The 69199-nt window shown below is 55.3% G+C and overlaps 1 protein-coding gene across 1 annotated transcript; it reads right to left on the reverse strand.

The window, feature by feature from the left end:
* Window positions 1-5897: 5897 nt before the first annotated feature.
* LOC145340134 (OTU domain-containing protein 7B-like) lies at window positions 5898-58059 on the reverse strand. Its single transcript, XM_080184562.1, is given in 15 exon segments — window positions 5898-6385; window positions 6387-7415; window positions 9003-9087; window positions 9563-9677; window positions 11581-11730; window positions 13794-13921; window positions 16440-16475; window positions 19291-19403; window positions 19557-19684; window positions 22749-22850; window positions 25396-25611; window positions 28466-28636; window positions 36658-36862; window positions 38367-38475; window positions 57993-58059. Coding segments are annotated over 13 exon segments (2619 nt in total). The 5' UTR covers window positions 36743-36862; window positions 38367-38475; window positions 57993-58059; the 3' UTR covers window positions 5898-6124.
* Window positions 58060-69199: the final 11140 nt, after the last annotated feature.

Genomic DNA, 69199 nt, shown 5'->3' on the forward strand with positions numbered 1-69199 from the left:
CACAGCGCCAGGGACCCGGGTTCAATTCCCAGCAGCACGGAGGCACAGTGGGTTAGCACTGCTGTCTCACAGCGCCAGCGACCCGGGTTCGATTCCCAGCAGCACGGTGACACAGTGGGTTAACACTGCTGTCTCACAGCGCCAGGGACCTGGGTTTGATTCCCAGCAGCACGGTGACACAGTGGGTTAGCACTGCTGTCTCACAGCACCAGGGACCCGGGTTTGATTCCCAGCAGCACGGAGACACAGTGGGTTAGCACTGCTGCCTCACAGCGCCAGGGAGCCGGGTTCGATTCCCAGCTTGGGTCACTGTGTGGAGACTGCATGTCCTCCCCGTGTCTGCGTGGGTTTCCTCCCACACTCCAAAGATGTGCGAATTAAGTGCATTGTCCAAGCCAACTAAATTGACCCTAGTGCCAGGGGATTAGCAGGGTAAATACATGGGGAATAGGGCCTGGGTAGGATTGTGGTTGGTGCAGACTGGATGGGCCAAATGACCTCCTTCTGCATTGTAGAGATGATATTAAATGATAAGATGCGTGAGCCCTAACTGCAGCACAGAGATTCCCAAATCCTCACCTTGTCGCTGACCCTCACTGATCAGTGGTGACCTCGCCAGACATCCTCGGTGGTGACCCTCTGACCCTCAGAATTGAGAAACAGAAGCACGGTTTGATTTATTTTTCAGTTTATTCCAAAAATAGTCTGAATAAAGAAATGTTCTATGTTCTGTACATTCTAACTCTAACATACAGCATTGAAAATTTACAGAAAGTCAGGAGTGTGCTGTACACTAGACTCTTCAATCCTCTCAAAAAGATAAACGCAATGCTACTCAGTATGGGGGGGCGGTGGGGAGAGAACGGGGTGGGGGGGGGAGAAGAGAGAACGGGGTGGGGGGGGGGAGAAGAGAGAACGGGGTGGGGGGGGGAGAAGAGAGAACGGGGTGGGGGGGGGGAGAAGAGAGAACGGGGTGGGGGGGGGGGAGAAGAGAGAACGGGGTGGGGGGGGGGAGAAGAGAGAACGGGGTGGGGGGGGGGAGAAGAGAGAACGGGGTGGGGGGGGGGAGAAGAGAGAACGGGGTGGGGGGGGGGGAGAAGAGAGAACGGGGTGGGGGGGAGAAGAGAGAACGGGGTGGGGGGGAGAAGAGAGAACGGGGTGGGGGGGAGAAGAGAGAACGGGGTGGGGGGGGGGGAATGGGTTGGGGGGGGGGAATGGGTTGGGGGGGGGAATGGGTTGGGGGGGGGGAATGGGTTGGGGGGGGGGGAATGGGTTGGGGGGGGGGAATGGGTTGGGGGGGGGGGAATGGGTTGGGGGGGGGGAATGGGTTGGGGGGGGGGAATGGGTTGGGGGGGGGGAATGGGTTGGGGGGGGGGAATGGGTTGGGGGGGGGGAATGGGTTGGGGGGGGGGAATGGGTTGGGGGGGGGAATGGTGTGGGGGGGGAATGGGTTGGGGGGGGGAATGGGTTGGGGGGGGAATGGGTTGGGGGGGGAATGGGTTGGGGGGGGGAATGGGTTGGGGGGGGGAATGGGTTGGGGGGGGGGAATGGGTTGGGGGGGGGGAATGGGTTGGGGGGGGGGGGAATGGGTTGGGGGGGGAATGGGTTGGGGGGGGAATGGGTTGGGGGGGGGGGAATGGGTTGGGGGGGGGAATGGGTTGGGGGGGGGAATGGGTTGGGGGGGGGAATGGGTTGGGGGGGGGGGAATGGGTTGGGGGGGGGAATGGGTTGGGGGGGGGGGAATGGGTTGGGGGGGGGGAATGGGTTGGGGGGGGGAATGGGTTGGGGGGGGGGAATGGGTTGGGGGGGGGGGAATGGGTTGGGGGGGGGGAATGGGTTGGGGGGGGAATGGGTTGGGGGGAAGAGGACGAGGAGGAGGAGGAGGAGGAATGGAAAGTTCTGGAAGGGTCTGGCTGCCCTGCACGAGCTTTTAAAAATTATTAACTTTGTACAATTGTCAATTTACAATTCTCAGCATCAAGGCATCAGCGCTCAGAACCCCCCCCACACACACACAACCCTGCCCAAAGATTTCAGCCTCTGGGGTAAGAACTTCAAACTGTATCAATGACTGTGGAGAATAAGGAGCGCCTGGAACTGGGCACCTCCCTCCCACACCCCCACTGTCCGAGCTGCAGGGGTGGGGGGGAGGAGGGGGGTGCTCCGTCATTCCAGCTCACTGTTCCACCCTCGCTCTAGATTAAAAAACATTCAATATTTCGAGATGCAAAATTAGCAACAAAAATGGGATTTCCTCCTTTTCACTGTCTCGATTTCTGCTCTTTGCTGGCATTTCCTACCCTCCCGGGATACATGCCCCGTGGATCACTGTGTGGGGAGCGAGGGCGACACTGAGCTGGGGTGGGGGTGGGGGGCACACAGACCTACAGGATTTACAATGTGCAATTCACAAAGCGAATTGCCTCTTCCTGAGACGGAGGGGGTAAACCAGCACATTCCTCACTGGCAGGAGACTGGAGGCTGGGGTTGGCGACATTGCCATCAGCTGTCGGGGTACAGCCCCTTACACAGGGGCATTCCAGGGAGGGCTGCACCCACTCCTGTCAGATACTGACACCGATACACACTGCCGAATCTCTCCCTCACTCACTCCCCAATCAGGTAACTGACAGAGTCTCAAACCCAGAAAACTCGATAACAATAACTTCCACTTACATGGCGCCTTGAACTCACAACAGCCCAGTTAAACTCTGACCGAGGGGACAGTGTAGGAAGAGTGGTAAAAGGATTAGTGTTATAGCTCTCCCCTCACTGACTGAGGATATGTTCACACCCCTCTCACACAGACTGAAGGAACACACTTCTCTCTCATTAATCTGCAGAAATGAAACACTATCATTCAAATTAAAATCAGGAATGTAGGAAATGAACAGTCAGACAAGAGAGCTGGACATGTACCACTCAACCCAACCCACAGTGCGGCGCTCCCTCTGCACCGACCCTCCCGCAGTGCGGCGCTCCCTCGGCACCGACCCTCCCACAGTGCGGCGCTCCCTCTACACCGACCCTCCCACAGTGCGGCGCTCCCTCGGCACCGACCCTCCCACAGTGCGGCGCTCCCTCGGCACCGACCCTCCCACAGTGCGGCGCTCCCTCGGCACCGACCCTCCCACAGTGCGGCGCTCCCTCGGCACCGACCCTCCACAGTGCGGCGCTCCCTCGGCACCGACCCTCCCACAGTGCGGCGCTCCCTCGGCACCGACCCTCCCACAGTGCGGCGCTCCCTCAGCACCGACCCTCCCACAGTGCGGCGCTCCCTCAGCACTGACCCTCCCACAGTGCGGCACTCCCTGGGCACCAACCCTCCCACAGTGCGGCGCTCCCTCGGCACCGACCCTCCCACAGTGCGGCGCTCCCTCGGCACCGACCCTCCCACAGTGCGGCGCTCCCTCGGCACCGACCCTCCCACAGTGCGGCGCTCCCTCGGCACCGACTCTCCCCACAGTGCGGCGCTCCCTCGGCACCGACCCTCCCACAGTGCGGCGCTCCCTCGGCACCGACCCTCCCACAGTGCGGCGCTCCCTCGGCACCGACCCTCCCACAGTGCGGCGCTCCCTCGGCACCGACTCTCCCCACAGTGCGGCGCTCCCTCGGCACCGACCCTCCCTCGGCACCGACCCTCCCGCAGTGCGGCGCTCCCTCGGCACCGACCCTCCCCACAGTGCGGCGCTCCCTCGGCACCGACCCTCCCCACAGTGCGGCGCTCCCTCGGCACTGAGCTACGTGTTACATGGTTTCTAAATCTGTAATTAGTGAAATTTATTTGAATTAAGTAAATGGAAAGCAGTTTATTTTCTGCGCAATTATCAAACGCTAAATAAAACATTGTCCCCAGGTTCTGGAGGAGGGATGGGATTGGCCAGTTAATTGTGGAGTGAAGAGGATATCTTATTAAAGTCCCATGTGGTGAGAGTTGGTGATGAGAACCCTCAACAGGTCTGAACCCAGCTTCCAGGACTGCACAGCAAGATCCCACAAAGTGCACAGTACACAGCCCAATGTGGATTGGGGAACAGTTCTCCCTGGGAATTCTTGGAGCAGGAATCACTGGCTTGTGGAATTACACTTACTGTGGACAACTTCTGAAAGCACCAAATCTCTCATCCCTCCCCCAGGCACGCACCCTGCGGCCTCCTCCCCCAGGCACGCACCCTGCGGCCTCCTCCCCCAGGGCACGCACCCTGCGGCCTCCTCCCCCAGGCACGCACCCTGCGGCCTCTAGCCACAAACCATGTGATACAAACAAGAGGTCACCCAATGCGCACACACACTCTGAGTGGGGAGGGTGGAACACACACACACAGAGAGTGGGGAGGGAGGACACACAGACACAGAGAGTGGGGAGGGAGGGACACACAGACACAGAGTGGGGAGGGAGGGACACACACAGACACACACACACACACAGAGTGGGGAGGGAGGGACACACACAGACACACACACACACACAGAGTGGGGAGGGAGGGACACACACAGACACACACACACACAGAGTGGGGAGGGAGGGACACACACACACAGAGTGGGGAGGGAGGGACACACACAGACACACACAGAGTGGGGAGGGAGGGACACACAGACACAGAGTGGGGAGGGAGGGACACACACACACACAGAGTGGGGAGGGAGGGACACACACAGACACACACAGAGTGGGGAGGGAGGGACACACAGACACAGAGTGGGGAGGGAGGGACACACACAGACACACAAACAGAGAGTGGGGAGGGAGGGACACACAGACACAGAGAGTGGGGAGGGAGGGACACACAGACACAGAGAGTGGGGAGGGAGGGACACACAGACACAGAGTGGGGAGGGAGGGACACACAGACACAGAGAGTGGGGAGGGAGGGACACACAGACACAGAGAGTGGGGAGGGAGGGACACACAGACACAGAGAGTGGGGAGGGAGGGACACACACACACAGAGAGTGGGGAGGGAGGGACACACAGACACAGAGAGTGGGGAGGGAGGGACATACACACACACAGAGTGGGGAGGGAGGGACACACAGACACAGAGTGGGGAGGGAGGGACACACACACACACACACACACACACACACACACACAGAGTGGGGAGGGAGGGACACACACACAGAGAGTGGGGAGGGAGGGACACACACACACACAGAGTGGGGAGGGAGGGACACACACACACACACACACACACACACACACAGAGTGGGGAGGGAGGGACACACACACACACTCTAATTGTGTATCGGCTCCTTACTTCCAGTCCCATCGACACACATCAGCATCAACACACAACATGGAGCCTCAGAGCTCCACGTGCCCTAGCCTGCAATCTCCACACGAGCCATCCCGTGGGGCAAGGCGGGGGGATGATGCTTGCCCCATTACTGTAATGCGATTGGACACATCAGACTGGGATTCGGGAATCTCTCTCTGTTCCATCCACACAATCCGTGGGAATCAGGAAGTGCGTCTGCATCCTCAAAGCCAGGCCTCCACCACTGCCCCCCCCCACCCCACAGTACCTGGCAGATACACACAGAGACCCCTCTCTCCCTCCCACTATCCTCTCTGGGACTCAGTGCCGAGGAGGAGGATGCTGAGGGACCCTGAAGGGTGGGTTACAGACACAGAGTCTGCATGGTTCAGGCAAAGAGTTCGTGATGGGGGTGGGTGGGGAATTTGGGGTGCAAGGAGTCTGAGGGGGTGGTATAGAGGAGATCAGTCAGGCATCTGGGAGGGAGGTGCAGGAGAGTTCAGGTGTGGGGGGAGGGGGCAGGAGAGACAGGGCTCGGGGGCGGGGGGGAGGAGAGTGTGGAGAGGGGTTGCGGGGAGAGGAGGAAAGGGGGGTTACGGGGCAGGGGGAGGAGAGGGGGTTACGGGGCGGGGGGAGGGGAGGAGGGGGTGCAGGGGTGCGATGTTGCCGATGAGATAAAAGACAAAACAAGAAAAAGAAAAAGTTTAGAAACTTGTACTTTCCCCCAGAATGAACACTCCCTGGGCCTTTCCTCACCGGGGTCTGGGTCACAGTCGGGGGGGGGTTAATGTGGGGACTCCTCCCCTCTGCGCTGGGCTGCCCTGGGACACCGGTTCTCCCTCAGACAGAGCAAACGGCCGAGCTCAGAACCTGTGTGACGGTGGCTCGCTATCCTTCTTCCTCAGCTCCTCCTTGTAGCAGCAGGAGCAGTAATTACCCGTCTCCGGGTGTCCGTAGAAATTGCAGTTAGTCTGGCGGCAGCGTGTCTGCTGGATGGAGTATAGACTGCGACCCTTACTGGGGTCCAGGCAGCCCTCGGGGGCCGAGGATTCAGACGGCTCGGCGAATCCGTTGCTGAAACTGTGGTAGGAGCTGTTACAGGAGGAGGTGGGGTAATCGGGGGGCTTCGTCCGTCTCTGCGGGGGCCGGGTGGCAGGAAGAGGAGTGGGCTGGGCTGCCCCCGGCAGAGTGCCCTTGCCCGCAGTGCCGGGGTAAGGTGGTGTAGGAGAGCAGGCTGTTAGAGGAACCCCCTGCCACCTGCCTGCGGATCTCCTTGTAGCTGGGGGGCTGGGGGTTAAACTCGCTCGTCAGCAGGCTGGGCCGGGGTATAGACAGGGCACCGGTGAAGGAGGGCTGCTGGTAGCCAGAGAGTTTAGCAGCGGGGGGATGAGACAGCCCCTGACAGCTGTAGCCCTGGGCCGAGGGGCTGTAGGAGCTGACGGGAAGGTGGTCACCCTGCGGCTCATCGGCCAGCTGCTCCTGGGAATCGAACCTGGCCTGGGTGGACAGCTCAGCGGGGTCACCTTTCTTATTGGCCCCTCCATTGGACGAGCCTTTCTTTCCCATCTCCTTCTGCTCCTGCTCGGTGAAGTAACGTTCCTCTGCGTCTGTCAGGTAACGTTGGATCATTTCCTCCTGGTAAGGGTGACGGTGGCTGGTAGTGAGGAGGCTGGTAAAGATGAATTTCCGTTCGCCCTGCATGGCTGCCCGGAGAATACTCAGGCTGAGCTTCACATCGTTGCTGTATTTGTAGGGGTCGGGGGCGGGCTGTGATTTGGACAGAGCTCTGTCCCCCGGCAAGGCGCTCTCTGGACCACTCTCCTTGCTGTTTTTCTTCAAGGAGCCCTTCTTCCTGCTCTTGTCCAGCGTGCCGTTCTGCCCGTTGCCTCTGCTACCCTTCCCGTGGATGAAGCCCATGTTCTTTTTCAGTTTGCTGCCTAAGCTTTTACCAAAGCTGCCCAGTTTGTTAGCCACCGATTCGGCCCTCCTCTTCTCCTTCTCTTTCTTGGCCTTCTCCTTGCTGCCGGCCTTTCCGCTGTTCCCGTTGGAGCTGCTGCACACCGACTCCTTGTCCGACTCTCCCGACTCGGCCACGGAACGGGCATCGTCCCCTCCGGAAGCGATGGGAGATTCGGGCTGGGCCAGGGGGGCCTGCTGCGAGGGAAAAGGCAGGCGGTTAGAAAGCAGCGCCACACGCCCACGCTCCAGAACCTCAGCATGGGGCTGGTCGCACAATCCCCCTGTACCTCTCTCCCACCCGTCCTGCCTGATGGCCATTCGGCCCATTGTGTCTGCACCAGCTCTCTGAATGAGTGGCTCACTGAGGGCCATTCCCCTGCTTAACCCCATCCCCCACACTTCCTTCAGGATGGGAACAGGATCATAGGATTGATAATACAATCCCTACACTGTAGGAGGGTGCCATTCGGCCCATCGAACCTGTACTGACCACAATCCCACCTAGGCCTTATCCCCATGCATTTACCCCAGCTAATCCCCTGACACTAAGGGGCAATTTATCAAGGCCAATCTACCCTAACCTGCACATGTTTCGGACTGTGGGAGGAAAGTGGAGCACCCGGAGGAAACCCACGCAGACATGGGGAGAATGTGCAGACTCCACACAGACAGTGACCCAAGCCGGGAATCGAACCCGGGTCCCTGGTGCTGTGAGACAGCAGTGTTAACCCACTGTGTCACCGTGCTGCTGGGAATCGAACCCGGGTCCCTGGCGCTGTGAGACAGCAGTGCTAACCCACTGTGTCACCGTGTCCCCCGGGAATCGAACCCGGGTCCCTGGCGCTGTGAGGCAGCAGCGCTAACCCACTGTGTCACTGTGCTGCTGGGAATCGAACCCGGGTCCCTGGCACTGTGAGACAGCAGTGCTAACCCACTGTGTCACCGTGTCCCCCGGGAATCGAACCCGGGTCGCTGGCGCTGTGAGACAGCAGTGCTAACCCACTGTGTCCCCGTGCTGCTGGGAATCAAACCCGGGTCGCTGGCGCTGTGAGACAGCAGTGCTAACCCACTGTGTCACCGTGCTGCTGGGAATCGAACCCGGGTCCCTGGCGCTGTGAGACAGCAGTGCTAACCCACTGTGTCACCGTGCTGCTGGGAATCGAACCCGGGTCCCTGGCACTGTGAGACAGCAGTGCTAACCCACTGTGTCACCGTGCTGCTGGGAATCGAACCCGGGTCCCTGGCGCTGTGAGACAGCAGTGCTAACCCACTGTGTCACCGTGCTGCTGGGAATCGAACCCGGGTCCCTGGCGCTGTGAGACAGCAGTGCTAACCCACTGTGTCACCGTGCTGCTGGGAATCGAACCTGGGTCCCTGGCGCTGTGAGACAGCAGTGCTAACCCACTGTGTCACCGTGCTGCTGGGAATCGAACCCGGGTCCCTGGCACTGTGAGGCAGCAGTGCTAACCCACTGTGTCACCGTGCTGCTGGGAATCGAACCCGGGTCCCTGGCGCTGTGAGGCAGCAGTGCTAATCCACTGTGTCACCACCAGAGGAGACAGTGATGGTGGGTGAAACTTGCTGGCTTCCATTCAGGGAAAACACTGTGACACCTCAGGGTTTCCAAGTGGAAGGAGGGGGGTAGGGGGTGGATGGAGGGTGGGGGGGTAGGGGGTGGGGGTGGAGGGTGGAGGGGGGGTGGGGGGTGGAGTGTGGGGGGAGCGATGAGTGGGGCCCGTTCACTGTGCTTGCCTGTGTCATCGTGGGACAGAAATCTCTTACCTGGGTTTCCGAGGCCAGTTGGATCCAGGTCACATTCATGTATGTGTGCAGTAAATGTAACTTAGCTTCCAATGAAAGAGTCACACTGGAGAGAGACAGAGAGAGAGAGACAAGAAGTGTCAATCAGCACTGGGGAGAGAGGGAGGAGTGGAGACGGAAGTGAGGCGGGGGGAGGGAGGGTGGGGAGAGAGGGTAGCGAGGCGGGGGGGGAGGGAGGGAAGCGAGGCGGGGGGAGGGAGGGAGGGAGGCGAGGCGGGGGGGAGGGGGGGGAGGGAGGGAGGCGAGGCGGGGGGAGAGGGAGGGGGGGAGGGAGGGAAGCGAGGGGGGGGGAGGGAGGGAGGGGGATCGTCAATGTGATAGACAGCAGAAATTAAGCAGACCAACAAACCTTTCACAGTGAGGGTAGGTGCAGTGAGAGTGGGGCGCCCCCCCCGCCCTGGGGTCCCTGCCTGGACCACCCCACCGCGGGGGGAGTCACTGCTAGCCTCGCCCCCTGGGGGGGGGGTCACCGCCAAACCTCCGCATCAACATCCTGAACAGCGTCTGTCACACACACATACCTGGCCAAGCGTACATTGTCAGTGTCATCTGGTCCCCATTCCCAATCCTTCCCCGGATCCACTGCAAAGTGAACAGGAAGCAGCTTGTGTTCGGAATCAGTCAGAGGGATCACAGCTGGAAGTGGGAAGAGTAAAGGATTATCAGGGAGGTATTGAACTGTGTCAGCTGCTAAGAATCATAGAATCCCTACAGTGCAGGAAGAGGCCATTCAGCCCATCGAGTCTGCACCAACCACAATCCCACCCTGGTCCCATCTCTGTAACCCCAGGTATTTACCCTCCTAACCCCCTGCTACTAAGGGGCAATTTAGCACGGCCAATCCACCGAACCTGCACATCTTTGGAGTGTGGGAGGAAACCAGACCACCCGGAGGAAACCCACGCAGACACGGGGAGGACGTGCAGACTCCACACAGACAGTGATCCAAAGCCAGGAATCGAACCCGGGTCCCTGGGGCTGTGAGGCAGCAGTGCTAACCCACTGTGTCACTGTGCTGCTGGGAATCGAACCCGGGTCCCTGGCGCTGTGAGACAGCAGTGCTAACCCACCGTGTCACCGTGCTGCTGGGAATCGAACCCGGGTCCCTGGCGCTGTGAGGCAGCAGCGCTAACCCACTGTGTCACCGTGCTGCTGGGAATCGAACCCGGGTCCCTGGCGCTGTGAGACAGCAGTGCTAACCCACTGTGTCACCGTGCTGCTGGGAATCGAACCCGGGTCCCTGGCGCTGTGACGGTGTACAGCTAACCCACTGTGTCACCGTGCTGCCAGGAATCGAACCCAGGTCCCTGGCGCTGTGAGGCAGCAGTGTTAACCCACTGTGTCACCGTGCTGCTGGGAATCGAACCCGGGTCCCTGGCGCTGTGAGACAGCAGTGCTAACCCACTGTGTCACCGTGCTGCTGGGAATCGAACCCGGGTCCCTGGCGCTGTGAGGCAGCAGTGCTAACCCACTGTGTCACCGTGCTGCTGGGAATCGAACCCGGGTCCCTGGCGCTGTGAGACAGCAGTGCTAACCCACTGTGTCACCGTGCTGCTGGGAATCGAACCTGGGTCCCTGGCGCTGTGAGGCAGCAGTGTTAACCCACTGTGTCACCGTGCTGCTGGGAATCGAACCCGGGTCCCTGGCGCTGTGACGGTGTACAGCTAACCCACTGTGTCACCGTGCTGCCAGGAATCGAACCCAGGTCCCTGGCGCTGTGAGGCAGCAGTGCTAACCCACTGTGTCACCGTGCTGCTGGGAATCGAACCCGGGTCCCTGGCGCTGTGACGGTGTACAGCTAACCCACTGTGTCACCGTGCTGCCAGGAATCGAACCCAGGTCCCTGGCGCTGTGAGGCAGCAGTGTTAACCCACTGTGTCACCGTGCTGCTGGGAATCGAACCCGGGTCCCTGGCGCTGTGACGGTGTACAGCTAACCCACTGTGTCACCGTGCTGCCAGGAATCGAACCCAGGTCCCTGGCGCTGTGAGGCAGCAGTGCTAACCCACTGTGTCACCGTGCTGCTGGGAATCGAACCCGGGTCCCTGGCGCTGTGAGACAGCAGTGCTAACCCACTGTGTCACCGTGCTGCTGGGAATCGAACCCGGGTCCCTGGCGCTGTGAGACAGCAGTGCTAACCCACTGTGTCACCGTGCTGCTGGGAATCGAACCTGGGTCCCTGGCGCTGTGAGACAGCAGTGCTAACCCACGGTGCTGAGGGAGAACATCCACAAGTTCAAATCATTACTGAGAAAGGGAGAAAGGAAAGGAGTGGCATTTATACAGCATCAGTCACCACCTCAGACGTGCTGTCCAGCCACTTAATCCTACCTCTAAGGACATGATTGGTCATTCTAACCATGCAGGGAGAGTGGCGGACAATCTGTGGACAGGAAAATCTCCCTAACAACAAGCAAGCAGAGATGGTTTACTCATGTTTATTGAGGGATAAATACTGAGCCCATGGACAGCAGAGAAGGACTAACCTCAGGCCTCCTGCAGTAAGTAAGAGTGTGTGGGGAGGATTCCCGCGTCAGTACCTTGTTCTTTGCTGGACTCACTCTGTTCCATGGAGACCAGAGCAGAGAAGTGAGCCTGATCATAGGCCAGGACCAGTGGTGAGCGGTGGCACTTGTTAGCTGGAACCTCCAGAGGCAGATAAATTCCCCCAAACGGTATCGGAGCAAAGGCTGCAAGGCAAGGTGTGTGAGAGCCACTCAGTACAGCTAGACACACTGCCGGTGACACGTATCCCCATGGAGAACAACCTACTCATCGCCACTGTCTCACTGTATCCCCATGGAGAACAACCCCATCCCCGTATCCCCATGGAGAACAACCCCGTCCCCGTCCCCCTCCCCCCCCCAACCCCTGTCACCATATCCCCATGGAGAACAACCCTGTCACCGTATCCCCATGGGGGACACCCCCTCCCCAGCACCAGAGTGTTTGATGGGGACAGTATAGAGGGAGATTTATTCTGTATCTAACCCCGTGCTGTACCTGTCCTGGGAGTGTTTGATTGGGGACAGTATAGAGGGAGCTTTACTCTGTATCTAACCCCGTGCTGTACCTGTCCTGGGAGTGTTTGATGGGGGGGACAGTGTAGAGGGAGCTTTACTCTGTATCTAACCCCATGCTGTACCTGCCCTGGGAGTGTTTGATGGGGGGACAGTGTAGAGGGAGCTTTACTCTGTATCTAACCCCATGCTGTACCTGTCCTGGGAGTGTTTGATGGGGGACAGTATAGAGGGAGATTTATTCTGTATCTAACCCCGTGCTGTACCTGTCCTGGGAGTGTTTGATGGGGGGGACAGTGTAGAGGGAGCTTTACTCTGTATCTAACCCCATGCTGTACCTGCCCTGGGAGTGTTTGATGGGGGACAGTATAGAGGGAGATTTATTCTGTATCTAACCCCGTGCTGTACCTGTCCTGGGAGTGTTTGATGGGGGGACAGTGTAGAGGGAGCTTTACTCTGTATCTAACCCTGTGCTGTACCTGTCCTGGGAGTGTTTGATGGGGGGGACAGTGTAGAGGGAGCTTTACTCTGTATCTAACCCCGTGCTGTACCTGTCCTGGGAGTGTTTGATGGGGGGACAGTGTAGAGGGAGCTTTACTCTGTATCTAACCCCATGCTGTACCTGCCCTGGGAGTGTTTGATGGGGGGACAGTGTAGAGGGAGCTTTACTCTGTATCTAACCCCATGCTGTACCTGTCCTGGGAGTGTTTGATGGGGGACAGTATAGAGGGAGATTTATTCTGTATCTAACCCCGTGCTGTACCTGTCCTGGGAGTGTTTGATGGGGGGGACAGTGTAGAGGGAGCTTTACTCTGTATCTAACCCCATGCTGTACCTGCCCTGGGAGTGTTTGATGGGGGACAGTATAGAGGGAGATTTATTCTGTATCTAACCCCGTGCTGTACCTGTCCTGGGAGTGTTTGATGGGGGGACAGTGTAGAGGGAGCTTTACTCTGTATCTAACCCTGTGCTGTACCTGTCCTGGGAGTGTTTGATGGGGGGGACAGTGTAGAGGGAGCTTTACTCTGTATCTAACCCCGTGCTGTACCTGTCCTGGGAGTGTTTGATGGGGGGACAGTGTAGAGGGAGCTTTACTCTGTGTCTAACCCCATGCTGTACCTGTCCTGGGAGTGTTTGATGGGGGACAGTGTAGAGGGAGCTTTACTCTGTATCTAACCCCGTGCTGTACCTGTCCTGGGAGTGTTTGATGGGGGGACAGTGTAGAGGGAGCTTTACTCTGTATCTAACCCCGTGCTGTACCTGTCCTGGGAGTGTTTGATGGGGACAGTGTAGAGGGAGCTTTACTCTGTATCTAACCCTGTGCTGTACCTGTCCTGGGAGTGTTTGATGGGGGGACAGTGTAGAGGGAGCTTTACTCTGTATCTAACCCCGTGCTGTACCTGTCCTGGGAGTGTTTGATGGGGGGACAGTGTAGAGGGAGCTTTACTCTGTATCTAACCCCGTGCTGTCCCTGTCCTGGGAGTGTTTGATGGGGGGACAGTGTAGAGGGAGCTTTACTCTGTATCTAACCCCGTGCTGTACCTGTCCTGGGAGTGTTTGATGGGGGACAGTGTAGAGGGAGCTTTACTCTGTATATGAGGCTGGCCGAGGGGATGGGGCTCACCGGGGGGTGGAGAGGAGACGGGGCTCAATGGGGGTGGGGTTTACACTTTCTATTCCGAGCTCTGTGTTCGCTGTGGCGCACTGTCAGTGCGCTCCTGGCTCACACCTACCTTCTCCACCCGAGTCTCGCAGCATCGTATCTGCTACCACCACAATCGGCCTCCGCAGTACGTGAGCTAGAACAAAAACATGGAACTCCTCCAGACTCTCGTACACTGGTTCCTCCGAACAGTCCACACTGTAACAAACCACTGGAGATTAACATCAGAGTCACACACTGGGGTGGGGGGATGGGGCGGGCAGGGGAGACAGACAGAGCCCTTGGGTGATTGGGGGGGGGTGGGGGAGGAGGAGAACAGAGCCCAGGGTGGGAAAACTCGGGCACATCGTGGATATCTGTGAGGATGGATTGGAGGGATCCCGCGGACACCCAGAGTCACCGTGTCGGGTTCCAGTCTCACAGCATCCAGAGACAAAGACCAAGGCTGTAACACAGAAATCCCCCACCACAGAGAGACCTATAACTATTCACCCACCCCATCATAGAACCCCACACAGAACACCCTCCCACAGGCACTGTCACCGCAGAGAGACCTATAACACCCCACACCAACCTCCGTCATAGAACCCCACACAGAACACCCTCCCACAGACACTGTCACCGCAGAGACCTATAACACCCCCACACCAACCTCCGTCATAGAACCCCACACAGAACACCCTCCCACAGACACTGTCACCGCAGAGACCTATAACACCCCCACACCAACCTCCGTCATAGAACCCCACACAGAACACCCTCCCACAGGCACTCCCACTGCAGAGAGACCTATAACACCCCCACACCAACCTCCGTCATAGAACCCCACACAGAACACCCTCCCACAGACACTGTCACCACAGAGAGACCTATAACTATTCACCCACCCCATCATAGAACCCCACACAGAACACCCTCCCACAGACACTGTCACCGCAGAGAGACCTATAACCCCCCCCACACCAACCTCCGTCATAGAACCCCACACAGAACACCCTCCCACAGGCACTCCCACCGCAGAGAGACCTATAACACCCCCACACCAACCTCCGTCATAGAACCCCACACAGAACACCCTCCCACAGACACTCCCACTGCAGAGAGACCTATAACACCCCCACACCAACCTCCGTCATAGAACCCCACACAGAACACCCTCCCACAGACACTCCCACTGCAGAGAGACCTATAACACCCCCACACCAACCTCCGTCATAGAACCCCACACAGAACACCCTCCCACAGGCACTCCCACCGCAGAGAGACCTATAACACCCCCACACCAACCTCCGTCATAGAACCCCACACAGAACACCCTCCCACAGACACTGTCACCGCAGAGAGACCTATAACACCCCCACACCAACCTCCGTCATAGAACCCCACACAGAACACCCTCCCACAGACACTGTCACCGCAGAGAGACCTATAACACCCCCACACCAACCTCCGTCATAGAACCCCACACAGAACACCCTCCCACAGACACTGTCACCGCAGAGAGACCTATAACCCCCCCACACCAACCTCCGTCATAGAACCCCACACAGAACACCCTCCCACAGACACTGTCACCGCAGAGAGACCTATAACACCCCCACACCAACCTCCGTCATAGAACCCCACACAGAACACCCTCCCACAGACACTCCCACTGCAGAGAGACCTATAACACCCCCCACACCAACCTCCGTCATAGAACCCCACACAGAACACCCTCCCACAGACACTCCCACTGCAGAGAGACCTATAACACCCCCACACCAACCTCCGTCATAGAACCCCACACAGAACACCCTCCCACAGACACTGTCACCGCAGAGAGACCTATAACACCCCCCCACACCAACCTCCGTCATAGAACCCCACACAGAACACCCTCCCACAGACACTGTCACCGCAGAGAGACCTATAACACCCCCCACACCAACCTCCGTCATAGAACCCCACACAGAACACCCTCCCACAGACACTGTCACCGCAGAGACCTATAACACCCCCCACACCAACCTCCGTCATAGAACCCCACACAGAACACCCTCCCACAGACACTGTCACCGCAGAGAGACCTATAACACCCCCCCACACCAACCTCCGTCATAGAACCCCACACAGAACACCCTCCCACAGACACTGTCACCGCAGAGAGACCTATAACACCCCCACACCAACCTCCGTCATAGAACCCCACACAGAACACCCTCCCACAGACACTGTCACCGCAGAGAGACCTATAACACCCCCCCACACCAACCTCCGTCATAGAACCCCACACAGAACACCCTCCCACAGGCACTGTCACCGCAGAGAGACCTATAACACCCCCCACACCAACCTCCGTCATAGAACCCCACACAGAACACCCTCCCACAGACTGACAGACACTCCCACCTGGAGAAACCTGGATCTCCACCCTCCCCACTGACCCCTGAGACAGTAGCCCCCCCCAGACAGACTGATAGAACACCCCGCCACCCCAACCCCAGACAGAGCTGTATATCCACTCCCCACACACAGCCCCCTCCTATAGAGCTGTCAGACAGAGTGACTGACACTCCCTCACCCCCTGCACCCTGACCCTCTCTCGCACCCCCCCCCCCCACCCCGCGCTGTAACTACCACCCTACAGACCACCTTCCACAATGGGACGGACCCTTCCACCTCCAGACAGACCCTGTACCACGCTGTCTCCCCGCCCCGGGAGGGGGGTACTTGCCTGTTCAGTGCAGGGAAGGTCGATGTCGCCAGTCTCCTGAAAAATAAACACAAGAATTTAAATCTGTGTCTCACAACCCTTCATAATATCACCATTTCCCCCCTCCCCCAGGGGTCTCTCCACCTGTGTCACTGTGCTGCTGGGAATCGAACCCGGGTCCCTGGGGCTGTGAGACAGCAGTGCTAACCCACTGTGTCACTGTGCTGCTGGGAATCGAACCCAGTCCCGGATGCTGTGAGACAGCAGTGCTAACCCACTGTGTCACCGTGCTGCTGGGAATCGAACCCAGTCCCGGATGCTGTGAGACAGCAGTGCTAACCCACTGTGTCACCATGCTGCTGGGAATCGAACCCGGGTCCCTGGCGCTGTGAGACAGCAGTGCTAACCCACTGTGTCACTGTGCTGCTGGGATCGAACCCGGGTCCCTGGCGCTGTGAGACAGCAGTGCTAACCCACTGTGTCACCGTGCTGCTGGGAATCGAACCCGGGTCCCTGGGGCTGTGAGACAGCAGTGCTAACCCACTGTGTCACCGTGCTGCTGGGAATCGAACCCGGGTCCCTGGGGCTGTGAGACAGCAGTGCTAACTCACTGTGTCACCGTGCTGCTGGGAATCGAACCCGGGTCCCTGGTGCTGTGAGACAGCAGTGCTAACCCACTGTGTCACCGTGCTGCTGGGAATCGAACCCGGGTCCCTGGTGCTGTGAGACAGCAGTGCTAACCCACTGTGTCACCGTGCTGCTGGGAATCGAACCCGGTCCCGGATGCTGTGAGACAGCAGTGCTAACCCACTGTGTCACCGTGCTGCTGGGAATCGAACCCGGGTCCCTGGTGCTGTGAGACAGCAGTGCTAACCCACTGTGTCACCGTGCTGCTGGGAATCGAACCCGGGTCCCTGGCGCTGTGAGACAGCAGTGCTAACCCACTGTGTCACTGTGCTGCTGGGAATCGAACCCAGTCCCGGATGCTGTGAGACAGCAGTGCTAACCCACTGTGTCACTGTGCTGCTGGGAATCGAACCCAGTCCCGGATGCTGTGAGACAGCAGTGCTAACCCACTGTGTCACCATGCTGCTGGGAATCGAACCCGGGTCCCTGGCGCTGTGAGACAGCAGTGCTAACCCACTGTGTCACTGTGCTGCTGGGATCGAACCCGGGTCCCTGGGGCTGTGAGACAGCAGTGCTAACCCACTGTGTCACTGTGCTGCTGGGAATCGAACCCAGTCCCGGATGCTGTGAGACAGCAGTGCTAACCCACTGTGTCACCGTGCTGCTGGGAATCGAACCCAGTCCCGGATGCTGTGAGACAGCAGTGCTAACCCACTGTGTCACCATGCTGCTGGGAATCGAACCCGGGTCCCTGGCGCTGTGAGGCAGCAGTGCTAACCCACTGTGTCACCATGCTGCTGGGAATCGAACCCGGGTCCCTGGCGCTGTGAGACAGCAGTGCTAACCCACTGTGTCACCGTGCTGCTGGGATCGAACCCGGGTCCCTGGGGCTGTGAGACAGCAGTGCTAACCCACTGTGTCACTGTGCTGCTGGGAATCGAACCCAGTCCCGGATGCTGTGAGACAGCAGTGCTAACCCACTGTGTCACCATGCTGCTGGGAATCGAACCCGGGTCCCTGGCGCTGTGAGACAGCAGTGCTAACCCACTGTGTCACTGTGCTGCTGGGATCGAACCCGGGTCCCTGGCGCTGTGAGACAGCAGTGCTAACCCACTGTGTCACCGTGCTGCTGGGAATCGAACCCGGGTCCCTGGGGCTGTGAGACAGCAGTGCTAACCCACTGTGTCACCGTGCTGCTGGGAATCGAACCCGGGTCCCTGGGGCTGTGAGACAGCAGTGCTAACTCACTGTGTCACCGTGCTGCTGGGAATCGAACCCGGGTCCCTGGTGCTGTGAGACAGCAGTGCTAACCCACTGTGTCACCGTGCTGCTGGGAATCGAACCCGGGTCCCTGGTGCTGTGAGACAGCAGTGCTAACCCACTGTGTCACCGTGCTGCTGGGAATCGAACCCGGTCCCGGATGCTGTGAGACAGCAGTGCTAACCCACTGTGTCACCGTGCTGCTGGGAATCGAACCCGGGTCCCTGGTGCTGTGAGACAGCAGTGCTAACCCACTGTGTCACCGTGCTGCTGGGAATCGAACCCGGGTCCCTGGCGCTGTGAGACAGCAGTGCTAACCCACTGTGTCACCGTGCTGCTGGGAATCGAACCCGGGTCCCTGGCGCTGTGAGACAGCAGTGCTAACCCACTGTGTCACCGTGCTGCTGGGAATCGAACCCGGGTCCCTGGCGCTGTGAGACAGCAGTGCTAACCCACTGTGTCACCGTGCTGCTGGGAATCAAACCCGGGTCCCTGGCGCTGTGAGGCAGCAGTGCTAACCCACTGTGTCACCGTGCTGCTGGGAATCGAACCCGGTCCCTGGCGCTGTGAGACAGCAGTGCTAACCCACTGTGTCACCGTGCTGCTGGGAATCGAACCCGGGTCCCTGGCGCTGTGAGGCAGCAGTGCTAACCCACTGTGTCACCGTGCTGCTGGGAATCAAACCCGGGTCCCTGGCGCTGTGAGACAGCAGTGCTAACCCACTGTGTCACCGTGCTGCTGGGAATCGAACCCGGGTCCCTGGCGCTGTGAGACAGCAGTGCTAACCCACTGTGTCACCGTGCTGCTGGGAATCGAACCCGGGTCCCTGGCGCTGTGAGACAGCAGTGCTAACCCACTGTGTCACCGTGCTGCCCTAAACTTTTACCCTCCCTCTCCCTCCATTCCCCACACCCCCTCGTTCCTCCTCCTTTGCTCCTAATCCCCCTCGCCCCCTCATCCTCACCCTCTCCCTAGCCCTTCTTACCCTCCGCAGCCGCTGCCGTTGGTTCCGTAATGAATTCGAGGCTCACTGGATGCCAGTTTTATAAGCTCGTTCCATTCCTTCTGCCACTCTTCCTCAGTGTAAAGCAAACCAGACTGCAAAGGAAAGGAGACCCAGTCAAGCAGCTGCTACAACCTCGCTCTGGGATAGGGAGCAGCGGGCCTCAGCATTCTCACAGCACCGAGCACAGGATAAGAGATGGTGAGAAGACGAATGGAAGTGTTTGGGAAGTTGGGTCACTTATTTACCTCCTTGTTCTGTTGCGTTTGTTGCCACCGCCATCTGCGTTTCAAAGCTTCCTTCTCTGCCCCCTTTTCCATCATCGAATAAAGAGCCTTCCTTAACATCAGGTCCCGATCATGGAATCCCCACATCCCTGCGGAGAAACCGCAGAACAACATGTCGTCAAAAGCCTCGAGATCCAGTGTCACACACTGGAGACTGCTCGAGATGTTCAAGAGAGGATTATCACTCAATTACCAGTGTCCATATCACCAACAACCTGTCCTGGCTCCCCGCATGCTGACACTATAGTTAAGAAAGCCCACCAATGCCTCGACTTTCTCAGAAGACTAAGGAAATTTGCTACGTCCACCACGACTGTCACCAACTTTTACAGACGCCCTATAGAAAGCATTCTTTCCGGTTGTATCACAGCTTGGTATGGGCTCCTGCTCTGTCCAAGACCGCAAGGAACTACAAAAGGTTGTGAACGTAGCCCAATCCATCACGCAAACTAGTCTCCCATCCACTGATTCTGTCTACACTTCCCGTTGCCTCAGGAAAAGCAGCCAACACAATTAAGGACCCCACACACCCCGGACATTCTCTCTTCTACCTTCTTCCATCAGGAAAAAGATATAAAAATCTCAGGTCATGTCCCTAGTGACTCAAGAACAGCTTCTTCCCTGCTGCTGTCAGACTTTTGAATGGACCTACATTGCATTAAGTTGATATTTCTCTACACCCTAGCTGTGACTGTAACACTACATTCTGCACCCTCTCCTTTCCTTCTCTATGAAACACTATGTTTTGTCTGTATAACGCTCAAGAAACAATACTTTTCACTGTATTAATACACGTGACAATAATAAATCAAATCAGAGACCGTAGTCTGATCGAGCTGTTCGAGAGAGTGACGGTTACAGACTGATCGAGCTGTTCGAGAGAGTGACAGTTACAGACTGATCGAGCTGTTCGAGAGAGTGACGGTTACAGACTGATCGAGCTGTTCGAGAGAGTGACGGTTACAGACTGATCGAGCTGTTCGAGAAAGTGACGGTTACAGACTGATCGAGCTGTTCGAGAGAGTGACGGTTACAGACTGGAGACTGATCGAGAGAGTGACGGTTACAGACTGGAGACTGTTCGAGAGAGTGACAGTTACAGACTGGAGACTGATCGAGAGAGTGACGGTTACAGACTGGAGACTGATCGAGAGAGTGACGGTTACAGACTGGAGACTGATCGAGAGAGTGACGGTTACAGACTGGAGACTGATCGAGAGAGTGACGGTTACAGACTGGAGACTGATCGAGAGAGTGACGGTTACAGACTGGAGACTGATCGAGAGAGTGACAGTTACAGACTGGAGACTGATCGAGAGAGTGACGGTTACAGACTGGAGACTGATCGAGAGAGTGACGGTTACAGACTGGAGACTGATCGAGAGAGTGACGGTTACAGACTGATCGAGCTGTTCGAGAGAGTGACGGTTACAGACTGGAGACTGATCGAGAGAGTGACGGTTACAGACTGGAGACTGATCGAGAGAGTGACGGTTACAGACTGGAGACTGATCGAGAGAGTGACGGTTACAGACTGGAGACTGTTCAAGAGAGTGACAGTTACAGACTGGAGACTGATCGAGAGAGTGACAGTTACAGGCTGGAGACTGATCGAGAGAGTGACGGTTACAGACTGGAGACTGTTCGAGAGAGTGACGGTTACAGACTGGAGACTGATCGAGAGAGTGACGGTTACAGACTGGAGACTGTTCAAGAGAGTGACGGTTACAGACTGGAGACTGATCGAGAGAGTGACGGTTACAGACTGGAGACTGATCGAGAGAGTGACGGTTACAGACTGGAGACTGATCGAGAGAGTGACGGTTACAGACTGATCGAGCTGTTCGAGAGAGTGACAGTTACAGACTGATCGAGCTGTTCGAGAGAGTCACAGTTACAGACTGGAGACTGATCGAGAGAGTGACGGTTACAGACTGGAGACTGATCGAGAGAGTGACGGTTACAGACTGGAGACTGATCGAGAGAGTGACAGTTACAGACTGGAGACTGATCGAGAGAGTGACAGTTACAGACTGGAGACTGATCGAGAGAGTGACGGTTACAGACTGGAGACTGATCGAGAGAGTGACAGTTACAGACTGATCGAGCTGTTCGAGAGAGTGACAGTTACAGACTGGAGACTGATCGAGAGAGTGACAGTTACAGACTGGAGACTGATCGAGAGAGTGACAGTTACAGACTGATCGAGCTGTTCGAGAGAGTGACAGTTACAGACTGATCGAGCTGTTCGAGAGAGTGACAGTTACAGACTGGAGACTGATCGAGAGAGTGACGGTTACAGACTGGAGACTGATCGAGAGAGTGACAGTTACAGACTGGAGACTGATCGAGAGAGTGACGGTTACAGACTGGAGACTGATCGAGAGAGTGACGGTTACAGACTGGAGACTGATCGAGAGAGTGACAGTTACAGACTGGAGACTGATCGAGAGAGTGACAGTTACAGACTGGAGACTGATCGAGAGAGTGACGGTTACAGACTGGAGACTGATCGAGAGAGTGACAGTTACAGACTGGAGACTGTTCGAGAGAGTGACAGTTACAGACTGGAGACTGTTCGAGAGAGTGACGGTTACAGACTGGAGACTGTTCGAGAGAGTGACAGTTACAGACTGGAGACTGATCGAGAGAGTGACAGTTACAGACTGGAGACTGATCGAGAGAGTGACGGTTACAGACTGGAGACTGATCGAGAGAGTGACGGTTACAGACTGATCGAGCTGTTCGAGAGAGTGACAGTTACAGACTGATCGAGCTGTTCGAGAGAGTGACAGTTACAGACTGGAGACTGATCGAGAGAGTGACGGTTACAGACTGGAGACTGATCGAGAGAGTGACGGTTACAGACTGGAGACTGATCGAGAGAGTGACAGTTACAGACTGGAGACTGATCGAGAGAGTGACGGTTACAGACTGGAGACTGATCGAGAGAGTGACGGTTACAGACTGGAGACTGATCGAGAGAGTGACGGTTACAGACTGGAGACTGTTCGAGAGAGTGACGGTTACAGACTGGAGACTGATCGAGAGAGTGACAGTTACAGACTGGAGACTGATCGAGAGAGTGACAGTTACAGACTGGAGACTGATCGAGCTGTTCGAGAGATTTTTGGATGGCAAAATCCCACTTACCTAAAGAAGCAGCGTGAAGCAGACAGTTGCCATCACCAGTGGTTGCAAGGGGCAGCAAACGTTGGCAGACAGCGTCAACATTTGCCCACCAATTCAGACGGCCTGAGGGGAACAAGAAAGGAAAATAATCTGTCTGAAAGCCACCATTACTCAGACTGCGCCAATCTTCCTCCAGTGCAATCGCACTCTCACTAATCACAGACTCATCACCCATCACACAAACCAGCCTCCCATCCATTGTCTACACTTCCCACTGCTCGGGAAAAGCAGCCGGCATAATCCAGGAACCCCCCCCCACGCACCCCGGACATTCTCTTTTCCACCTTCTTCCGTCAGGAAAAAGATACAAAAGTCTGAGCTCACGTACCAATCATCTCGAGAACAGCTTCTTCCCTGCTGCTGTCAGACTTTTGAATGGACCTACCTCGCATTAAGTTGATCTTTCTCTACACCCTCGCTATGACTGTAACACTACATTCTGCACTCTCTCCCTTCCTTCTCTATGGACAGTATGCTTTGTCTGTATAGTGTGCAGGAAACAACACTTTTTACTCTACACTATACTGATTGGAATTGATTTATTATTGTCACATGTATCGGGATGCAGTGAAAAGTATTGTTTCTTGCTTACTACGCAGGCAAAGCATACTGTTCATAGAGAAGGAAATGAGAGAGTGCAGAATGCAGTAATACATTCATAGCTAGGGCGCAGAGAAAGATCAACCTTCAAAGGACAAAGGTCCATTCAAAAGTCTGACGTCAGCAGGAAAGAACCTGTTAATGAGTCATTGGTATGTGAACTCAGACTTTTGTATCACAGACTGTACCTGTCCTGGGAATGTTTGATGGGGACAGTGTAGAGGGAGCTTTACTCTGTATCTAACCCCATTCTGTACCTGTCCTGGGAGTGTTTGATGGGGGGGACAGTGTAGAGGGAGCTTTACTCTGTATCTAACCCCATGCTGTACCTGTCCTGGGAGTGTTTGATGGGGACAGTGTAGAGGGAGCTTTACTCTGTATCTAACCCCATGCTGTACCTGTCCTGGGAGTGTTTGATGGGGACAGTGTAGAGGGAGCTTTACTCTGTATCTAACCCTGTGCTGTACCTGTCCTGGGAGTGTTTGATGGGGACAGTGTAGAGGGAGCTTTACTCTCTGTATCTAACTGTAGTGCCTGATTCAGGGTGCTTTAGATGGTGTGATGTTGGTGCTCTGAGCCGGCAGGGAGAGAGGAAGTAGTGCCGTCCCTGAGCCTGAAACTACAGCTGGCTTGTTGACTTGATCAGGAGTTCAATCCGTGGGCTCTAGTAACAAACACTGAGCTTGGGTTTCACTTGCTGGCCTTGGCTGTAGTGCTGTTTCTCCTGAGTGGATTGTGATGGGACGTGTGGTGAGGGATCAGTTACCTGGGAGAAGCTGCCTCTTTCACACAGACTGGCGCAGCGCGCGCGCGCGCGCGCGCACACACACACACACACACACACACACACACACACACACACAGCAGATGGCTACACCCAGTAAGGGGTCAAGACAGCCGGAAACAAGAACCAGGTCAACGCTGGCGGCCCCCCAACCTCACCCGGACTCAGTGTTAGTCACTGAATGGAAGGCACAGTAATTAGCACAGTGTCAGGGACCCGGCTTGGGTCACTGTCTGTGCGGAGTTTGCACATTCTCCCCATGTCGGCGTGGGTTTCCTCTGGGTGATCATAGAATCCCTACAGTGCAGGAGGAGGCCATTCAGCCCATCGGACCTGTACTGACCACTATCCTACCCAGGCCCTATCTCCACAACCCCATGCATTTACCCTGCTACTCCCCCTGACACTAAGGGGCAATTTAGCACGGCCAATCCATGTTAACCCGCACATCATTTTTTTCAGACTGTGGGAGGAAACCGGAGCACCCGGAGGAAACCCACGCAGACATGGGGAGAACGTGCAGACTCTGCACAGACGGGGACCCGAGCTGGGAATCAAACCCGGGTCCCTGGCGCTGAGAGACAGCAGCGCTAACCCACTGTGTCACCATGCTGCCGGGAGTCAAACCTGGGGTCCCTGGCACTGTGAGGCAGCAGTGCTAACCCACTGTGTCACCGTGCTGCTGGGAATCGAACCCGGGTCCCTGGCGCTGTGAGGCAGCAGCGCTAACCCACTGTGTCACCGTGCTGCTGGGAATCGAACCCGGGTCCCTGGCGCTGTGAGGCAGCAGCGCTAACCCACTGTGTCACCGTGCTGCTGGGAATCAAACCCGGGTCCCTGGCGCTGTGAGACAGCAGCGCTAACCCACTGTGTCACCGTGCTGCTGGGAATCGAACCCAGGTCCCTGGCGCTGTGAGGCAGCAGTGCTAACCCACTGTGTCACCGTGCTGCTGGGAATCAAACCCGGGTCCCTGCGCTGTGAGACAGCAGCGCTAACCCACTGTGTCACTGTGCTGCCCCTACTCTGTGCCCTGGGGTTTCTTCCCACAGTCTGAAAGATGTGCTGGTTAAGTGCATTGGCTGTGCTAAATTCTCCCTCAGTGTACCCAAACAGGCACCGGAGTGTGGGACTGGGGGATTTTCACAGTAACTTCATTGCAGTGTTAATGTAAGCCTAATAACTGTAAGAAAGTGTAATAAAGCCTGGAAGGTGATGATCTTTACCGGCTTGTTCCAGTGCTACCAGCATGGACTGCTCGATCAGGTCCCTCTCGATGAAGTTTCGGAAATCCTCTCGGTATACAGTCAGGTCAGGCAGCTGGAAGGTACAGACGGGGGTCTCCAGTGAATGCTCACTGCCACTGTTGTTCGACATGTGGGAACGTGCTAGAGAGACAATGGTGGAGCTGGCGTGAGAGATTCCCCGTGTCAGCCGTTTCTCTGCTCAAAGTAAAACATCCGCATTAAACAGCACGGCAAACTCACTCTGTCCCTATCGATCCCCAGTCTCCCGCCAGGAGCATCACCCTTCCCCATTCTCTCTGACAGCACCCCCCTTCCCCATTCTCTCCAACACCCCCCTTCCCCATTCTCTCCAACGCCCCCCTTCCCCATTCTCTCCAACGCCCCCCTTCCCCATTCTCTCCAACGCCCCCCTTCCCCATTCTCTCCAACGCCCCCCTTCCCCATTCTCTCCAACCCCCCCCTTCCCCATTCTCTCCAACCCCCCCCTTCCCCATTCTCTCCAACCCCCCCCTCCCCCATTCTCTCCAAACCCCCCCTCCCCCATTCTCTCCAAACCCCCCCCTCCCCCATTCTCTCCAAACCCCCCCCTCCCCCATTCTCTCCAAACCCCCCTCCCCCATTCTCTCCAAACCCCTCCCTCCCCCTCACCACCCCCACCTTTGCCACCTCCCGGGGGTGGGCATGGGAATCCACACTGTCTCCCCAAGGGGGTGGGGAGGATCCAGAGCCTCTCTGGGGGTGGTGTGGGGATCCTGACCCTCTCCCAAGGGGGCGGGGAGATTTCGGACCCTCTCCTGGGGTGGGCAGGGAGAATCTGGATCCTCTCCTAGAGAGGTGGGGGTCCGGATCCCCCCTTTCCCTGGGGAGATCCGGACCCTCTGCTCCCTCCCTCCCCGCTCAGGCAGCGCTGCCTCTCCTGTCACCCACATGGCAGCTGCCAAGACTCCACCTGATACACGAGATGGCAGCTAGAATTCACCCATTCAGCCTCCCAAAACTTGCTCCTCCGTTCAGCAGTGTCATGACACCTACTGCACCCACCCCACCACCTTAGTATCCGACTCTTTGTTCCTGGACTGTGTGCCCTTGTCCACAGCTCACAATGAGCTTCGTACTTTGTATAAACTTTGACGCTGTGATCTGTATACCAAGGTCAAGGCCATAACACCCATCAGCAAAAATAATTGGGGCAGCACGGTGACACAGTGGGTTAGCACTGCTGTCTCACAGCGCCAGGGACCCGGGTTCGATTCCCAGCAGCACGGTGACACAGTGGGTTAGCACTGCTGTCTCACAGCACCAGGGACCCGGGTTTGATTCCCAGCAGCACGGTGACACAGTGGGTTAGCACTGCTGTCTCACAGCGCCAGGGACCCGGGTTCGATTCCCAGCAGCACAGTGACACAGTGGGTTAGCACTGCTGTCTCACAGCGCCAGGGACCCGGGTTCGATTCCCAGCAGCACGGTGACACAGTGGGTTAGCACTGCTGTCTCACAGCGCCAGGGACCCGGGTTCGATTCCCAGCAGCACGGTGACACAGTGGGTTAGCACTGCTGTCTCACAGCGCCAGGGACCCAGGTTCGATTCCCAGCAGCACGGTGACACAGTGGGTTAGCACTGCTGTCTCACAGCGCCAGGGACCCAGGTTCGATTCCCAGCAGCACGGTGACACAGTGGGTTAGCACTGCTGCCTCACAGCACCAGGGACCCGGGTTCGATTCCCAGCAGCACGGTGACACAGTGGGTTAGCACTGCTGTCTCACAGCACCAGGGACCCAGGTTTGATTCCCAGCAGCACGGTGACACAGTGGGTTAGCACTGCTGTCTCACAGCGCCAGGGACCCGGGTTCGATTCCCAGCAGCACGGTGACACAGTGGGTTAGCACTGCTGTCTCACAGCACCAGGGACCCGGGTTTGATTCCCAGCAGCACGGTGACACAGTGGGTTAGCACTGCTGTCTCACAGCGCCAGGGACCCGGGTTCGATTCCCAGCAGCACAGTGACACAGTGGGTTAGCACTGCTGTCTCACAGCGCCAGGGACCCGGGTTCGATTCCCAGCAGCACGGTGACACAGTGGGTTAGCACTGCTGTCTCACAGCGCCAGGGACCCAGGTTCGATTCCCAGCAGCACGGTGACACAGTGGGTTAGCACTGCTGTCTCACAGCGCCAGGGACCCAGGTTCGATTCCCAGCAGCACGGTGACACAGTGGGTTAGCACTGCTGCCTCACAGCGCCAGGGACCCGGGTTCGATTCCCAGCAGCACGGTGACACAGTGGGTTAGCACTGCTGCCTCACAGCGCCAGGGACCTGGGTTCAATTCCCAGCAGCACGGTGACACAGTGGGTTAGCACTGCTGTCTCAGTGCCAGGGACCCGGGTTCGATTCCCAGCAGCACGGTGACACAGTGGGTTAGCACTGCTGTCTCACAGCACCAGGGACCTGGGTTCAATTCCCAGCAGCACGGTGACACAGTGGGTTAGCACTGCTGTCTCACAGCACCAGGGACCTGGGTTCAATTCCCAGCAGCACGGTGACACAGTGGGTTAGCACTGCTTTCTCAGTGCCAGGGACCCGGGTTCGATTCCCAGCAGCACGGTGACACAGTGGGTTAGCACTGCTGTCTCACAGCGCCAGGAACCAGGGTTTGATTCCCAGCAGCACGGTGACACAGTGGGTTAGCACTGCTGTCTCACAGCGCCAGGGACCCGGGCTCAATTCCTGGTTTGGGTCACTGTCTGTGTGGAGACTGCATGTTCTCCCCATGTCTGCGTGGGTTTCCTCCGGGTGCTCTGGTTTCCTCCCACAGTCTGTAAGACGCACTGGTTAGGGTGCATTGGCCGTGCTAAATTTTCCCTCAGTGTATCCAAACAGGCTCTGGAGTGTGGTGACTAGGGGATTTTCACAGTAACTTCACTGCAGTGTAGGGCTATAATAAATAAATCTTTGTCTCAGTGTTAAACAAGTGGACAATGCAGCATCCCTAACTCAGTGAAACAATTCCTCTGTAGTCCCAACTCCCAGCGCAGCCAGCCACACACACCCACCTTGTACAGGGTCCTCCGGTCTCGGATGCACGGACCGCAGTGTCCTCGATGTTTCCTTGTCCTGAACCTTGACCCCACGCCCTTCATTGAAGGAGTACGGGAAATTCCCAGCATTCACCTGACGGAGCTGTTCAAAATCATTCAGCGCCGCCGTCATGTCCCAGTTTTTACCTGCGAGAGAGACTGGTGTTTAAACAGGTACAGCACTCGGCCCCGGGGGGCGGGGGGGGAGCGTCCGGCCCTGGGGGGCACGGCAAAGCGAGAGAGAGAGCGCACGGCAAAGCGAGAGAGAGAGCGCACGGCAAAGCGAGAGAGAGAGCGCACGGCAAAGCGAGAGAGAGAGCGCACGGCAAAGCGAGAGAGAGAGCGCACGGCAAAGCGAGAGAGAGCGCACGGCAAAGCGGGAGAGAGAGAGCGCACGGCAAAGCGAGAGAGAGAGCGCACGGCAAAGCGAGAGAGAGAGCGCACGGCAAAGCGAGAGAGAGCGCACGGCAAAGCGAGAGAGAGAGAGCGCACGGCAAAGCGAGAGAGAGAGAGCGCACGGCAAAGCGGGAGAGAGAGAGCGCACGGCAAAGCGAGAGAGAGAGCGCACGGCAAAGCGAGAGAGAGAGCGCACGGCAAAGCGAGAGAGAGAGCGCACGGCAAAGCGAGAGAGAGAGCGCACGGCAAAGCGAGAGAGAGAGCGCACGGCAAAGCGAGAGAGAGAGCGCACGGCAAAGCGAGAGAGAGAGCGCACGGCAAAGCGAGAGAGAGAGCGCACGGCAAAGCGAGAGAGAGAGAGCGCACGGCAAAGCGAGAGAGAGAGAGCGCACGGCAAAGCGAGAGAGAGAGCGCACGGCAAAGCGAGAGAGAGAGCGCACGGCAAAGCGAGAGAGAGAGCGCACGGCAAAGCGAGAGAGAGAGCGCACGGCAAAGCGAGAGAGAGAGCGCACGGCAAAGCGAGAGAGAGAGCGCACGGCAAAGCGAGAGAGAGAGAGCGCACGGCAAAGCGAGAGAGAGAGAGCGCACGGCAAAGCGAGAGAGAGAGCGCACGGCAAAGCGAGAGAGAGAGCGCACGGCAAAGCGAGAGAGAGAGAGCGCACGGCAAAGCGAGAGAGAGAGCGCACGGCAAAGCGAGAGAGAGAGCGCACGGCAAAGCGAGAGAGAGAGCGCACGGCAAAGCGAGAGAGAGAGCGCACGGCAAAGCGAGAGAGAGAGCGCACGGCAAAGCGAGAGAGAGAGAGCGCACGGCAAAGCGAGAGAGAGAGAGCGCACGGCAAAGCGAGAGAGAGAGCGCACGGCAAAGCGAGAGAGAGAGCGCACGGCAAAGCGAGAGAGAGAGAGCGCACGGCAAAGCGAGAGAGAGAGAGCGCACGGCAAAGCGAGAGAGAGAGCGCACGGCAAAGAGAGAGAGAGCGCACGGCAAAGCGAGAGAGAGAGCGCACGGCAAAGCGAGAGAGAGAGCGCACGGCAAAGCGAGAGAGAGAGCGCACGGCAAAGCGAGAGAGAGAGCGCACGGCAAAGCGAGAGAGAGAGCGCACGGCAAAGCGAGAGAGAGAGCGCACGGCAAAGCGAGAGAGAGAGAGCGCACGGCAAAGCGAGAGAGAGAGAGCGCACGGCAAAGCGAGAGAGAGAGCGCACGGCAAAGCGAGAGAGAGAGAGCGCACGGCAAAGCGAGAGAGAGCGCACGGCAAAGCGAGAGAGAGAGCGCACGGCAAAGCGAGAGAGAGAGAGCGCACGGCAAAGCGAGAGAGAGAGCGCACGGCAAAGCGAGAGAGAGAGCGCACGGCAAAGCGAGAGAGAGAGCGCACGGCAAAGCGAGAGAGAGAGCGCACGGCAAAGCGAGAGAGAGAGAGCGCACGGCAAAGCGAGAGAGAGAGAGCGCACGGCAAAGCGAGAGAGAGCGCACGGCAAAGCGAGAGAGAGAGAGCGCACGGCAAAGCGAGAGAGAGAGAGCGCACGGCAAAGCGAGAGAGAGAGCGCACGGCAAAGCGAGAGAGAGAGAGCGCACGGCAAAGCGAGAGAGAGAGAGCGCACGGCAAAGCGAGAGAGAGAGCGCACGGCAAAGCGAGAGAGAGCGCACGGCAAAGCGAGAGAGAGCGCACGGCAAAGCGAGAGAGAGAGCGCACGGCAAAGAGAGAGAGAGAGCGCACGGCAAAGCGAGAGAGAGAGCGCACGGCAAAGCGAGAGAGAGAGCGCACGGCAAAGCGAGAGAGAGAGCGCACGGCAAAGCGGGAGAGAGAGCGCACGGCAAAGCGAGAGAGAGAGCGCACGGCAAAGCGAGAGAGAGAGCGCACGGCAAAGAGAGAGAGAGCGCACGGCAAAGCGAGAGAGAGAGCGCACGGCAAAGCGGGAGAGAGAGAGCGCACGGCAAAGCGAGAGAGAGAGAGCGCACGGCAAAGAGAGAGAGAGCGCACGGCAAAGAGAGAGAGAGCGCACGGCAAAGAGAGAGAGAGCGCACGGCAAAGCGAGAGAGAGAGCGCACGGCAAAGCGAGAGAGAGAGAGCGCACGGCAAAGAGAGAGAGAGCGCACGGCAAAGAGAGAGAGAGCGCACGGCAAAGAGAGAGAGAGCGCACGGCAAAGCGAGAGAGAGCGCACGGCAAAGAGAGAGAGAGAGCGCACGGCAAAGCGAGAGAGAGCGCACGGCAAAGCGAGAGAGAGAGCGCACGGCAAAGCGAGAGAGAGCGCACGGCAAAGCGAGAGAGAGCGCACGGCAAAGCGAGAGAGAGAGCGCACGGCAAAGCGAGAGAGAGCGCACGGCAAAGCGAGAGAGAGCGCACGGCAAAGCGAGAGAGAGCGCACGGCAAAGCGAGAGAGAGAGCGCACGGCAAAGCGAGAGAGAGCGCACGGCAAAGCGAGAGAGCGCACGGCAAAGCGAGAGAGAGCGCACGGCAAAGCGAGAGAGAGAGCGCACGGCAAAGCGAGAGAGAGAGCGCACGGCAAAGCGAGAGAGAGAGCGCACGGCAAAGCGAGAGAGAGAGAGCGCACGGCAAAGCGAGAGAGAGCGCACGGCAAAGCGAGAGAGATTGATACAGGGCTACAGGGACAGAACTGGCGGTGGATTACTTAGGGGATTGACACGGGGCGGTGGGATTAGTCGGGGATTGACACGGGGCGGTGGGATTAGTCGGGGATTGACACGGGGCGGTGGGATTAGTCGGGGATTGACACGGGGCGGTGCGATTAGTCGGGGATTGACACGGGGCGGTGGGATTAGTCGGGGATTGACACGGGGCGGTGGGATTAGTCGGGGATTGACACGGGGCGGTGGGATTAGTCGGGGATTGACACGGGGCGGTGGGATTAGTCGGGGATTGACACGGGGCGGTGGGATTAGTCGGGGATTGACACGGGGCGGTGGGATTAGTCGGGGATTGACACGGGGCGGTGGGATTAGTCGGGGATTGACACGGGGCGGTGGGATTAGTCGGGGATTGACACGGGGCGGTGGGATTAGTCGGGGATTGACACGGGGCGGTGGGATTAGTCGGGGATTGACACGGGGCGGTGGGATTAGTCGGGGATTGACACGGGGCGGTGGGATTAGTCGGGGATTGACACGGGGCGGTGGGATTAGTCGGGGATTGACACGGGGCGGTGGGATTAGTCGGGGATTGACACGGGGCGGTGGGATTAGTCGGGGATTGACACGGGGCGGTGGGATTAGTCGGGGATTGACACGGGGCGGTGGGATTAGTCGGGGATTGACACGGGGCGGTGGGATTAGTCGGGGATTGACACGGGGCGGTGGGATTAGTCGGGGATTGACACGGGGCGGTGGGATTAGTCGGGGATTGACACGGGGCGGTGGGATTAGTCGGGGATTGACACGGGGCGGTGCGATTAGTCGGGGATTGACACGGGGCGGTGCGATTAGTCGGGGATTGACACGGGGCGGTGGGATTAGTCGGGGATTGACACGGGGCGGTGCGATTAGTCGGGGATTGACACGGGGCGGTGGGATTAGTCGGGGATTGACACGGGGCGGTGGGATTAGTCGGGGATTGACACGGGGCGGTGGGATTAGTCGGGGATTGACACGGGGCGGTGGGATTAGTCGGGGATTGACACGGGGCGGTGGGATTAGTCGGGGATTGACACGGGGCGGTGGGATTAGTCGGGGATTGACACGGGGCGGTGGGATTAGTCGGGGATTGACACGGGGCGGTGGGATTAGTCGGGGATTGAGACGGGGCGGTGGGATTAGTCGGGGATTGAGACGGGGCGGTGGGATTAGTCGGGGATTGACACGGGGCGGTGGGATTAGTCGGGGATTGACACGGGGCGGTGGGATTAGTCGGGGATTGACACGGGGCGGTGGGATTAGTCGGGGATTGACACGGGGCGGTGGGATTAGTCGGGGATTGACACGGGGCGGTGGGATTAGTCGGGGATTGACACGGGGCGGTGGGATTAGTCGGGGATTGACACGGGGCGGTGGGATTAGTCGGGGATTGACACGGGGCGGTGGGATTAGTCGGGGATTGACACGGGGCGGTGGGATTAGTCGGGGATTGACACGGGGCGGTGGGATTAGTCGGGGATTGACACGGGGCGGTGGGATTAGTCGGGGATTGACACGGGGCGGTGGGATTAGTCGGGGATTGACACGGGGCGGTGGGATTAGTCGGGGATTGACACGGGGCGGTGGGATTAGTCGGGGATTGACACGGGGCGGTGGGATTAGTCGGGGATTGACACGGGGCGGTGGGATTAGTCGGGGATTGACACGGGGCGGTGGGATTAGTCGGGGATTGACACGGGGCGGTGGGATTAGTCGGGGATTGACACGGGGCGGTGGGATTAGTCGGGGATTGACACGGGGCGGTGGGATTAGTCGGGGATTGACACGGGGCGGTGGGATTAGTCGGGGATTGACACGGGGCGGTGGGATTAGTCGGGGATTGACACGGGGCGGTGGGATTAGTCGGGGATTGACACGGGGCGGTGGGATTAGTCGGGGATTGACACGGGGCGGTGGGATTAGTCGGGGATTGACACGGGGCGGTGGGATTAGTCGGGGATTGACACGGGGCGGTGGGATTAGTCGGGGATTGACACGGGGCGGTGGGATTAGTCGGGGATTGACACGGGGCGGTGGGATTAGTCGGGGATTGACACGGGGCGGTGGGATTAGTCGGGGATTGACACGGGGCGGTGGGATTAGTCGGGGATTGACACGGGGCGGTGGGATTAGTCGGGGATTGACACGGGGCGGTGGGGACAGACGGTTTAGTTTGGGATTGACACAGGGCAGTGGGATTAATACAGGGCAGTGGGGATAGAGCGGGACAGTGGGTTTAGGTTGGGATTGACACGGGGCAGTGGGATTAATACAGGGCAGTGGGGATAGAGCGGGACAGTGGGTATAGAGCGGGACAGTGGGTTTAGGTTGGGATTGACACGGGGCAGTGGGATTAATACAGGGCAGTGGGGATAGAGCGGGACAGTGGGTTTAGGTTGGGATTGACACAGGGCAGTGGGATTAATACAGGGCAGTGGGGATAGAGCCAGACAGTGGGTTTAGGTTGGGATTGACACGGGGCAGTGGGGTTAATACAGGGCAGAGGGGATAGAGCGGGACAGTGGGTTTAGTTTGGGATTGACACGGGGCAGTGGGATTAATACAGGGCAGTGGGGATAGAGCAAGACAGTGGGTTTAGGTTGGGATTGACACGGGGCAGTGGGGATAGAGCAGGACAGTGGGTTTAGGTTGGGATTGACACGGGGCAGTGGGATTAATACAGGGCAGAGGGGATAGAGCGGGACAGTGGGTTTAGGTTGGGATTGACACAGGGCAGTGGGATTAATACAGGGCAGTGGGGATAGAGCAAGACAGTGGGTTTAGGTTGGGATTGACACGGGGCAGTGGGATTAATACAGGGCAGTGGGGATAGAGCGGGACAGTGGGTTTAGTTTGGGATTGACACGGGGCAGTGGGATTAATACAGGGCAGTGGGGATAGAGCGGGACAGTGGGTTTAGTTTGGGATTGACACGGGGCAGTGGGGATAGAGCAGGACAGTGGGTTTAGGTTGGGATTGACACGGGGCAGTGGGATTAATACAGGGCAGTGGGGATAGAGCGGGACAGTGGGTTTAGTTTGGGATTGACACGGGGCAGTGGGATTAATACAGGGCAGAGGGGATAGAGCGGGACAGTGGGTTTAGGTTGGGATTGACACGGGGCAGTGGGATTAATACAGGGCAGTGGGGATAGAGCAGGACAGTGGGTTTAGGTTGGGATTGACACGGGGCAGTGGGATTAATACAGGGCAGAGGGGATAGAGCGGGACAGTGGGTTTAGGTTGGGATTGACACGGGGCAGTGGGGATAGAGCAGGACAGTGGGTTTAGGTTGGGATTGACACGGGGCAGTGGGATTAATACAGGGCAGTGGGGATAGAGCGGGACAGTGGGTTTAGTTTGGGATTGACACGGGGCAGTGGGATTAATACAGGGCAATGGGGATAGAGCGGGACAGTGGGTTTAGGTTGGGATTGACACAGGGCAGTGGGATTAATACAGGGCAATGGGGATAGAGCGGGACAGTGGGTTTAGTTTGGGATTGACACGGGGCAGTGGGGATAGAGCAGGACAGTGGGTTTAGGTTGGGATTGACACGGGGCAGTGGGGATAGAGCAGGACAGTGGGTTTAGGTTGGGATTGACACGGGGCAGTGGGGTTAATACAGGGCAGTGGGGATAGAGCGGGACAGTGGGTTTAGGTTGGGATTGACACGGGGCAGTGGGATTAATACAGGGCAGTGGGGATAGAGCGGGACAGTGGGTTTAGGTTGGGATTGACACGGGGCAGTGGGGATAGAGCAGGACAGTGGGGATAGAGCGGGACAGTGGGTTTAGGTTGGGATTGACACGGGGCAGTGGGATTAATACAGGGCAGTGGGGATAGAGCGGGACAGTGGGTTTAGTTTGGGATTGACACGGGGCAGTGGGATTAATACAGGGCAGTGGGGATAGAGCGGGACAGTGGGTTTAGGTTGGGATTGACACGGGGCAGTGGGGTTAATACAGGGCAGTGGGGATAGAGCGGGACAGTGGGTTTAGGTTGGGATTGACACGGGGCAGTGGGGATAGAGCGGGACAGTGGGTTTAGGTTGGGATTGACACGGGGCAGTGGGGATAGAGCGGGACAGTGGGTTTAGGTTGGGATTGACACGGGGCAGTGGGATTAATACAGGGCAGTGGGGATAGAGCGGGACAGTGGGTTTAGGTTGGGATTGACACGGGGCAGTGGGATTAATACAGGGCAGTGGGGATAGAGCAGGACAGTGGGTTTAGGTTGGGATTGACACGGGGCAGTGGGATTAATACAGGGCAGTGGGGATAGAGCGGGACAGTGGGTTTAGGTTGGGATTGACACGGGGCAGTGGGATTAATACAGGGCAGTGGGGATAGAGCGGGACAGTGGGTTTAGGTTGGGATTGATACGGGGCAGTGGGATTAATACAGGGCAGTGGGGATAGAGCAGGACAGTGGGTTTAGGTTGGGATTGACACGGGGCAGTGGGATTAATACAGGGCAGTGGGGATAGAGCGGGACAGTGGGTTTAGGTTGGGATTGACACGGGGCAGTGGGATTAATACAGGGCAGTGGGGATAGAGCGGGACAGTGGGTTTAGGTTGGGATTGACACGGGGCAGTGGGATTAATACAGGGCAGTGGGGATAGAGCGGGACAGTGGGTTTAGTTTGGGATTGACACGGGGCAGTGGGGACAGAGCGGGACAGTGGGTTTAGGTTGGGATTGACACGGGGCAGTGGGATTAATACAGGGCAGTGGGGATAGAGCGGGACAGTGGGTTTAGTTTGGGATTGACACGGGGCAGTGGGGACAGAGCGGGACAGTGGGTTTAGGTTGGGATTGACACGGGGCAGTGGGATTAATACAGGGCAGTGGGGATAGAGCGGGACAGTGGGTTTAGGTTGGGATTGACACGGGGCAGTGGGGTTAATACAGGGCAGTGGGGACAGAGCGGGACAGTGGGTTTAGGTTGGGATTGACACGGGGCAGTGGGATTAATACAGGGCAGTGGGGATAGAGCGGGACAGTGGGTTTAGTTTGGGATTGACACTGAGTTATCTAGTTTGGGTTTAGTGAACAGTATGCACTGATAGCCCGGCAATGTACATCCTCAGCCTAAGCCTCCATGGACAGAGCAGCCTGGTGGCCATGCCACACCTCGGACATTCTCACCTTCCAGCAGGTCACGAGCCAGCCCAGGTTCCGCACCCGTCGAGCGGACAAAGTCTGACAGGACGGTATCCATGTCGACAGTCATGTGATCATGAACTGGTAGCTCCTCATTGGCCAGTTGGACATGCAGCCAGGTCACAGGTCAGTCCTGCATGGATGGTAGAGACACAAGGAGTTCCCATGGGACCTTCTCTGCTTTGGATCACTGTAAGTCAGACAGAAAGATCAGAGTGAGCCGGGCACACAACCGGAATTCCCTGCCAAAGCTGTACAGCTTTTCCGAATGCTCAGAGTTTCAGCAAACCCTGGTTCCTGCTTCCTTTCCCAGCAGGCCCTGCTACAGAACGTGATGCCCCACTCAGTCGAATAGCTACACAGGCTGGTTGAGGCTCTGCCAGTCCCTCCCGGGCCTGAAGGCTAAGCACAACACTGAACCGCTGCAAGATTTCCGGATCCTTCCACTGACGGCTGAAGCAGCGACAGCCACCAGGGAAGGTCTGGAGTCCATTGTGGGATAATCGAGTTAAAATCCCAGTGTCCGGTGGGAAATCCAAACGGAAAACTGAGCTGGGAACAGAAGCTGAGCACTGGCCAGGCCAGGAATAGGGGACGTAGGGAGAGGGTGGGACCCCGACCAGAGAGTGGGGTGTAAGGATGGGGAAAGGGGCTATGTAGAGGGATATTTGTATCACTCCCCAGTCTCAAGGGGCTAAGGAAATTTCGTATGTCTGCTACGACTCTCACCAACTTATACAGATAGTACGGTGACACAGTGGATTAGCACTGCTGTCTCACAGCGTCAGGGACCTGGGTTCGATTCCCAGCAGCACGGTGACACAGTGGGTTAGCACTGCTGTCTCACAGCGTCAGGGACCCGGGTTCGATTCCCAGCAGCACGGTGACACAGTGGGTTAGCACTGCTGTCTCACAGCGCCAGGGACCCGGGTTCGATTCCCAGCAGCACGGTGACACAGTGGGTTAGCCCTGCTGTCTCACAGCGCCAGGGACCCGGGTTCGATTCCTGGCTTGGGTCAATGCCTGTGTGGAGTCTGCACGTTCTCCCCGTGTCTGCGTGGGTTTCCTCTCGGTGCTCCGGTTTCCTCCCACAGTCTGAAAGACGTGCTGGTTAGGGTGCATTGGCCGTGCTAAATTCTTCCTTAGTGTACCCAAACAGGCGCCAGAGTGTGGCTACTAGGGGATTTTCACAGTAACTTCATTGCAGTGTTAATGTAAGCCGGCTTGTGACAAATCAATAAATAAACAAACAATGCATTCTTTCTGGTTGTATCACAGCTTGGTATGGGCTCCTGCTCTGCCCAAGACCACAAGGAACGAAAGGGTTGTGAATGTAGCCCAATCCATCACACAAATCAGCCTCCCATCCACTGACTCTGTCTACACTTCCCGCTGCCTCGGGAAAAACAGCCAGCATAATTAAGGACCCCCCCCCACACCCCGGACATTCTCTCTTCCACCTTCTTCTGTTGGTAAAAAGATACAAAAGCCTGAGGTCATGTACCAACCGACTCAGGAACAGCTTCTTCCCTGCTGCTGTCAGACTTTTGAATGGATTTACCTGGTATTAAGTTGATCTTTCTCTACACCCTAGCTATGACTGTAACACTATATTCTGCACCCTCTCCTTTCCTTCTTGCATACAGAACTCCCCAGCTCATTGCCAGTGGAGGTAGAAAGTCAAGTTCACCTACCATGATAAAGGGAGGGATTAATCCACACGGTCGGTCAGGGACTGGTCTCCACAGGGCACTAGGGGGACATCATCTCACCTCCTTCCAGGAAATCACTTTACACCATGCCCTGTTTCAAAGCAAGAACCAAAGGTATAATCCTTCCCCACAGAGATATCACTGCAAACACTCACGCATCCCAGACATTCTCTCTTCCACCTCCTTCTGTTGGGAAAAAGATACAAAAGTCTGAGGTCGTGAAAACTGACTCAAGATACAGATATCAAGCCCCTCGACACCGTCCTCCAGCTGGGAGGAAATGGCTAATGGAACACAGGCTTCAAGGGCAGGTACACTGTGACTGATACCGCCCCCCCGTATCCACCCCCCCACCCTGATCAGTCAGCAGTAATTACTCCCCCCTCACTCCAGCTAATGGGAGCATTACAGACTCAGTGATACAGCTCCTTAGACACCAGCAGGGTGCAAAATGGCCTCTACTGGAGCTGATGCTGCCCAAACTCCCCAGCTTCTGTCAGGTGGGCAGTAGATTCATACCCCCTCACCACCTGGCTCAGCCACATGACGGGTACCACCATCATATTAGCTTCTTTTGATTCATTTGTGGGACATGGGCGTCGCTGGCTGGGCCAGCATTTATTGCCCATCCCTAGTTGTCCCTTGAGAAGGTGGTGATGAGCTGCCTTCTTGAATCGCTGCAGTCCACGTGCTGTGGGAGGGAATTCCAGGATTTTGACCCAGCGACTGTGAAGGAACAGCCGATTATATTTCCAAGTCAGGATGGTGAGTGACTTGGAGAGGAACCTGCAGGTGGTGGTGTTCCCCAGATATCTGCTGCCCTTGTCCTAGATGGAAGCGGTGGTGAGTTTGGAAGGTGCTAAGGGTCTTTGGTGAATTGCTGCAGTGCATCTTGTAGATGGTACACACTGCTGCTACTGAGCATCGGTGGTGGAGGGTTTGTGGATGTGGTGCCAATCAAGCAGGCTGCTTTCTCCTGGATGGCATTGAGCTTCTTGAGTGTTGTTGGAGCTGCACCCATCCAGGCAAGTGGGGAGTGTCCCATCACACTCCTGACTTGTGTCCTTGTAGATGGTGGACAGGCTTTGGGGAGTCAGGAGGTGGGTTACTCACCGCAGGATTCCCAGTCTCTGACCTGCTCTTGGAGCCACTGTTTTTGTGGCGAGTCCACTTGAGTTTTGGGTCGATTGTAACCCCCAGAATGATGACAATCCAGATTAAACTCTCCTTTAACCCAGCTTCCGTCAGAATCTAGACCCTCACCACTCACTGTGCAACTGGATACGGTGTTGATCGTAGAATCTATCGTGCAGAAGGAGGCCATTCAGCCCATTGAGCCTGCACTGACAACAATCTCGCTCAGGTCCTACCTCATAACCCCACATATTTACCCTCCTAGTCCCCACGATACTAAGGGGCAATTTAGCATGGCCAATCAACCTAACCTGCACATCTTTGGACTGTGGGAGGAAACCCACAGACACAGGGGAGAACGTGCAGACTCCATATGGACAGTGATCCAAGCCGGGAATCAAACCTGGGTCCCTGGAGCCGTGAGGCACCATCACTAACCACTGTGCCACCATGTCACCCAGCACAATACTCCAGCCAAGGCTGTACTGATGGTTCATATCGTGTCAGGGACACTGCAATCAGTGTAACTGCTCTCTTCCTGTCCACAATCAGTTTGTTTTGGATGCAAAGCTGTTTCTTTTCTTTCCCTTGGAATGTATATTCATATCAAATAATTCAGTAGTAAGCTTGTATGAGTTTCAAAATAATTTATTCACAAACACACTCACCCAGAATTATGCAAACAAGCAAGTGCCAACACACACACACACACACACACACAAACACACACACATAACATCAGGGACCCCACGCACCCCAGACATTCTCTCTTCCACCTCCTTCTGCTGGGAAAAAGATACAAAAGTCTGAGGTCGTGAAAACTGACTCCAGAACAGCTTCTTCCCTGCTGCTGTCAGACTTTTAAATGGACGTATCTTGCATTAAGTTGATCTTTCTCTACACCCTACCTGTAACTGCAATGCTACATTCTGCACCCTCTCCTTTCCTTAACCCCTCTGTACTTTATGAGTGGTATGCTGTCTGTACAGCGTGCAAGAAACAATACTTTTCACTGTATCCCGATACACGTGACGATAATAAATCAAATATTAAGTTGATCTTTCTCTACACCCTCGCTATGACTGTAACACTACATTCTGCACCCTCTCCTTTTCTTCTCTATGAATGGTATGCTTTGTCTGTATAGCACGCGAGAGACAATACTTTTCACTGCATGTTAATACATGTGATGATAATAAATCAAATCAAAGTTTCAATCCAGACAGAAATAGTCTGTTTCCAGATTGCAGCTGGTTCAGTGTAAGGTTTATCATTTTCTCTCTCTCACATGGCAGGCTCGTGGCTTCTTGAAGGGTTTTGATGATTGAAAGTTGATTGTGGGGATCTTAGAAAGGGGAGTTTCATAGCAGCTTGCGAGGATTTCTGGCTGTCAAATAGCCAAGAGGTTGGTTGGCAGGTGAACGTGGAGCAGGTTAAGCACTTGTTGATGTCTTTCAGATAGTTCCAGATTGGCTGATAATCCCCTGGGTCTCCGGGTAAGGGTGCTTTCCCAGAAATCTTTGATCACATGTCCAACAATTCTCAGGCCCTTGTTTGGTTGGGGAAGGTTATAATGGAAGTTGATATCGACCCATCTGTTACCCAGTATGAAACACAGAGATAGCAGGCTGTAATCTCCATGGCTTTTATGTGTTGGCCCAGCCTTTATCAATGAAAGGGTCTGAATTCCACACAAGGTACCATCACCTATCTCCATATCTGATCAGGCATTCACCAGAAACCTGATTCTCTCTCTAGAATCATAGAATCTCTACACTGCAGAAGGAGGCCATTCAGCCCATCGAGTCTGCACCAACAACAATCCCACTCAGGCTCTAACCCCTGTAACCCCACGTTTACCTAGCTCATCCCCCTGACAGTAAAGGGCAAATTAGCACGGCCAATCCACCCAACCTACACGTCTTTCAGATAGGAGGAAACCCACGCAGGCATGGGGAGAATGTGCAGACTCCACACAGACAGTAGCTCAAGGCCAGGAATTGAACCCAGGTCCCTGGTGCTGTGAGGCAGCACTGCCAATCACTGTGTCACCCTCTAACCCCAGGGTCAGCAGTATTCGCCCCAGGGGTGGGTCAGACAGTGACCCGAGGCTGGAATTGAACCCGGGTCCCTAGCGCTGTGAGACAGCAGTGCTAACCCACTGTATCACCGTGCCCCCGGGAATCGAACCTGGGTCCCTGGCGCTGTGAGGCAGAAGTGCTAACCCGCTGTGTCACCGTGCTGCTGGGAATCGAACCCGGGTCCCTGGCGCTGTGAGACAGCAATGCTAACCCACTGTGTCACCGTGCTGCTGGGAATCGAACCCGGGTCCCTGGCGCTGTGAAACATCAGTGCTAACCCACTGTGCTACCGTGCTGCTGGGAATCGAACCTGGGTCCCTGGTGCTGTGAGACAGCAGTGCTAACCCACTGTGCTACCGTGCTGCTGGGAATCGAACCTGGGTCCCTGGCACTGTGAGACAGCAGTGCTAACCCACTGTGCTACTGGGAATCGAACCCGGGTCCCTGGCGCTGTGAGACAGCAGTGCTAACCCACTGTGCTACCGTGCTGCTGGGAATCGAACCCGGGTCCCTGGTGCTGTGAGACAGCAGCGCTAACCCACTGTGTCACCATGCTGCTGGGAATCAAACCTGGGTCCCTGGCGCTGTGAGACAGCAGTGCTAACCCACTGTGCTACCGTGCTGCTGGGAATCGAACCCGGGTCCCTGGTGCTGTGAGACAGCAGTGCTAACCCACTGTGTCACCATGCTGCTGGGAATCAAACCTGGGTCCCTGGCGCTGTGAGACAGCAGTGCTAACCCACTGTGTCACTGTGCTGCTGGGAATCGAACCCGGGTCCCTGGCGCTGTGAGGCAGCAGTGCTAACCCACTGTGTTACCGTGCTGCTGGGAATCGAACCCGGGTCCCTGGCGCTGTGAGGCAGCAGTGCTAACCCACTGTGTCACCGTGCTGCTGGGAATCGAACCCGGGTCCCTGGCGCTGTGAGGCAGCAGTGCTAACCCACTGTGCTACCATGCTGCTGGGAATCGAACCCGGGTCCCTGGCGCTGTGAGACAGCAGTGCTAACCCACTGTGCTACCGTGCTGCTGGGAATCGAACCCGGGTCCCTGGCACTGTGTGGCAGCAGTGCTAACCCACTGTGTTACCACGCTGCTGGGAATCGAACCCGGGTCCCTGGCGCTGTGAGACAGCAGTGCTAACCCACTGTGTTACCATGCTGCTGGGAATCGAACCCGGGTCCCTGGCGCTGTGAGACAGCAGTGCTAACCCACTGTGTTACCGTGCTGCTGGGAATCGAACCCGGGTCCCTGGCGCTGTGAGACAGCAGTGCTAACCCACTGTGTTACCACGCTGCTGGGAATCGAACCTGGGTCCCTGGCGTGTGAGGCAGCAGTGCTAACCCACTGTGTCACCGTGCTGCTGGGAATCGAACCCGGGTCCCTGGCGCTGTGAGGCAGCAGTGCTAACCCACTGTGTCACCGTGCTGCTGGGAATTGAACCCGGGTCCCTGGCGCTGTGAGACAGCAGTGCTAACCCACTGTGTTACCACGCTGCTGGGAATCGAACCTGGGTCCCTGGCGTGTAAGGCAACAGTGCTAACCCACTGTGTCACCCAGAAAAGTGAATGGCCCGAAGGGGGTCAAACCTTGGCATCATTAGCACCATGCTCTAGCCATGAGGTAACCGGCCAATTAGAGTCCCTGCAGTCCGAGTGCTGAAAGTCACGTGATTTGTGGCAGCCATCTTATCAGCTTTGACTGTGAGTTCACTGACCACGACAGCTGGTTTTAAAACTACCTCCCAGCTCTTATGCTCTACACCCCTATTGGTAAAGCCCAGGATGCCGTCTGCTTTATTAACCAGTCTCTCAGCCTGCCTGGCCACCCTCAGGTGCTCAATACACACATATACACTCATCCCTGTGTGTCAGTACCCACCACTCCCACTTCCCTCACCCCCAGACCACCCTGACGGTGTAGCTAAGGAACCAGCTGGGGATAAATGTTTAAAACCCTGTCTGTTTCAGTCCCCCTGCCCCCACACCTCACCTGTCCTTTCAGGGAAGCGGCCCTAGTAGATTTCTCTCGATCCTCTCATTCATCCTGTTGGTCTAGTGTTGCTGGTTAAATATTTAATGCTCCTGATGTGTCTGCACAATAGCAAAGCGAGTTACAGATACTGAACCCAGCCTCCTCCTCCTCCCTGGACACCCGTCCCTGCTCACAGTCAGAAAGCTAACAGCAGTCGAGACTGGCCCAGAGACGCCTGACTTCAGCCCAGGCAGTGAACACAGGCAGCATATTCAACCATGGAGGCAGCACAGTGTAGCCTACTCCCCTCCTCAGGATGGCAGGAACAGCAGCCCTTGCCTGCTTCGACATTTAAGAACATAAGAAATAGGAGCAGGAGTAGGCCATCTAGCCCTTCGAGCCTGCCCCACCATTCAATAAGATCATGGCTGATCTGTCGTGGCTCAGTTCCACTTTCCTGCCCTCTCCCCATAACCCTTAATCCCCTCTCTTATCAAAAACCCATCAACCCGCGTCTTAAAAATATTTAGTGAGGCAGCCTCCACCACTTCAACGGGCAGAGAATTCCAGAGATTCACCACCCTTTGTATGAAGAAGTTCCTCCTCAACTCCGTTCTAAACTGCGCCCCCCCCCCCCCCCTTTATCTTGAGGCTGTGCCCCCTAGTCCTACTGTCCTTTCTGAGCGGGAAGAGCCTTTCCACCTCTATCCTATCCATCCCATTCATCATCTTATACGTCTCAATGAGATCTCCCCTCATTCTTCTAAACTCTAACGAGTACAAGCCTAGTTTATTCAGCCTCTCCTCATAGCTCAACCCCCTCAACTCCGGTATCAGCCTAGAGAACCTCCTCTGCACTCCCTCCAAGGCCAAAATATCCTTGCGTAAGTACGGCGAACAAAACTGCACACAGTACTCCAGCTGGTTCCATCAGAGTTCCACAGAAAAGTGATAGCACAGGAGAAGGCCATTCAGCCCATCTTGAACATGTCAGCACAAGGACCCCCCCCCCCGCAAGGTGCCCTTTCTATTCCCACCTTCCTGTACCTGACCCATAGCCCTGGACCAGGTGCCCTGGTGCAGATCCAGACGTGTTAGTTTAGGGTCTCTGCCTCCCAGAAGGAAGAGCTTCCCTCCATCTAACCTTTTGACTCTTCCAATTACTCTAACCAGCGGAGTTGCTCTAACCAGAGAGGGTCCCTGGCCCCTGCTCTCTCACGGGGAGTGGGAGCTTTTATTCAGGGAATCACACAATATTGGGAGATATGAAAACTGGGAATAGGGTGAAGGATATATTGTTCTTGGAGAGGGGAAGTACAGAATACAGTTAACAGAATCCTCTCTGGGGTCCAGGACGATAACAACACAAACGAGGGTTGTGTCTCTTGGCATTCAGAAGGTTGACCAAGATTGCGAGAAAGCACAAGGTGACACAGTGGGTTAGCACTGCTATCTCACAGCACCAGGGTTCGATTGCTGGGGGGCACGGTGACACAGTGGGTTAGCACTGCTATCTCACAGCGCCAGGGTTCGATTCCTGGGGGGCACGGTGACACAGTGGGTTAGCACTGCTGTCTCACTGCGCCAGGGTTCGATTCCTGGGGGGCACAGTGACACAGTGGGTTAGCACTGCTGTCTCACAGCGCCAGGGTTCGATTCCTGGGGGGCACGGTGACACAGTGGGTTAGCACTGCTATCTCACAGCACCAGGGTTCGATTGCTGGGGGGCACGGTGACACAGTGGGTTAGCACTGCTGTCTCACAGCGCCAGGGACCCGGGTTCGATTCCCGGGGGGGCAGCACGGTGACACAGTGGGTTAGCACTGCTGTCTCACAGCGCCAGGGACCCGGGTTCGATTCCCGGGGGGGCAGCACGGTGACACAGTGGGTTAGCACTGCTGTCTCACAGCGCCAGGGACCCGGGTTCGATTCCCAGCAGCACGGTGACACAGTGGGTTAGCACTGCTGTCTCACAGCGCCAGGGACCCGGGTTCGATTCCCAGCAGCACGGTGACACAGTGGGTTAGCACTGCTGTCTCACAGCGCCAGGGACCCGGGTTCGATTCCCAGCAGCACGGTGACACAGTGGGTTAGCACTGCTGTCTCACAGCGCCAGGGACCCGGGTTCGATTCCCAGCAGCACGGTGACACAGTGGGTTAGCACTGCTGTCTCACAGCGCCAGGGACCCGGGTTCGATTCCCAGCAGCACGGTGACACAGTGGGTTAGCACTGCTGTCCCACAGTGCCAGGGACCCGGGTTCGATTCCCAGCAGCACGGTGACACAGTGGGTTAGCACTGCTGTCTCACAGCGCCAGGGACCCGGGTTCGATTCCCGGGGGGCAGCACGGTGACACAGTGGGTTAGCACTGCTGTCTCACAGCACCAGGGACCCGGGTTTGATTCCTGGTTTGAGTCACTGTCTGTGTGGAGTTTGCACATTCTCGCCGTGTCTGTGTGGGTTAAAGCAGCCAACATAATTAAGGACCCCACGCACCCCGGACATTCTCTCTTCCACCTTCTTCCGTCAGGGAAAAGGTGCAATTGTCTGAGGTCACATATCGACTGGCTCGACAGAACAGCTCCTTCTCTGCTGCCAGACTTACGGACCTATCATATTTTGAGCTGATCTTTCTCTAAACACTAGCTGTGACTGTAACACCACATTCTGCACCCTCTCCTTTTCCCCTCTGCACTCTATGAATGGTATGCTTTGTCTATATAGCGTGCAAAAAACAATACTTTTCACTGCATCCCAATACATGTGACAATAACAAATCAAATTGGAATAGAACAAAGAAGAAAATTCCAGCACAGGAACAGGCCCTTCGGCCCCTCCAAGCCTGCACCGACCATGCTGCCCGACTAAACTAAAACCCCCTACCCTTCCGGGGACCAAATCCCTCTATTCCCATCCTATTCATGGATTTGTCCAGATGCCCCTTAAAACTCACCATCGTATCCGCTTCCACTCCCTCCCCCGGCAATGAGTTCCAGGCACCCACCACCCTCTGTGTAAAAAACCTGCCTCGTACATCTCCTTTAAACCTTACCCCTCACACCTTAAACCTGTGCCCCCTAGTAATTGACTCTTCCACCCTGGGGAAAAGCTTCTGACTATCCACTCTGTCCATGTCTCTCATAATCTTGGAGACTTCTGTCAGGTCTCCCCTCAACCTCCATCATTCCAGTGAGAACCAAGTTTCTCCAACTACTCCTCATAGCTAATGCCCTCTATACCAGGCAACATCCTGGTAAATCTTTTCTATACCCTCTCCAAAGCCTCCACATCCTTCTGGTAGTGTGGCAACCAGAATTGAACACTATATTCCAAGTGTGGCCTAATTAAGGTTTATAAAGCTGCAACATGACTTGTCAATTTTTAAACTCAGTGCCCCGGCTGATGAAGGCAAGCATTGCCGTATGCCTTCTTGACTACCTTCTCCACCTGCATTGCCACTTTCAGTGACCTGTGTACCTGTACGCCCAGATCCCTCTGCCTATTAATACTCTTAAGAGTTCCGCCATTTACTGTGTATTTCTTATCTGTATTTGACCTTCCAAAATGCATTACCTCACATTTGTCTGGATTAAACTCCATCTGCCATCTCTCCGCCCAAGTCTCCAACTGATCTATACCCTCTGATAGTCAAAATAGATTTGAGTTTTAACAGAGGGGGTCAGGAGGAGGAGGAATGATTACTGCAGCTTGGAGAGTCTAGGAGGAAGGGGACAGGCCAGGGAAATGAGAGGAAGATCTGTCAGGCGTGAAATTAGGGAAGATACCGTCACACAAACTTTGCGAGAGGTTTGGAACTCTCTTCTGCAAGCATCAATTGACGCTCGATAAATTGTAAACTTTCAGAGATTGATCAGATCTTGGTTAACGATGGGAATGAAAGAATCTGGGGGATAGACTGCAACATGAAATCAAACAGATCTGCCCTGACCACGCTGAATGATAGCAGAGACTGAACATAACGCAAGAACCAGGAGCAGGAGTGGGCCACCTGGCCCCTCGAGCCTGCTCCGCCATTCAATAAGATCATGGCTGATATTTTTGTGGACTCAGCTCCACTTACCTGCCTGCTCCCCTTAATTGCTTTACTGTTCAAAAATCTATCTATCCTTGTCTTAAAAACATGCAATGAGGGAGCCTCAACTGGGCAGGGAATTCCACAGATTCACAACCCACTGTGTGAAGAAGTTCCTCCTCAACTCAGTCCTAAATCTGCTCCCCCTTATTTTGAGGCTGTGCCCCATGTTCTAGTTTCACTCGTCAGTGGAGCCAACTTCCCTGATTCTATCTTATCTATTCCCTTCATAATCTTATGTGATTCTATAAGGTCCCCTCATTCTTCTGAATTCCAAAGAGTATAGCCCCAGTCTACTCAGTCTCAAAAGCCAACTCTCTCAACTTCAGAATCAACCTCGTGAATCTCCTCTATACCCCCTCCACTGCCAGTATATCCTTTCTCAAGTAAGTACTCTAGGTGTGGCCTCACCAGCACCTTATACAGCTGCAACATAACCTCACTGTTTTTAAACTCCATCCTTCTAGCACTGAAGGACAAAATTCCATTTGCCTTCTTCATTACCTGCTGGAACTGCAAACCAACTCCTTGTAATTCTTGCACAAGGACACCCAGGACCCTCTGCACAGCAGCATGCTGCTATTTTTTTACAGTTTAAGTAATAGTCCATTTTGCTGTTATTCCTACCAAAATGGATGACCTCACATTTACCAACATTGTACTCCATCTGCCAGACCCTCATCCACTCACTTAGATTATCTATATCCCTTTGCAGACTTAGTGTCCTCTGAACACTTTGCTCTTCCTCCAATCCTAGTGTCATCTGCGAATTTTGACACACTACACTTGGTCCCCAACTCCAAACCATCTCAGTAAATTGTAAATTTTTGGCTTCCCTGTCTATGTGACAGCATAAATGTGAGAATTTTGTACCAACTACCTAAACGCAAGTTTTCTTTTGCATGGAGAGTGGTGGGGAGCAGAGTCTGGATCGCTTGTTAAGTTAGCAGAGAATCCCGACAGTACAGGAGGCCATTTGGCCCATTAAAGCCTGCACCAACAGCAATTCCACCGGAGACCTATCCCTGCAACACCACACATTTATCCTGTCAATCCCTCTGATACTAAGGAGCAATTTAGCACGGCCAATGCACCCTAACCAGCACGTCTTTCAAAATCAGAGCACCCGGAGGAACCCACGCAGACACAGGCAGAATGTGCAGACTCCACACAGATGGTGGCCCAAGGCTGGGAATTGAACCCAAGTTCCTGGCGCTGTGAGACAGCAGTGCTAACCCACTGTGTCACCGTGCTGCTGGGAATTGAACCCAAGTTCCTGGCGCTGTGAGACAGCAGTGCTAACCCACTGTGTCACCGTGCTGCTGGGAATCGAACCCGGGTCCCTGGCGCTGTGAGACAGCAGTGCTAACCCACTGTGTCACCGTGCTGCCGGGGAATCGAACCCGGGTCCCTGGCACTGTGAGACAGCAGTGCTAACCCACTGTGTCACTGTGCTGCTGGGAATCGAACCCGGGTCCCTGGCACTGTGAGACAGCAGTGCTAACCCACTGTGTCACCGTGCTGCTGGGAATCGAACCCGGGTCCCTGGTGCTGTGAGACAGCAGTGCTAACCCACTGTGTCACTGTGCTGCTGGGAATCGAACCCGGGTCCCTGGCACTGTGAGACAGCAGTGCTAACCCACTGTGTCACCGTGCTGCTGGGAATCGAACCCGGGTCCCTGGCACTGTGAGGCAGCAGTGCTAACCCACTGTGTCACTGTGCTGCTGGGAATCGAACCCGGGTCCCTGGCACTGTGAGACAGCAGTGCTAACCCACTGTGTCACCGTGCTGCTGGGAATCGAACCCGGGTCCCTGGCGCTGTGAGACAGCAGTGCTAACCCACTGTGTCACCGTGCTGCTGGGAATCGAACCCGGGTCCCTGGCGCTGTGAGGCAGCAGTGCTAACCCACTGTGTCACCGTGCTGCTGGGAATCGAACCCGGGTCCCTGGCGCTGTGAGACAGCAGTGCTAACCCACTGTGTCACCGTGCTGCTGGGAATCGAACCCAGGTCCCTGGCGCTGTGAGGCAGCAGTGCTAACCCACTGTGTCACCGTGCTGCTGGGAATCGAACCCGGGTCCCTGGCGCTGTGAGACAGCAGTGCTAACCCACTGTGTCACCGTGCTGCTGGGAATCGAACCCGGGTCCCTGGCGCTGTGAGGCAGCAGTGCTAACCCACTGTGTCACCGTGCTGCTGGGAATCGAACCCGGGTCCCTGGCGCTGTGAGACAGCAATGCTAACCCACTGTGTCACCGTGCTGCCGGGGAATCGCACCCAGGTCCCTGGCGCTGTGAGGCAGCAGTGCTAACCCACTGTATCACCGTGCTGCTGGGAATCGAACCCGGGTCCCTGGCACTGTGAGGCAGCAGTGCTAACCCACTGTATCACCGTGCTGCTGGGAATCGAACCCGGGTCCCTGGCGCTGTGAGGCAGCAGCGCTAACCCACTGTGTCACCGTGCTGCTGGTAATCGAACCCGGGTCCCTAGCGCTGTGAGACAGCAGTGCTAACCCACTGTGTCACCATGCTGCTGGGAATCGAACCCGGGTCCCTGGCGCTGAGAGACAGCAGTGCTAACCCACTGTGTCACCGTGCTGCTGGGAATCGAACCCGGGTCCCTGGCGCTGTGAGACAGCAGTGCTAACCCACTGTGTCACCGTGCTGCTGGGAATTGAACCCGGGTCCCTGGCGCTGTGAGGCAGCAGTGTTAACCCACTGTGTCACTGTGCTGCTGGGAATCGAACCCGGGTTCCTGGCACTGTGGGGCAGCAGTGCTAACCACTGTGCCACTCCTAACTAGATACGGAGACACTGATCTGATCCAGATACACTGATGTTTTACACAGCTACATATCAGCAGGGAATATCACTTGCACTGGCATGCTGGAATGTAGAAAGCTCTGCTTGCTGAGTGAGGAATCAGCAACGGTGTTGAAGGAAAAGCATCTCACTGTGTTAATCACTGGCCTGCAATCAGTACACTCAGTTAGAAACATTCCCAGCTACCTGAAGCCTGACAGACACTGTAAACACGAGATGGTGGCCCTCACGTTCTCAGCTAGCCGAGAGCACTCAGGCACTCACACCCAATTCATCTCATCAACATTCCCCCTTCACAGCTGGTTAAAAAGACCCAGTAAAAAACATTACAGGGCATGCCCCACTCTCTCATTCTGGGAGTACTGAGTTGCAGTAAGCAGGGAGCTCTGTCTCTCTGGGAGTACTGAGTTACAGTAAGCAGAGAGCTCTGTCTCTCTGGGAGTACTGAGTTACAGTAAGCAGGGAGCTCTGTCTCTCTGGGAGTACTGAGTTACAGTAAGCAGGGAGCTCTGTCTCTCTGGGAGTACTGAGTTACAGTAAGCAGGGAGCTGTGTCTCTCTGGGAGTACTGAGTTACAGTAAGCAGGGAGCTGTGTCTCTCTGGGAGTACTGAGTTACAGTAAGCAGGGAGCTGTGTCTCTCTGGGAGTACTGAGTTACAGTAAGCAGGGAGCTGTGTCTCTCTGGGAGTACTGAGTTACAGTAAGCAGGGAGCTGTGTCTCTCTGGGAGTACTGAGTTACAGTAAGCAGGGAGCTGTGTCTCTCTGGGAGTACTGAGTTACAGTAAGCAGGGAGCTGTGTCTCTCTGGGAGTACTGAGTTACAGTAAGCAGGGAGCTCTGCCTCTCTGGGAGCACTGAGCCCGTAAGCAGGGAGCTCTGTGTCTCTGGGAGTACTGAGTTACAGTAAGCAGGGAGCTCTGTCTCTCTGGGAGTACTGAGTTACAGTAAGCAGGGAGCTCTGTCTGTCTGGGAGTACTGAGTTACAGTAAGCAGGGAGCTCTGTCTGTCTGGGAGTACTGAGTTACAGTAAGCAGGGGGCTCTGTGTCTCTGGGAGTACTGAGTTACAGTAAGCAGGGAGCTCTGTGTCTCTGTGAGTACTGAGTTACAGTAAGCAGGGAGCTCTGTCTGTCTGGGAGTACTGAGTTACAGTAAGCAGGGAGCTCTGTCTCTCTCTGGGAGTACTGAGTTACAGTAAGCAGGGAGCTCTGTGTCTCTGGGAGTACTGAGTTACAGTGAGCAGGGAGCTCTGTCTGTCTGGGAGTACTGAGTTACAGTAAGCAGGGAGCTCTGTCTCTCTGTGAGTACTCAGTTACAGTATGCAGGGAGCTCTGTCTGTCTGGGAGTACTGAGCCCGTAAGCAGGGAGCTCCTACTGAAACTGGCCCCCCATCCACTGACTCTGTCTACACTTCCTGCTGCCTCGGGAAAAGCAGCCAGTATAATCAAGGACCCCAGGCACCCCAGACATTCTCTCTTCGGGAAAAAGATACTAAAAATCTGAGATCACATACCGACCGACTCGAGAACAGTTTCTTCCCTGCTGCCGTCAGATTTTTGAATGGACCTATCTCGCATTAAGTTGATCTTTTTCTACACCCTAGCTATGCCTGCATGGCTACATTCTGCACCCACTCCTTTCCTTCTCCCCCACGTACTTTATGAACATTATGCTTTGTCTGTGGGGCATGCAAGAAACAATACTGTTCACTGTGTCCCAATACATGAGACAGCAGTAAGTCACATCGATATTCACCCTCAAAGTGTCTGAAGCAACGACTCTTCGTGTTGGCAGCACAGAGGACACAGCCTGTCGGCCGTATGGGAGTGAATATATCCATCTATCTCCCTGAGTGGATCCCAATCAGGATTTGCTGAGGCTTGCCTGGGCTCAGGGCTGGTACCAGGGGGCTGGAGAATTACACACATTTCACCCTTATTCAAAAAAAGGGTGTAGATAAGCTACAAAACATCAGGGCAGTCCGTTTCAATTCAGTACTCGGTACAAAATTAACAGTGCCAGAGACAAATGCAGCTGAACTGAAGTGTGGATTCCTTCAGGGGAAACCATGTTTAACTCATTTGCTGGAGTTTACACATCCTATCCATGTCTGCGTGGGTTTCCTCCCACAGTGTGAAAGAAGTGCTGGTTAGGGTGCATTGACCCAAACAGGTGGAGTGTAGCAACTATGGGAATTTCACAGTAACTTCATTGCAGTGTTAACGTAAGCCTTACTTGAGACTAGATCAGCTAGATAGTCAATACCTTTCTTCAAAAGTAGGGGAGTCTAAAACTAGAGGGCATCGGTTTAAGGTGAGAGGGGAGAGATACAGAAGGGTCCAGAGAGGCAATTTTTTCACAGAGGGTGGTGAGTGTCTGGAACGAGCTACCAGAGATTATAGTAGAGGTGGGTACAAGTTTGTTCTTTAAAAAGCTTTTAGACAGTTACATGGGTAAGATGGGTATAGAGCGAAATGGGCCAAATGCAGACAATTGGGATTAGTTTCAGGGTTTAAAAAATGCGGCATGGACAAGTTGGGCCGAAGGGCCTGTTTACATGCTGTAATCTCTCTGACTCTATAATAAATAAATAGACTTGATACTTTAACTAAACACAGCAACAGGAAGCAGACAGGACAGGTTAATAGGTGTTTTTTCCAAGCTGGAGAAAGGTTTGTAGTGCAATTCCCCAGTGGTCAGTATTTATAGAAACCCTACAGTGCACAAGGTGGCCATTTGGCCCATCGAGCCCACACTGAAAACAATCCTATCCAATGGCTGTAACCCCACATATTTACCCTAATCCCCCAGGCACTAGAGTCAATTTAGTATGGCCAAACCACCTAACCCACACATCTTTGGGTTGTGGGAGGAAACCCACGTAGAGATGTATAGCTGGAAATAGCCCTTGGGGCGAACGAGATAAAAGGTTACGGGGAGAAAGCAGGATTAGCCACGATCGTAATGAACGGCAGAGCAGGCTCAAAGGGCTGAACGGCCTCCTCCTGGTCCTATCTTCTGTGTTGCTATGGCCGGGAATCGAACCCGGGTCCCTGGCGCTGTGAGGCAGCAGTGCTAACCCACTGTGTCACCGTGCTGCTGGGAATCAAACCCGGGTCCCTGGCACTGTGAGACAGCAGTGCTAACCCACTGTGTCACCGTGCTGCTGGGAATCGAACCCGGGTCCCTGGCGCTGTGAGACAGCAGTGCTAACCCACTGTGTCACCGTGCTGCTGGGAATCGAACCCGGGTCCCTGGCGCTGAGAGACAGCAGTGCTAACCCACTGTGTCACCGTGCTGCTGGGAATCGAACCCGGGTCCCTGGCGCTGTGAGACAGCAGTGCTAACCCACTGTGTCACCGTGCTGCTGGGAATCGAACCCGGGTCCCTGGCGCTGTGAGACAGCAGTGCTAACCCACTGTGTCACCGTGCTGCTGGGAATCGAACCCGGGTCCCTGGCGCTGTGAGACAGCAGTGCTAACTCACTGTGTCACCGTGCTGCTGGGAATCGAACCCGGGTCCCTGGCGCTGTGAGACAGCAGTGCTAACCCACTGTGTCACCGTGCTGCTGGGAATCGAACCCGGGTCCCTGGCGCTGTGAGACAGCAGTGCTAACCCACTGTGTCACCGTGCTGCTGGGAATCGAACCTGGGTCCCTGGCGCTGTGAGACAGCAGTGCTAACCCACTGTGTCACCGTGCTGCTGGGAATCGAACCCGGGTCCCTGGCACTGTGAGGCAGCAGTGCTAACCCACTGTGTCACCGTCCTGCCCCAATTCCTTTGCCTGATGGGTGTTAACGACCTGGACTTTGGTATACAGAGCACACTGGCAGAGTTTCTACAAAGTATGAAACTGTGAATCATTGTGAGCTGTGAACAAGGGCACACAGTCTGAGAACAAAGAGTCGGATACTAAGGGCCGAGGTGGAGGAGGGGAATTTCTTCACTCTGTGGGTGGTGAACGTTGAAGGAATTCTCCACCCCGGAAGCAGTGGAGTCTCAGACACGCTCAAAGCTGGGATGATAAATTATCACATGTTAAAAACGTGAAGGCACACGGGGCTAGTGCAGGAGGCTGTGGGAATGTAAGACCAGCAATGATCTTACTGAATGATAGAACAAGTTCGAGGGGCCAAATGGCCCACTCTGATTGCTCTCAGGTACAAGTGGTCAGTTTCAGCGTTGCCGACACACCTGGACAAGTATGTTCATTCATTGATGGGCGGTGAGCAGCACTGGTAAGGTTAGCATTTATTAACCATCCCTAATTGTCCAAAAGGTGGTGGTGCTGAGCTACACTTGAACAGGCACAGTCGGGGCTGTAGGTACACCCCTCCCCCCCCACCAACAGTCGGGGCTGTAGGTACACCCCTCCCTCCCCCACCAACAGTCGGGGCTGTAGGTACACCCCTCCCTCCCCCACCAACAGTCGGGGCTGTAGGTACACCCCTCCCTCCCCCACCAACAGTCGGGGCTGTAGGTACACCCCTCCCTCCCCCACCAACAGTCGGGGCTGTAGGTACACCCCTCCCTCCCCCACCAACAGTCGGGGCTGTAGGTACACCCCTCCCTCCCCCACCAACAGTCGGGGCTGTAGGTACACCCCTCCCTCCCCCACCAACAGTCGGGGCTGTAGGTACACCCCCCCCCACACAGTTGGGGCTGTAGGTACACCCCTCCCCCCCCACCAACAGTCGGGGCTGTAGGTACACCCCCCCCTCAACACAGTCGGGGCTGTAGGTACAACCCCCCCCCCCACCCCCACCAACAGTCGGGGCTGTAGGTACAACCCCCCCCCCACCCCCACCAACAGTCGGGGCTGTAGGTACACCCCTCCCCCCCAACAGTCGGGGCTGTAGGTACACCCCCCCCCAACACAGTCGGGGCTGTAGGTACACCCCTCCCCCCCAACACAGTCGGGGCTGTAGGTACACCCCCCCCTCCCCCACCAACAGTCGGGGCTGTAGGTACACCCCCCCCCACCAACAGTCGGGGCTGTAGGTACACCCCCCCCCCACCCCCACCAACAGTCGGGGCTGTAGGTACACCCCTCCCCCCCAACAGTCGGGGCTGTAGGTACACCCCTCCCCCCCAACAGTCGGGGCTGTAGGTACACCCCCCCCCACCCCCACCAACAGTCGGGGCTGTAGGTACACCCCTCCCCCCCAACAGTCGGGGCTGTAGGTACACCCCCCCCCACCCCCACCAACAGTCGGGGCTGTAGGTACACCCCCCCCCCCCACCCCCACCAACAGTCGGGGCTGTAGGTACACCCCTCCCCCCCAACAGTCGGGGCTGTAGGTACACCCCCCCCCCCCCACCAACAGTCGGGGCTGTAGGTACAGCCCCCCCCCACCAACAGTCGGGGCTGTAGGTACACCTCCCCCCCCCCCACCAACAGTCGGGGCTGTAGGTACACCCCCCCCCCCACACAGTCGGGGCTGTAGGTACACCCCCCCCCCAACACAGTCGGGGCTGTAGGTACACCCCCCCCCCCAACACAGTCGGGGCTGTAGGTACACCCCGCCCCCCCCAACACAGTCGGGGCTGTAGGTACACCCCGCCCCCCCCAACACAGTCGGGGCTGTAGGTACACCCCGCCCCCCCCAACACAGTCGGGGCTGTAGGTACGCCCCCCCCCCCAAACACAGTCGGGGCTGTACGTACACCCCCCCTCCCCCAGTCGGGGCTGTAGGTACACCCCTCCCTCCCTCAGTCGGGGCTTACTGAGCACGACGGTGGGGGGAGGAGGAGGCAGCGGGGAAGTGGGGCAGGGAGTAGGGTGAGAGAGAGAGAGATGGTCTCTCTACACAGTGCTACACACGGTCCCAGGAAGATGGTGTCTGCACGCTCAGCGACAGAGCAGTGCGTTGTAGTCTTGCCCAGTGAAGCCGGGGTGTGTGTGTGTGTGTGTGTGTGTGTGTGTGTGTGTGTATACAGCTTGCTGCCCTGACAGAGGGGGGTATGGTCACACCAAGCAGGCTCTAGCCTGACGGGACTGGTCGGTTAAATATCACCTGACCCTGCCACACCAGGCTGCTGGACAGGTTTACACTCACCACTAACCGCACTGCCCAAAGAAGCAGCTTCACAACACGGAGCAATGAGTCACAGCGAGGCTGGCTGAATGTGGGGGACAGCCTGTCAGCACATACCACAGGGCGTACTAACCCAAACAGCTCAGGAGACTGTGAGAAACAGCAGGAAATACAGCCCAGCTCAAAATAAAACCACGGCTGCAAAGGGGAGAGGTTTAAAATAAGTCAAACACCCACACTCAGGTTGGGCATGAGACAATACCAGTGGGGTCACAGTCATGCACAAACACCAGGGAGGCCAAGACAAGTGTGGGGTGAGAGTGAGAGACAGAGAGAGAGCAAGCGAGCGTGCAGCCATTCACACTGCACAATGTCAACAGACCTTCAGACATGAACTCCTGCACCAGACATCACACACTAACCAACGCCTCAGGCAAACATCGACACTCAAACCGCCCATGTTTAACAGACAGAATGTCCCTCTCACAGGGTGGAAGATCAACTCAACAGGAGGTGTCTGTGCTGAAGGTAGATGGGGATGAGGGAGTGCTAGGAGGAGGTGTTTCTCTGCACAATCGCCCAGAAGCACTGTGAGGAACCAGTGATCAGAGAAGCTCAATTTCAGCCTCCAGCAAGTGGAAAGAGAGGGGAAAAAGTGGGTCATCAGCAAACCCTCACCCCACCAGGCACGACCCCTCACCTCCACAGTCACCAGGGACGGACAAAAACATTGGCTTAGAATGCACAGAAAATCCCCACGAATACTGCACCCCAGTGTTATACAGCGACAGACCCGTTCCCACCAGTACTGTACCCCAGTGTTATACAGCGACAGACCCGTCCCCCACCAGTACTGTACCCCAGTGTTATACAGCGACAGACCCGTCCCCCACCAGTACTGTACCCCAGTGTTATACAGCGACAGACCCGTTCCCACCAGTACTGTACCCCAGTGTTATACAGCGACAGACCCGTACCCCACCAGTACTGTACCCCAGTGTTATACAGCGACAGACCCATTCCCACCAGTACTGTACCCCAGTGTTATACAGCGACAGACCCGTTCCCACCAGTACTGTACCCCAGTGTTATACAGCGACAGACCCGTCCCCCACCAGTACTGTACCCCAGTGTTATACAGCGACAGACCCGTTCCCACCAGTACTGTACCCCAGTGTTATACAGCGACAGACCCGTACCCCACCAGTACTGTACCCCAGTGTTATACAGCGACAGACCCGTTCCCACCAGTACTGTACCCCAGTGTTATACAGTGACAGACCCGTACCCCACCAGTACTGTACCCCAGTGTTATACAGCGACAGACCCGTTCCCACCAGTACTGTACCCCAGTGTTATACAGCGACAGACCCGTTCCCACCAGTACTGCACCCCAGTGTTATATCTGGGTGTCTTTTAACAGGTTTGGGGATGCAGTGTGATTTAATAACTTTGCTGACATACTGTACTAACCTCCCTGTGATTCTATCTGTAGTCTCTGTGCTGTTGGAGTGCCTGACACCCCATTCGGTCTGTCCGCCTAGGCAGGGAGAGTTCAGTGTGAAAGCATTTAGCTGGGGTGTTGTGTGGAATCCAGGAGTGAGATCGAGCGCCCACTCGGTAATGTTCAATCGCAGAGTTGTTAATCTTTGGGGATGCTGAGGATGTGGTAAGTCACTGGCCCTGTTCTCATACAGTTAATAAGCCAGTGTGGAGCATAAACACTCAATCCCTTTCAAACTTGTTTTTCCTGCACAGATTGAAGTGATAAAAGTGAAACAGAGTGGAGATTAGATAGAACAGGCTGCACAGAGCCAGGGCACGCTAGGCTTTGTGTGTTCAGCGAGTTCAGCCCACTAAATTCCCACACAGGAGGCGGCAATCCAGCACCTCCGGCCTGCTCTGCCTCTCAATAAGATCATGGTTCCACAACAACATTTCACTGCACCGTGGCTATACACACCCACATCAAGTTAAAGTCTATTTATTCGTGTCACAATAAGGCTGACGTTAACACTGCAAATAAGTTAGTGTGAAATTCCCCGAGTCGCCACATTCCGGCACCTGTTCAGGGTACGCTCGGGGAGAATTTAGCATGGCCAATCCACACCTTTTGGATTATGGGAGGAAACTAGAGCATAGAATCCCTACAGTGCAGGGGGAGGCCATTCGGGCCATCGAGTCTATACCGACAACAATCTCCCCCAGGCCCTATCCCCATACATTTACCCTGCTAATCACCCTGACACTAGGGTTAACTTAGCATGGCCAATCCACTTAACCCACACATATTTGGACCCAGGGAGGAAACTGGAGCATCCGGAGGAAACACACGCAGACACAGAGAATGTGCCAACTCCACAGATGCAGTGACCCGAGGCCGAAAATCGAACCCGGGTCCCTGGCGCTGTGAGACAGCAGTGCTAACCCACTGTGTCACCGTGCTGCTGGGAATCGAACCCGGGTCCCTGGCGCTGTGAGGCAGCAGTGCTAACCCACTGTGTCACCGTGCTGCTGGGAATCGAACCTGGGTCCCTGGCGCTGTGGGACAGCAGTGCTAACCCACTGTGTCACCGTGCTGCTGGGAATCGAACCCGGGTCCCTGGCACTGTGAGACAGCAGTGCTAACCCACTGTGTTACCGTGCCCCCCGGGAATCGAACCCGGGTCCCTGGCGCTGTGAGGCAGCAGTGCTAACCCACTGTGTCACCGTACTTTCACACCTCAGAACCTATCCATCTCCACACTGAACACATTCAATGACTGAGGTACCATGGCCTCCGGGGTACAGAATTCCACATCCAGTAAGGAATGCTACTGAGGACATTCCTCCTTATCTCAGTACTAAATGGCCTACCCCTTATCCTCAGACTGTGTTCCCCTGATCCGAGAAAGAGTGCAGAAAAGATTTACTAGGATGCTATCGGGACTTGATGGATTAAGTTATAAGGAGAGGTTGGATAGACTGGGACTTTTTTCTCTGGAGTGTAGGAGGCTGAGGGGTGATCTTATAGAGGTCTATAAAATAATGCAGGGCACAGATCAGCACAGATAGTCAATATCTTTTCCCAAAGGTAGGGGAGTCTAAAACTAGAGGGCATAGGTTTAGGTGAGGGGAGAGATACAAAAGAGTCCAGAGGAGCAATTTTTTCACACAGAGGGTGGTGAGTGTCTGGGACAAGCTGCCAGAGGTAGTAGTAGAGGTGGGTATAATTTTGTCTTTTAAAAAGCATTTAGACAGTTACGTGGGTACGATGGGTATAGAGGGATATGGGCCGAACACGGGCAATTGGGATGAGCTTAAAAACTGGGCGGCATGGACAAGTTGGGCCAAACGGCCTGTTACCATGCTGTAAATCTCTAGGAGTCTATGACCCACAGCTAGGAGCAACATCCTTCCTGCATCTACCACAGTCTGAAAGGTGTGCTGGTTAGGGTGCATTGGCCATGCTTAGTTCTCCCTCAGTGTCCCCAGCCACCAGACTGTGGCGACTAGGGGGTTTTCAGTTACTTCATTGCAGTGTTAATGTAAGTCTACTTATGACAAGTGGGCTTACATGAGGGAGCTTGTCAAAGGCCTTACTGAAGTCCATGTCGACAATATCCACTGCCCTCCCCTCATCAACCACCTTCGTCACTTCCTCGAAAAACTCGATCAAGTTGCGAGACACAACCTTCCCTTCACAAAACCATATAGCCTCTAGGTAATATGTCCACTTATTTCCAATTGAAAATAAATCCTGTCTCGAAGAATCCTTACCAATAATTTCCCTACCACTGACGTAAGACTCTCTTCCCTCTAATCGCCTGGATTTTTCTTGCTACCCTTCTTAAACAAAGGAACAATATTGGCTTTTCTCCAATCTTCTGGGACCTTCCCATGCAGTCAGTGAGGATACAAAGATTTCTCTCGAGGCTTCAGCAATTTCCTCCCTTGCTTCTCAGTATTTTGGAGTATATTCCATCAGGCCCTGGGGACTTGTCTGCCTTAATGCTTCTCAAGAACGCCAATACCTCCTACTTCTTGATCTCAACATGACTCAAACTTTCCCATCCTTCTCTTTGATGAATACTGACACAAAGTACTCATTTAATACCTCGCCCGTTTCCTCTGGCTCCACACAAAAATTCGCTCCCCTGTCCTTGAGTAGGCCAACCCTCTTTGCTCTTTATATATGTATAAAAAGCCTTGGGATTTTCCTTAATCTTGCTGGCCAATGCTTTTTCATGACCCCTTTTAGCCCTCCTTACTTAAGTTTCTTTCTACATTCCTTGTATTCCACACTTGCTTCGTGCATTCCCAGCCTCCGAGCTTTGACAAATGCTTCCTTTTTCTCTTAGATTAGACTCACAATATCTCTCGTTTTCAAAGGTTCCCAAAACTTGCCAGACATACCCTTCATCCTTACAGGAATGTGCCGGTCCTGAATCCCTACCAACTTTTACTGAAAAGCCTAAAGTTCTTTGTGGGACGTTATCAAAAGCCTTCTGAAAACCAAATACATCACATCCACTGCCCCCCCCCCCCCCCCCCCCCCTTTATATGCCTTGTAGGTAACAGAGGAGGCGGTGGTTTAGTGGTATTTTTCTGGACTATTAGTCCAGCCATCTCAGCTGATGTTCTGGGGACCCAGGTTCGAATCCTGGCAGATGATGGAATTTGAATTCAATAAAATATATCCGGAATTAAGAATCTATTGATGACCATGAAACCATTGTCGATTGTCAGAAAAACCCATCTGGTTCACTAATGTTCTTTAGGGAAAGAAATCTGCTGTCCTTACCTGGTCTGGCCTATATGTGACTCCAGAGCAATGTGGTTGGCTTTCACCTGCCCCTCTGAAATGGCCTCGCAAGCACTCAGTTTCAAGGGGAAACTAGGGATGGGCAATAAATACTGGCCAGCCAGCGATACCCATGTCCCTCGAATTAATAAAGAAAAAGAAATCTTCAAAAAACGCAAACAGGGTGGCACGTTGACACAGTGGGTTAGCACTGCTGTCTCACAGCGCCAGGGACCCGGGTTCGATTCCCAGCAGCACGGTGACACAGTGGGTTAGCACTGCTGTCTCACAGCGCCAGGGACCCGGGTTCGATTCCCAGCAGCACGGTGACACAGTGGGTTAGCACTGCTGTCTCACAGCGCCAGGGACCCGGGTTCGATTCCCAGCAGCACGGTGACACAGTGGGTTAGCACTGCTGTCTCACAGCGCCAGGGACCCGGGTTCGATTCCCAGCAGCACGGTGACACAGTGGGTTAGCACTGCTGTCTCACAGCGCCAGGGACCCGGGTTCGATTCCCAGCAGCACGGTGACACAGTGGGTTAGCACTGCTGCCTCAGTGCCAGGGACCCGGGTTCGATTCCCAGCAGCACGGTGACACAGTGGGTTAGCACTGCTGCCTCACAGCGCCAGGGACCCGGGTTCGATTCCCAGCAGCACGGTGACACAGTGGGTTAGCACTACTGCCTCAGTGCCAGGGACCCGGGTTCGATTCCCAGCAGCACGGTGACACAGTGGGTTAGCACTGCTGTCTCACAGCGCCAGGGACCCGGGTTCGATTCCCAGCAGCACGGTGACACAGTGGGTTAGCACTGCTGTCTCACAGCACCAGGGACCCGGGTTCGATTCCCAGCAGCACGGTGACACAGTGGGTTAGTACTGCTGCCTCACAGCGCCAGGGACCCGGGTTCGATTCCCAGCAGCATGGTGACACAGTGGGTTAGCACTACTGCCTCAGTGCCAGGGACCCGGGTTCGATTCCCAGCAGCACGGTGACACAGTGGGTTAGCACTGTTGCCTCACAGCAGCAGGGACCCAGGTTCGATTCCCAGCAGCACGGTGACACAGTGGGTTAGCACTGCTGTCCCACAGCACCAGGGACCCGGGTTCAATTCCTGGCTTGGGTCACCGTCTGTGTGGAGTTTGCACATTCTCCCCATGTCTGCGTGGGTTTCCTTTGGGTGCTCCGGTTTCCTCCCACATTCTGAAAGATGTGCTGGTTAGGGTACATTGACCCAAACAGGTGCCGGCCTGTGGCAACTAGGGGATTTTCACAGCAACTTCATTGCAGTGTTAATGTAAGCCTTACTTGTGACTAATAAACTTTTTAAAAAAACTTTAACAGATTTTGTTAAACATGATTTCCCTTTCATAAATCCATGCTGCCTCGCTCCATTCCTCCCCTTATTTGTGAAGTTTCCAGTTATAGATTGCAGTATTTTCCCTCTGATTGATGTTGGGCTAACAGATCGGTCATTCCTTTTCTTCTCTCCCTCCTTCCAATCTGCAGGCACTGCTCCAGAACTGATCGCATTCTGAGAGACGATCACCTCTATCTCTACAGCCATGTCTTGCAACACTATCAGATAGTGGGGAGTTATCAACCTTCTGTCCCATTCACCGCACCATGTTCACTCAGATAGAGCAGAATAACTGGATCCTTCCCCTCACACTGCAGCTTCCCTCTCTGGCCCAGAACAGTACAACAGGCAGGTAACATAACCTTCCGTCCTCCCGCTCTCAGCCGCAGATAACTCTCTCTCCCCCTGACTATACTGTTCCCTACATTCTTGTTAATCCATCCCTCGAATGATTCCCTATAGGACAGGACCATGGGGAGTTCACTCCACCCCTCCCCTCTTCCATCCCCATTACTGTAAGAACCTCAGACCTCTTGGACAATTTGTAATGTTCCTCCACTTATCCCCAGACCTGGCTCTCTCTCACTCACACAATCAGAATCCTGACAGTGCAGAAGGAGGCCATTTGGCCCACCCAGTCTGCACCGACCACAATCACACCCATCCCCATAACCACACATATTTACCCTAGCCAATCCTCCTGATAGGGACAATTTAGCACGGCCAATCCACCCTAACCTGCACATCTTTTACAGCGTGGGAGGAAACCACAGCACCCAGAGAAAACCCATGCAGACATGGGGACAATGTACAAACTGTATACTCTGACTCGAGTAACACAGCAGTGTTAACCACCATTCCTTCCACACCCTCCTGTCCCTGACCAAACCACGGCACCCTGGGCTGTGACCCTTGCCTGGAACTGTCACCCAGGTAAACCCGCCACCTCACTGATGTACTGCACTGTCTGCAGCTCAGCCTCCAATCTGAGCACTGCAGCAAGCGGGAAAACCCTGTTCTATCAGCCAGCTCCTGTCCTTAATCCACATCCGCTTCAATCCAGGTGGGAAAACCCTGTTCTATCAGCCAGCTCCTGTCCTTATTCTGCATCCGCTTCCATCCAGGTGGGAAAACCCTGTTCTATCAGCCAGCTCCTGTCCTTATTCCACATCCGCTTCAATCCAGGTGGGAAAACCCTGTTCTATCAGCCAGCTCCTGTCCTTATTCCACATCTGCTTCAATCCAGGTGGGAAAACCCTGTTCTATCAGCCAGCTCCTGTCCTTATTCCACATCTGCTTCAATCCAGGTGGGAAAACCCTGTTCTATCAGCCAGCTCCTGTCCTTATTCTGCATCCGCTTCAATCCAGGTGGGAAAACCCTGTTCTATCAGCCAGCTCCTGTCCTTATTCTGCATCCGCTTCAATCCAGGTGGGAAAACCCTGTTCTATCAGCCAGCTCCTGTCCTTAATCCACATCCGCTTCAATCCAGGTGGGAAAACCCTGTTCTATCAGCCAGCTCCTGTCCTTAATCCACATCCGCTTCAATCCAGGTGGGAAAACCCTGTTCTATCAGCCAGCTCCTGTCCTTATTCCACATCCGCTTCCATCCAGGTGGGAAAACCCTGCTCTATCAGCCAGCTCCTGTCCTTAATCCACATCCGCTTCAATCCAGGTGGGAAAACCCTGCTCTATCAGCCAGCTCCTGTCCTTAATCCACATCCGCTTCAATCCAGGTGGGAAAACCCTGCTCTATCAGCCAGCTCCTGTCCTTAATCCACATCCGCTTCAATCCAGGTGGGAAAACCCTGCTCTGTCAGCCAGCTCCTGTCCTTATTCCACATCCGCTTCAATCCAGGTGGGAAAACCCTGTTCTATCAGCCAGCTCCTGTCCTTATTCCACATCTGCTTCAATCCAGGTGGGAAAACCCTGTTCTATCAGCCAGCTCCTGTCCTTATTCCACATCCGCTTCAATCCAGGTGGGAAAACCCTGTTCTATCAGCCAGCTCCTGTCCTTATTCCACATCTGCTTCAATCCAGGTGGGAAAACCCTGTTCTATCAGCCAGCTCCTGTCCTTAATCCACATCCGCTTCAATCCAGGTGGGAAAACCCTGTTCTATCAGCCAGCTCCTGTCCTTATTCCACATCCGCTTCCATCCAGGTGGGAAAACCCTGTTCTATCAGCCAGCTCCTGTCCTTAATCCACATCCGCATCAATCCAGGTGGGAAAACCCTGTTCTATCAGCCAGCTCCTGTCCTTATTCTGCATCCGCTTCAATCCAGGTGGGAAAACCCTGCTCTATCAGCCAGCTCCTGTCCTTAATCCACATCCGCATCAATCCAGGTGGGAAAACCCTGCTCTGTCAGCCAGCTCCTGTCCTTAATCCACATCCGCTTCCATCCAGGTGGGAAAACCCTGTTCTATCAGCCAGCTCCTGTCCTTATTCTGCATCCGCTTCAATCCAGGTGGGAAAACCCTGCTCCGTCAGCCAGCTCCTGTCCTTAATCCACATCCGCTTCAATCCAGGTGGGAAAACCCTGTTCTATCAGCCAGCTCCTGTCCTTATTCCACATCCGCTTCAATCCAGGTGGGAAAACCCTGCTCTATCAGCCAGCTCCTGTCCTTAATCCACATCCGCTTCAATCCAGGTGGGAAAACCCTGTTCTATCAGCCAGCTCCTGTCCTTATTCCACATCCGCTTCAATCCAGGTGGGAAAACCCTGTTCTATCAGCCAGCTCCTGTCCTTATTCCACATCTGCTTCAATCCAGGTGGGAAAACCCTGTTCTATCAGCCAGCTCCTGTCCTTATTCCACATCCGCTTCAATCCAGGTGGGAAAACCCTGTTCTATCAGCCAGCTCCTGTCCTTAATCCACATCCGCTTCAATCCAGGTGGGAAAACCCTGTTCTATCAGCCAGCTCCTGTCCTTAATCCACATCCGCTTCAATCCAGGTGGGAAAACCCTGTTCTATCAGCCAGCTCCTGTCCTTATTCCACATCCGCTTCCATCCAGGTGGGAAAACCCTGCTCTATCAGCCAGCTCCTGTCCTTATTCCACATCCGCTTCAATCCAGGTGGGAAAAGCCTGTTCTATCAGCCAGCTCCTGTCCTTATTCTGCATCTGCTTCAATCCAGGTGGGAAAACCCTGTTCTATCAGCCAGCTCCTGTCCTTATTCTGCATCCGCTTCAATCCAGGTGGGAAAACCCTGCTCTATCAGCCAGCTCCTGTCCTTATTCCACATCCGCTTCCATCCAGGTGGGAAAACCCTGCTCTATCAGCCAGCTCCTGTCCTTATTCCACATCCGCTTCAATCCAGGTGGGAAAACCCTGTTCTATCAGCCAGCTCCTGTCCTTATTCCACATCCGCTTCAATCCAGGTGGGAAAACCCTGTTCTATCAGCCAGCTCCTGTCCTTATTCCACATCCGCTTCAATCCAGGTGGGAAAACCCTGTTCTATCAGCCAGCTCCTGTCCTTAATCCACATCCGCTTCAATCCAGGTGGGAAAACCCTGTTCTATCAGCCAGCTCCTGTCCTTAATCCACATCCGCTTCAATCCAGGTGGGAAAACCCTGTTCTATCAGCCAGCTCCTGTCCTTATTCCACATCCGCTTCCATCCAGGTGGGAAAACCCTGCTCCGTCAGCCAGCTCCTGTCCTTATTCCACATCTGCTTCAATCCAGGTGGGAAAACCCTGTTCTATCAGCCAGCTCCTGTCCTTATTCTGCATCCGCTTCAATCCAGGTGGGAAAACCCTGTTCTATCAGCCAGCTCCTGTCCTTATTCTGCATCCGCTTCAATCCAGGTGGGAAAACCCTGTTCTATCAGCCAGCTCCTGTCCTTAATCCACATCCGCTTCAATCCAGGTGGGAAAACCCTGTTCTATCAGCCAGCTCCTGTCCTTAATCCACATCCGCTTCCATCCAGGTGGGAAAACCCTGTTCTATCAGCCAGCTCCTGTCCTTAATCCACATCCGCATCAATCCAGGTGGGAAAACCCTGCTCCGTCAGCCAGCTCCTGTCCTTATTCCACATCTGCTTCAATCCAGGTGGGAAAACCCTGTTCTATCAGCCAGCTCCTGTCCTTATTCTGCATCCGCTTCAATCCAGGTGGGAAAACCCTGTTCTATCAGCCAGCTCCTGTCCTTATTCCACATCCGCTTCAATCCAGGTGGGAAAACCCTGTTCTATCAGCCAGCTCCTGTCCTTATTCCACATCCGCTTCCATCCAGGTGGGAAAACCCTGCTCTATCAGCCAGCTCCTGTCCTTATTCTGCATCTGCTTCAATCCAGGTGGGAAAACCCTGCTCTATCAGCCAGCTCCTGTCCTTATTCCACATCCGCTTCAATCCAGGTGGGAAAACCCTGTTCTATCAGCCAGCTCCTGTCCTTATTCCACATCCGCTTCAATCCAGGTGGGAAAACCCTGCTCTGTCAGCCAGCTCCTGTCCTTAATCCACATCCGCTTCCATCCAGGTGGGAAAACCCTGCTCTATCAGCCAGCTCCTGTCCTTAATCCACATCCGCTTCCATCCAGGTGGGAAAACCCTGCTCCGTCAGCCAGCTTCTGTCCTTAATCCACATCCGCTTCCATCCAGGCAGGAAAAGCCAAGGGGAACCTTTGCAGACAGGGATTTCTCCTCACTCCCTGATACTGCACCACCCTCCCCCACTGGGAGATTCCGGGGGACACAAACCTGCACTATCTCAGTGACCTGGGCAGTGGGAACATTAAATACCTCTCGCGTTGGCTATAAACCAGAGCAAAGGGAAAATGGCTCAGGGCCTGACCTGTGCTGGAATAATGTACCCCTTTTCATGATTAGCACTGCTGCTTCACAACGCAAGATTCAATTCCAGCCTCAGCTGACCGTCTGTGTACAGCTTGCACGTTGTCCCCGTGTCTGCATGGGTTTCCTCCCACAGTCCAAAGATGTGCACCGGTGGGGGAGGGGGGGGGGGGGGGCGATGGCAGGCGGGTTTAATGGACAAACCGTACAGCACAGGGACAGACCCTCCAAGCCTGTACCCATCACGTTGTCTGACTGAGACCAACTACCTGAATCCCTCTATTCCCCACCTGTTCATGTGCCTGTCCCGATAAGTCTTAAATATCACTAACGTATCTGCCTCAGCCACCTCACTTAGCAGTGCATTCCAGGCCCCCACCACCCTCAGTGTAAAAAACATCCCCCGCACATCTCCACTGAACTTTTCCCCCCCTTACCCTGAACTTGTAATTGGCATTTCTGCCCTGGGGAAAAGCTTCCAACTGTTCACCCTATCTATAATTCTATAAATTCCTATCAGGTCACCCCTCAGCCTCTGTCTTTCCAGGGAGAATAATCCCAGTTTATTCAGTCTCTCCTCATTGCTAATACCTTCCAGGTTTATATCCTGGTAAAACCTTTTCTGTACTCTCTCCAAAGTCTCTACGTCCTTCTGATAGTGTGGTGACCAGAATGGGACACAGTATTCCAGATGTGGCCTAACCAATGTTTTATATAACTATAATATAATTTACTAACTTCTATACTCGATGTTCCTATCCGATGAAAACAAGCAATGCCACATGCTTTCTTCACCACTTTTCCACCTGTACTGCCATTTTTAAGGATCTGTGGACCTGTACTCCCAGATCTCTCCGATGGTTCTGCCATTTATTTTATAGCTCTCACCTGAACTGGATCTACCAAAATGCATCACCTCACATTAGTCCGGATTAAATTCCATCTGCCATTTCCCCGTCCAATTTTCCAGCCTATCCGTATCCTGCTGTATTCTCTGACAATCTTCATCACACCAATCCTGGTATCATCCCCAAACTTGCTAAATCAGTTACGTTTTCTTCCAAGTCATTGATATATGTACAAATAGCAGAGGTCCCAGCACCAATCTCTGCGGAATACCACTACCCACTCAGAAAAACACCCTTCCACTCTACCCTTTCTCTCCTATGGCCAAGCCAGTTTGGAATCCATCTAGCCAGTTCACCCCACGTGATTTAATCTTTTGCACCAGCCTGCCATGAGGGACCTCAGGAGGAATGGTGGGGTTGCAGAGATAGGGCTTGGGTAGAAGATGCTCCATCAGCAAGTCAGTGCAGACCGGATGGGCCAAATGGCCTCCCTCTGCACTGCAGGGATTGTGTGGAATTGATCTGCCTTTCCTTTGAATAAACAGCATTGTATACAGTCAGTCTGAGCTAGGCCTGAGGATGAAAAACCTTCCCTTGACGAACCGAGGGTGCACAACAAATTCAGGATACCAGTGAGCTGAAACTGAGGCAGAGGGATGCTCTGTTGAACTGATTCCAGGTACAGAGAGGTGCTGCTGTGTGACGCAACAGAGAGAGGAACCTGCATGCTTGATGAGCTTTAGACAACTCTTTCACTCCCAGTTCACACCAGGGTCAGGCACCCACTGACCCATTCAATCAGTACTCTGTTTTAGAGGTCGGTCACCTATCATCCCGCACTCGCGACACAAAGCAGCAGTGAACGGGACAGACCCCAACCTCTGCACGCGTGTACAC

The sequence above is a fragment of the Carcharhinus amblyrhynchos genome, unplaced genomic scaffold (assembly GCF_965287045.1).
Source record: "Carcharhinus amblyrhynchos unplaced genomic scaffold, sCarAmb.v2.hapA scaffold_797, whole genome shotgun sequence".
Taxonomy (NCBI): Eukaryota; Metazoa; Chordata; class Chondrichthyes; order Carcharhiniformes; family Carcharhinidae; genus Carcharhinus; species Carcharhinus amblyrhynchos.